This window comes from Parasteatoda tepidariorum, chromosome 7, assembly GCF_982258835.1.
Source record: "Parasteatoda tepidariorum strain Cologne lab strain chromosome 7, Ptep-v5.0, whole genome shotgun sequence".
NCBI classification, from domain to species: domain Eukaryota; kingdom Metazoa; phylum Arthropoda; class Arachnida; order Araneae; family Theridiidae; genus Parasteatoda; species Parasteatoda tepidariorum.
The window spans coordinates 36424727-36494296 of NC_141761.1; the positions used below are offsets into that span (position 1 = coordinate 36424727).

At 30.6% G+C, this 69570-nt stretch overlaps 2 protein-coding genes and 1 long non-coding RNA gene across 9 annotated transcripts; all 3 read right to left on the reverse strand.

Moving 5' to 3' along the window:
* Positions 1-1972: 1972 nt before the first annotated feature.
* Positions 1973-12829, reverse strand: LOC147807008 (uncharacterized). Of its 4 annotated transcripts, none has more exons than XR_015435446.1 (3): positions 12233-12829; positions 11176-11320; positions 1973-3187 (listed from the first exon to the last, which is right to left on the reverse strand). It is a non-coding gene; the product is annotated as an uncharacterized LOC147807008 (long non-coding RNA). The 4 variants fall into 4 exon arrangements; XR_015435443.1 differs by lacking the exon at positions 1973-3187 and adding an exon at positions 6529-7462 and having other exon boundaries at positions 12233-12538; XR_015435445.1 differs by lacking the exon at positions 1973-3187 and adding an exon at positions 7833-8028 and having other exon boundaries at positions 12233-12538.
* A 2550-nt stretch (positions 12830-15379) lies between these two features.
* LOC107440013 (Golgi apparatus membrane protein TVP23 homolog A) lies at positions 15380-29207 on the reverse strand. 4 transcript variants are annotated; one of them, XM_016052777.5, is made up of 6 exons: positions 28985-29207; positions 26985-27053; positions 23618-23852; positions 21723-21848; positions 19755-19883; positions 15380-16690 (listed from the first exon to the last, which is right to left on the reverse strand). In XM_016052777.5, exons 2-6 carry the CDS (start codon positions 27047-27049, stop codon positions 16619-16621), a joined length of 627 nt encoding a protein of 208 aa, XP_015908263.1. In that variant the 5' UTR covers positions 27050-27053; positions 28985-29207; the 3' UTR covers positions 15380-16618. The 4 variants fall into 4 exon arrangements, with proteins under 4 accessions (XP_015908263.1, XP_015908261.1, XP_015908262.1 ...); XM_016052775.4 differs by having other exon boundaries at positions 28888-29027; XM_016052776.5 differs by having other exon boundaries at positions 28772-29009.
* A 3719-nt stretch (positions 29208-32926) lies between these two features.
* On the reverse strand, positions 32927-58305 carry LOC107440032 (choline/ethanolamine transporter flvcr2b-like). Its single transcript, XM_087167680.1, has 11 exons — positions 58170-58305; positions 55196-55590; positions 51865-52043; positions 50453-50597; positions 49745-49873; positions 46570-46637; positions 44207-44310; positions 39974-40084; positions 38220-38325; positions 36350-36461; positions 32927-33207 (listed from the first exon to the last, which is right to left on the reverse strand). The coding sequence occupies exons 2-11, from the start codon at positions 55482-55484 to the stop codon at positions 33101-33103; spliced, it is 1350 nt and encodes a 449-aa protein (XP_087023806.1). The 5' UTR covers positions 55485-55590; positions 58170-58305; the 3' UTR covers positions 32927-33100.
* Between the last annotated feature and the right edge of the window lie 11265 nt (positions 58306-69570).

The following is a 69570-nucleotide window of genomic DNA, read 5'->3' on the forward strand; positions in this document are numbered from 1 at the left end:
CCGTTGTTTCCTCAAAAATCTTAAAGATAACATCATTGATATTTTATAGCTCTATTTAATAACACTAAAAAAGAGTTATTGCTTGTACTTTATTTAGTTTTTTTTTCCGCTATGTCATAATTTCAATCAACAGTTCCGCAATTGACTGATTGTTGACACGTTCTCAGCAGATCACCAAAGTCGAGCATCACTGGCCGCTGTCAGCGTGCGGGTGAAAAACTACTTGGATCAATCTGTGAAGGGACCGAGGGTGTGAGGTATTGGTCCTCGTTAAAATGTTATACGTAAGTACATGACTTCACGCGCATATCGTCGGTCTATCGAAGCGAAGGGAGCCTCACCTGTGCAGAGTTCAAAATTGTGATGGCATGTCTTCAGATGATTGTCAGGAATGTTTTCCAGACCGTTACCAATAGCCCATTGAGCAGCTTTAGTGTGACGTAAACAACAACAATGAAAAAAAAAATTTGCGTGGTAGCACTATATCACCAAATTATCTCTAAAGTTATCTGAAATCACGTATTTAATTTGCCACGTCTGTCAAAATGTGTTTCGGTATAAGTAAATAATTTAAAAACAGCGGTAATTAAAATAAAATAAAAATTCTTTTGCAATGAAAGGCAAAATTAATGGGAAAGTGGTACAATTTGCTTAGGAAAAACGTAGAAAATTACTTCAGTTTTATTAACCGCTGTCCCTCTTTTCTTTTTCTCTGGCCTTTTAATTCCTAGTAAGAATATATATATTTTTTTGGTATTCTCTCTTTAAAAATAAAAAGTCAAACAGCTGATAAAAAATATTTGTTAGATTACGGAATTATATATTTTACTGAAATATAAAATTCAAAATAATTAGTTTGGAAAAATCTTTTTTTGATTCATATTCAAAAATGTATTAATGATTTTGTAAATTAAAGAAGTTTCAATTATAAATAACTGTTTCGCTAAGATTTAAATAACTGCATATTAGTTAAATTGTTTGGAAGTGAACTGCGTTTGAAATATTTGACTTTTTATGCAGGAAAAGACATGGTGTTTCACGTTATATTTCATCTCACCAAATATTATTAAACTTCTAAATTTATTTCTCACCTATCCTGACATGAATAAATACAAAGAAATAATGAAAAAAAAAATATATTTAATGAAAATTCTGAGTCAAAGTGTTAATGCTGACGCTCAGTTCATTTAAGTAATGTAATAGATGCATATTGAAATACTAAAAAGCAAGCCATTATGTTACAAAAAGCAACATTTATGGAGTTCAGGTACTTATTCGTATAGATTAATCGTAAACAAGCGCCATACTATTATTGTCGCCAATGATGCTTAATTAATATGGGTAATTCCTATTATATAAATTAAAAAAATTACTTATTTACAAAAATTCCAAGTTAATGGTTAATTTCGATATTATGCCTAGTAATGTTGAATACAGTTAATCTCAATTTTAATGGGCTGAACAACAAAAAACAGGTTTTGTTATGTTTTTGCTTATTAATTTTGTCAGTATATACCGTTCAGTTTTGTTCACGATTTCATTGGGTTGTTCAGTACCGAGTTATTGTTTTTTTGATTTTATTAATCCTGTTCGAAGAGTGGATATTCAGCTAGTTGAAAATAAAAAAAAGTTGAATTACAGTTCGTTAAAAATAAGTTAACTAACGCTTTTCGTTTCCCGAAACTCTTGTTTTTTTCTCAGGTCAAGAGCTAGCCCTTGTACAATACTTATCAATATTTTAGTCAAATAACCTCTAAACGTACTATTGAACGCATTTTCAAAATTTTAATTAAATATAGTAGCATTAAATTCTAACTTGAGATTCATTTAAACTGAAATAGTTGCAGTGTTATAGTAGTAGAACCTTGGATACATATGTACTATAAAATAGTATCTTTCTCTTGATATACATCTTCAAGAAAGAATAAATAAATGAGATAAATTTTCTTTTGAATATATTTATTTTTAGCGGTAAGAGTACAGCATATGTAAAAAGTATAAAAAAGGAAGAAAAAAAATTTATTCAAGTTGGATCTGAGAATTTGAAGCACGTATATTTGTTTTTGTTCTTACACAATAGACAGAGTATGGTAGCTAGCTTGACTCTATGAAGGTGCTTGCAGATGCAATCATATAAGGTCTATGACCACTACCAGTGGCATCATCCTGAGAAAAAGAGCAGCTAAGTCTTTCTTTATAACTATTGCATAGCTGCCAACCTTAGGAATCAAAAATGAGGAACACTATATGCGACAAAATTATACGCACTAATTACGAGAGTAAGATAAAAATTTAATTATTAAATCATAACATTAATAGACATATATTTAAATATGTAAATTAGTAAAACAAAACTATAAACACTATCTTTTGTGGGAAACTTATAATATTAATGTTTTATAATTAGGAATACCGGTATAATATATTAAAAACAAACATTACCTATTAATATATAATTATTTATCTCCAAATTATAAAACACTGGTAAATAATAATCTACATCATAAACAAATATTTCTGATGCAAGTGTTTAAATACTACAAAAAAAAATTTCCAAAAATAATAATTTAGTGAAATAATCAGCAACAGACAGCTATTGGAATAATATTTTCCAATAAAAAGCTACTAAAAATTACTTTAGCACAATAATCACAGGATGCATGCTTGTGGCGATCAGAAAAAAGGATTGGTTTAAAATCAAAAATTTTATGAAAATTCAGAATTTTTATAAAAATATCAGATTGGATTTAAAAATTAGGAACAAATCCGAAAAATTCTGAACAGTTGGCAGCTATGCTATTGTCTGCTTAGTCAGCTGTAAAATAAAAGCATTTTTCTAGATAAAAAAATAGAAATCATGTTACTTTAAAATTCTACAGTGGATCAGAATCCAATCAAAGACTTCAGTTATATTAATAACTGACAACCGTGCCGGAAAATAAAGAGCTTAATTATTTTTATGAATTTAAAAAATATACAATTATATTTAATACATATAGCAAAATCAATGACTGAAATGTTATCTTGTTACGGTACAGAGATATTCTTCAAACTAAATGAGACTGCATAAACCATTGTAGAAAATCAAGTCCTGGTAAATATATCTCACAGAAAAGCTTTAAGCAGACAATGCTGTGAGACCATTCCCCGGGACAAACATGAATCATCAGCAGAATCCAGGCAAAAGCTAGAAGAGAACAAGTTGCTTCAAATTAATATTGTAATCAAGATACCTTGTTAAGATTTCAACCAATGGTTAAGTATATAGATAAAAGCACAACTCTTCAAATTGTGAATCTAATAAAGGATTGCATACATTAGTTTGAATCAATTTGAATTACAGAGTGAAAGAACATTTTAGCACAGAAGTATAAGTTTTAAGTTATAAGCACAGATTAACAGAAATTTTTTTTAATATTATTAAATCTGGCATATCCATCTTTTTCCATGCATATGCAGGGTATCTGCTACATTTTAGATTTTCAAATTCATGACTTTTCATGACTAATTCCAAGAATTTTTCATGACTTAACGAAGTTACTATTTTCTCCGACAAAAACGCAACAATGCATTTAAAAAAAAACATTATAATAACATAATAAAAGGCATAACCAAAACTATACTCTGCATCTTCATATTTATAGATTTTAAATTTAAAAAACAGAGTAAAGAAAGAATTGAAACAATAAAATAGCTAGAAAAAATGCAAAAGCAAATAATTTTTTTTCTGTAGAATTATATTCTAAAGATACTTTTCTTGTTCATCTGAAAGGAAAGAAATACTCCTAATTTTTCTGTTCTCATTTAGGAATTAAAAAAAATTTGCAATGACTGGTTTGCTTCAACTAGAATTTTAAATTGATAAAATTAAATAAAATAAATAATAAGAATTTTTAAATGACAGAAGAGTTTAAAAGATAATTCGATCTAGAAATTATGTTTTTTCTTTCATTCTTTGAAAGAACACCATAATTTTTAAAGAACATGATAAAATCATTTTATATTCTAATAAAATATGCCTGAGTGATGATTTTGTTAGGAATTCAGATGTTTGGAACAGGATGAAATTGGGGGGGGGGGGGGGATTCCATTTTAAAAATTAGATTTTTCGGAGACCAGTGGTGCAAGTGGCAAAACATGGTTTTGGAGCATCTTTCGAGCAACACAAAAGCAATTTTGGAGCAGCGAAACAAAGATTTGGAGCATATTTAATAAAAATAATTAAAACAAGAGTTTTCAATTTTGTTCATTAATGGCATATCTTATTTTTTTCACTTTTTTAAAGGTCCCTGCATAAACAAATTAAGTTTCTTCTTCCAATTCTGTTAAATATTCTGCTATCCTCGACTTAGCCTCAGATAAGAGGATCTGTCCGCTTTCTATAATCAACATGTCTTTAACCCATCTTTAATATTTTTTTCAACTGTGGCTAAGAGATCTTGAGAAGCCTTCAATTTTTTTAGCAAATCAATTTCAGCAGCTTTGAATCTGCTTTCCTCAGTTTCAGTGTTTTCACATTCTTTTTTCACAACCTCTAATCAAGCAGAATAATTTTTAAATGCTGCACGAGTTCCTTTAATCATATCTTTGTCAACTTTAAAGTTATTTAAATCCCCAGTGACACAACTTGTCTCAAATCATTAACACTATGCAAATTTAAACTTGCCCTATTGTCAAGTAGCTTTTTATTCACACATATGAACAAACCTAAAACCTCTCTAGTACTAAAACCTCTTTCAACATCGGCATTCCCATGTGGTATGCACAAAAGAGCTTTAAAAAGCTTTGTTATAAGAGAATATTTGATATTTCCCAAATTATATTTCTTCACAAAATAGTTTTTCCAAAACACATCAATTGGTGCATATTCATTTGAGTCACAAGAATAACCTTCTGGTTCTACACGTAACAAAGATGCCTCTTCAGGTTTTATAATGAATGGGGTTACTGTTGCCAGATATCTTATTACCTTAATAGAATTCCATTCTCATCACAGGATGCAACAATTTAAGATGGTATAGTAACCTATTTTCAAGAGGCAATGCTTTTAATAACTTTTTTGCACGTGCCATAGACCTGGCACCTAAATACATAGAATTTCTTACTGAAGAAGATAATGATGTCATCGTATTTGTGGTATCTAGTCCAACATCTATTAAATTTGAATTTTGCCAAATTTCTGCGTTTTCTACATCCAAAGATTTTAAGTCCTTTCCTGTCAAACTAAGAAAAGCAGAACTCTTTTAAAAAATGCCCTAACAACTTAAACTAGAGACACCATTTTATAATACAGCAAGTGAATCAATGGTGTCTCAGTTTGGAAAAAACCTAAACATTTATTTAATATAGGTGAAATATTACTTAAAAAGGAGCTTTTGGCAAAAGCAATTTAAATAAATCCAATATTGAGCGGCTCATACTATTTTTTAAATTAATAATTACTTTATTTAATTCTGTAAAAGGTAATTTAAAACTCTAATTAATTTAACTATTATTTAACGTTATTGAGTATATTTTTCTTAAAATTTAAAAAAATGTTATTTGTAATAGTATATTCAATAAAACATTAACAAGATTAATATTGATCATACGGAATTTATAAAAATATGTAAAGAATTAAGCAAACTTTAATAAATTTATATTACAAATGTAAATTAGTGAATGACCCCTAATTTTTTTAAAATTAAAATTGGTTACCCAGTACAGTATTTCCTTAATGAAATGATTAAAAAAATAATTTTTAAATGCAAATTCAATGAGTATTGAAGCTATAATAAAATGCAATAAGTATAAAAAAAAATATTAGTAAAAAAATAATAAATGTTTAAAAACAATATGTAATTAGTGGATAGTCCCTCAGAAAAAATTTACGCTTAAGAAACTCAATTTTAATCTTTATTAAATTAAATGAATAAAAGGGAGATGGAAATTTTGAGGTTATGAAGCTTTTTGATTCTTGACTGCTCTGAGGATCAACATGAAAATATGTACTTAGTGAATGGTCCCCAAGTTAATTCCAAGATCATGAGTACTATTCTATAAATAGAATAGAGCAAGAAGGCCATAAGCTTGCCATTGACGAAGACGATGGCACTTCAATAACAATGAAATTAAACAAGAGAAATAAAATTTTCGTTTGCTATTAAACTTTGGCAATGTTTAGTCGGTCCCCGAAAATTCCTGGGAAGTTTCGGTTCCATTTCAGAGAGTGGAAAATGAAACCTGAAATTGAGAATATCTTGTAAAATGAAGCAGAGTTGTACTGTTTGTCTACGATAGGTACTCTGCCCGCCATTCGTCTGGAGGGGTGGCGGGGACTATGGTAACGAGGTATGATTATTTCAAGTAGGGGTGCGGGGTCCCTCTTTAAGACTGGTTTCGGTGGGAGAAAAGGAGACTTCTTTCTTCGATCTATTGTATTAGCCCTAGAGTTAAGAGAAATGAGCATTCGCGCCTGAAACATCGTTTAGAGCGTGTGATTCCTTTTTTTTAATCTTTTCTCATTTTCAAAAGCTTCTGTTTTAGAAAAAAAATTTAAAAAATTTATATGTATGTATGGAATATGTATGGAAATTGTATAAAATTGTTTAAAGCAGCTCAATGTTTTATTAATAAATAACTCATCTATAAATTTATCATACATAGTAAATTGGTTATTAAGAAAAAAATAAATTTGCTAATAAAAACTGTTTTTAATAAATAGTGAAAAAAAAACTGTACAGGTTACAATAAAATATGAATAAGAAAACGTAATTTAAGCAAAAAAAACTTCAGATAATTTCAGATGGTTTGATGGGTGCTGATAAAAATCATCGTTGATAGTTTTAGATTTCATCCTAGTTGCGGTCACTTGCTTTCAGTTTCAAAAAAATTAAATAAATAAATAAATAAAATATTTAAAAATTAATAATCAAAAACAAAGATATTTAATATTTCTCCGGCACAGATAACGTGAACTATTTTTATTTTTAGCAAAAGTTTTATCTCCTTTTAAAATCAGAGTTTAAGCTCTTCACTTTTTCCAGAAAATTCAAGTAATAAAAGAAATTAACTGCTTTAAAAAATGTGCAAGTTTAGAAATTAAACCATCTAACAATCAATGAACATTCATAATAAATATCGTAAAATTAAAAAGTAATATTAAAAAAACCTGTACTACCCTTAATGTCAGAATTTGTTGACTTTTTTTCCCTTTGTATTTAAAAAATAACAACTGATTGAATCGAGAGAATTATTTTAAGTAAGAAAGAAATATTCATGCGAATCTTAAAAAAGTTCTTGAATCAGATTAAATAAGTCTCCTACTGGTGGCTGAGTCAGCCAATCTGGTATACTCCCCATACAAGCTATCATCGAAGGCGAAAGAAAAGGAGACCTCTTCATCGAAGTCACCCTCCCTAAAATGCTCTCTTCTTGTTTCCATAGCACCAGACTGCCGCAGACTTTGTGGCGGACAGAGTACCTATCGTAGACAAACAGTACATGAGAGTGCAAGAATCCTTCCCACTGAATCCAGAGCAACCCATCACATAGCAGTAGCTTGGTTGCCGCAAAATTGTGACTTGGCGATACCCAGGGGAAAATATCCCTTTTGGCTCAGATCGGGGCAATTTAAGCCTACTACTTCAATTTGGAGCATATAGGCCCAGGTTTCCACAATTGGAGCAGTACTTGCAACACTGGAATACCAAAATCCATGACTTTCCATGATTTTTTTCAAAAAAAAAACAGCAAAAATCATGACTTTTCATGACAAATTTTGTTCAATACTGAAATTCATGACTTTCCATGATTTTTCATGACTTTCCAGGTGCGCGGATACCCTGCATATGGCATACTTGCGACACTTTCAGAGTGGTCTCACAACTCTTTTGGGTGGAAGCATCACTCAAACTCATACTCGGGGATTTGACACATCTGTCACTTTAAAATCAAGACATAAAAAAAGAGTGTAAATTATTGCAACATTAGCTTTGTTGCTCGATTTTTTCTTTTTGCAGATCCCCAATTTAGTCAGGTTACTTACATCTGAAAGAGAGGGAAAGTGTCTGATTAATATTATTTAATATTTCTATTGCAGCATCAATCAGGGTTTACATATAAAGACTAATGGCTTTAAGAACAAGACAATCACAGGATATTACATCACAGCATTTAATAGTTAGTCACAGCACAGATTTTATTATATTTTCTTTACACAACATAAATGACCCCACAGCCAATTGTTCAGTTGGTGTGTGCACTGTTGAGTCACCGTTTACCCTAGAGACAGCCACGTAGGCTTCTTAAATGCACGAGTCCATGATGGATCATGGAATGTGCATGTTGTGTTATCCCCACGCTGACTTTTAATGATGAGCCAGTACATGTTGATGTGTTTGTCCATTGTTCAGGTTTGATTGCACTGTTCCCAGTTTTTTAGTATCTAATCATCTAAATTCTGTCGACATCACCAGTTCCTTAATGAATATTATTTTCTAAACCTTTTACAAGAATAAAAAATAAAATCATAAATTAATTTTCTAAACTTATTATTATCTAGATCAAACATTAAATTAGTTTTTATTTAGAATGCAATAAATGCCACTGATAAAAACAAAAGTAATAAATATTTTTGAAATAATCAAAGTAAAAGAATATATATTATTAATAAAAGAGGAATATACTAACTGGTAGAGCACTGTCTTTTCCTTAACCACGGTGTGATTAAAGACAAATACTGATAAACATTAAAAGATCATTTAAATCATTCTGACTTTAATTATTTTATTAATACTGTAATAATTTATAAACAGTGCTGTACTAACAGTAAACAATCCGTACTATAACAATACAGTTGGGGAGAAAAAACTCACAACGATTAAGGTATAATGCCACTGTTAAAAATATACAATTCTCCGAATAATCAAAACATTATAGTAATAAAAGAGAAAGATACTAACTGAGACACTCATATTAGCTTCTGTTGAGTCTAGATCTCATTTAAGCTAACAAAGAATAGAATTAGATCAATCTCCGTGCAATCTAAAATTTTTTATAATCTCTTTTAGTGTTGAACATATACCCATTGCTATTTAGAAATAGCAATTGGCATTATTCATTAGCGTTATTAGCATTATTAATTTAGTATATTTTACCAAAGGCATTTAAAGTGGCAGAGTATTTATAATCCAGGTACAATGCTCTAAACAATCTTCCCTCTGTCCTTTAAGGGTAGAACCAGAATCATTGAGAGAGAACTAGTCATAAAATATTCTATTGCATCTAAAAAATTTTCTGCATTGTGTAAAGTAGCACAGATAAGAATATTAGAAAAAAACACTCTCTACTGAATATTTTTCTTTACAGCATCATAGTAGTAAATCTGTTCAAGTACTGTCAGGGATCTGTCCAGACATTCTGTAAAAGGTCTGTATTTGTAAAATTGGGAAAAAATTACTTGTAATTTGTGAATATAAAATAAACGTTAAGTCACATTCTTTCAACCAGGGTCCTGCTTTTGTGAATTTGTGCAAATAGGGTCTGTTATTGCAAAAAAACTTTTTCAAGGAATTTTTAAATTGTAACGACATACAAGATTATGCTTAACACTAAATAATTATAATTAAAAAAATTACATTTTTAAAAAATGAACAGCAATTGCAGCTACTAAAGTAGCGATGCAACATATAAATATTTGGTCTTTAGCCTATACTGCTGAACGCAGAATATTCATTTCGGACGAATAAAGGAAGAAGTGTCTGCCGAAGACAAAATTTAGTTCGTTTACATCTGTCTTTCTCCCCCTTCCTTCTTGGAAAGGGTTTATTCGATTAACAAAACAATAATGAAGATAAACCTAGTCGTGAATGGTATGAACAGAATAGTCCTGGGGCTGCCCTGGAGCTAAAAGGTGATAGGAAACTACAGACAGCTATCACAAGACTAATCACTGGTCATACCCGCGGACTAACATTTGTTCAGGGTCAAAATGTTTTTAAATTGTAAAGACTTACAAGATTATGCCCAACACTGTAAAATTATAATTAAAAAAATTAAAATTGAACACAGAATATTCATTTCGGACGAATAAAGGAAGAAGTGTCTGCCGAAGACAAAATTTATCTAGATTACATCTGTCGTTCTCCCCCCTCCCCGGAAGGGTTTATTCGATTAACAAAGCAATAATGAAGATAAACGAATTTGTGAAGGGTCTGAGTAAAGGATAAATTATTTTGTGAAATGTCCGTTTTTATGAAAAGATATTTTGTGAATAGTTCGTTAACGGACCCAAATCTCTTCTAAACAGATATCTGACTGTTGTGACTACTCTTTCTTATTTGTATGGGATGAGTTCTGGTTATCTGGTTAAATGTCAAGACAAGATTACAATATTTTTATATTATTAGTATATAAAGTTATGTATAAATACACTTCTTTTTTTAGCAACTTTGCTATGCATTCTTCAAAGATGTTTGCCAGTTGAATATGGCCCTGGCAGTTTAAATGTATGTGGTCTTAACCAATACATCCATCCACAGATAAAGCTGATTCACAGAACATTAGCCCAAGTAAAATTCACAAAGTTTTAATTACTTCATTGAATCGCTTTATAGTGACGTTTTCAAGATTAACAAAATGTTGATGCATACGCTGATCTTTCAGCAAGAGAAATTTCTAAACTCTTCGTTCGAGAAAAACAACTCAGAAATATTTCTGTATTGTGATCTGCCGTGCCAACTACAATCGCCAAGGTGCTAAACAGATTTTAAACTTGCAAATTTAATAACAAAAAAAAAAAAAAAAAAAAAAACACATGTAGATAGTTGTCCGGGGGTGGTTACGAGTTATACCTTCTGAGTTCCCTTCTCTTTTTATTAGTTCTTGGCGGCTGGCTACCCAGAATTATTCTCCCACAGATAACCAAACAAAATCTCCCCAATAACCCCACAAATTTTATTAACCACACAAGCCAGTTTTTTAAAGTTGGGCATTGTACCCAATTGTACATCATTAGTTCCTTTATTTTTAAGAAAAGCAAAATAAATTATTATTTTATAGCACAACCATAAGTAATATTAATAAAAAAATAAATAAGTATCTGAATTAGAATAGTTACACAAGATACTAACAATGCCAACAAATGGTTTAGATACATAATCATTAAATATGTAAATAAATTACATTTCAACTTACCAACATGAATTAAGACAAAAACACAATCGTCCCTTCACAACTGCACACTTAATTTGTCCACACCGATTCCAGGGTGTGCAAACATCGATATCCCATTTTCATTCATCATTTAAGTAATTAGCCAAATACTTCTCCAGGGAATCACCTAGTAAAAAAGTATTTTATGAAGAGAAAGAAGAAATATAAAAAGTTTGCTTTACATTGTCCACGTAAACTGTCAAAAATCTTAGGGTAATGAAAAAAATACAATTATAGATATAGTTTGAGAAGTTAAATAATTGAAAAAATTCAATTTCATATTAATATCCAATAAAGATAACTTAAATTTAAGATAACTTGCTAATCTGAATTATCTTCTAATTTATTATAGTATTTGTATTATGTATTTTAAATAAAACAAATTATTGAGTACAAATTGTTTTGCACATAAATGTGATACACCTATAGAATTAAAATTTTTTTTTGAAAGTATGCATGCTCATAATTTATTCAATAGTTAAGACAACCTAAAAGAATAATAATGAATGCAGTAACTGTGAATGAAAATGATAAATATTATCTAAATTTGTTCCATTTCTCTCAGAATTTTTTTTTCTAGATTAGTTTACAATAAAATTGAAACAAATTATTTTAAACATGATCAAAACCCTCTTCACTATTTTTAAGAAAATTCAATATTAATCTTTCTACATAAAATAAATTTTAATTAGCAATATATTTCATAGAAAAAAAGATACCTCTGTATTATGTCACTAAAATAAACATAAATCAAGTAATTTAACTAAATGAAATTTCATTACTAAACTGCTTCACACATTTTCGGCAGATCAAACAAAGGATTTCTAAGGAAGCAGAGAAAAACTTTGATAAATGAATATTTATTACGATTTTCTTAAAATACATACATTTTACAAACTATTTACTTTAAAATCTAACGCGTGGTATTCACAGATATTTAATAAAATTCATTAATCTTTTTAAAAATTTCATGTAATTTCTTTATATACTGCTATGAAACGTACACTAATATTATAAATTTTTAATTAATAAGAATTACCTGTAATTAAAACTTTCATGATGATAAAATATGAAATCCCGCGCAGACAAATACAGAAAATGGCTTCCTCTAACAATAGCTTTTGTTTAAACAACGCCAATTGCTTTGGCGAAAAAGTTTGGTCACACAATCAATATAGGGTTATAAGAAGATTGATGGATAAAAGCTAGCGTCAAGCTCACTCCGCCCAGTTACCAATTCCTAAATTGACCAAATATCAAAATTTTTTTTAATTTTCCTCCTTCCGTAGTCGGTTGATCCGAATATTCCCGGGGAGATTTTGAAAAGCAACACGCAATCGACAGACCGGTTTTATGCAGTAAAAGCGGCGCTTGCATCTCTAGCAACATTATTTTCGGACACCCCGACGTATCTTAGCATTGCACGCATTCAGTGTTGATTATTAAAAAAACAGGTTAATTTGAATCCTAAATTTTTTTTTATTTCAAAAAACTAATATATTACTTCGTATATTGCTTAAAGATGTCTATATTTCTTTTGCAATATATTGATTGTTTACTAAACGTTTCAAAATCAGAGATCATTTAGATTACAAACAAATATAAACTTAAGTTTCGGTTTCGCTTAATTTTGGTTTTCAGAATTTGGGTTAATTATAACCGAAGGAAAGATGTTTACCTATTCAATTATAGTTACTAGTAAGCATCCGTTTTTATTATACCTTAAATATAATTGCTTACATATAATTAAAAACTAAAATCCTTTGATTTTTTTTTAGTTAACTATAGTAGTTTGAAAATCGTTTTAATTAAAAATGCTATAAGTGAAGCATGTTTTTTTAAAAAATAAGCAGCGCAACTATAAATTCGTTCGATTTTTTATGAAAATTAAAAATATAAGTCTTCTTCATCAATACAAATTATTTGTAGCATTTGTTATAAAGTTGACCATATAGAGAGTCTATCAATTACCACTTTATAAATGTCACTGTATCCTTTTGGAGTTTAAATCAAGATGAATTAATTTGCAAGGTATCTAACATTATACTAGAAAAAATACTGTCCTAAAAAAATTACAATATTTTTACCGCTTTATAGGGATTATGCATCAACTTCCCAATAAAAATCAAACAGGATGGGATGGGGTAAAAATAAAGTAGCGTTAGAGCTTTTGTTAAATGAGTGGGGTTACGGTTTCATTTTTCTGTGCAAGCTTCAAGAAGATAAATATATGACAAATGTTCCTATAGGATGCCTTTGGCGTAGGTTCGATTCCTACTAAAGACAAAATAAAAATTCATCATTGAAAATAATTTTTAAACCCAATGAATGTTGAAATTCTATACCTATAAAATTAATAATCAGTTTATTATCCATATTTAATAGTATAAAATAATAAAATTTTTTTTTTTAAAGTTACTTTATTTAATTTTGAAAAAAAAAATATTTATTTTATTTTATACTCATTCAAATATTATTTAGATTAAAAAAATTTATATCACTAAACAATTTAATATTTTTTAATAATACATATTAACTATACAATATTCCTTAATTTATATGAATTAAATGTAAGAAATCAGTTACTTGCTTTCTTAAATCACTTATTAATTGAAATGAATATGCTTAATAAATTAGTTCTTCCTATTCATAAATTTTGTAAACAAAATTCTTTTTTTTATTCAGTTGAGCACATTATATCCTGAGTTTTTGAAAGTGTCGTTTTTTTTAAATTTGAATAATCAGTTATCATTGCATTTAATGATTTTCTTTTTTCCTTACAATTAGGTATGAAATATATTGCCTTATTTAATCATTAATTTTGTCTTGCATTAGCTAATTTGATGATTTTTACATATCTTTAGTTTTTTTATAATTTAGTTTAACTTCAATAATTTAAAAAAATTTTTTTTTTGTCTTTTATCATTGTACTTTACACCGAAGAGCCATTACATTATGACCACCCTCCATCTATAACAATGTGCTAGCCCAGGCACAATGCTTTCATGGGGGCACATTAGGACTCATAATCCTCATAGAACAATCCCTGATGTCTGTAAACTACTTGAACATAGTTGCAGACCAGGTTCACCCATTCATGGCAATAGTTTTTCCTGCGGGGGATGATGTTTACCAACAGGATATATGCACCATGTCATAAGGGTCGAATCGTCGAGGAATATTTCAGTGACTTTCAAGTCATGTCTTGGCCCCCAAATTCACCCGACCTCAATCCAATAGAGCATTTGTGGCCCTACTTGGAAAACCAAATTCGTGCTGCCACACTACCTCTCGCAATGTGAGGGAATTGCAGGACCAGTTGGTAAGCGCTTGGTACCAGATACCTCAGACTACTTATCAGCACCTTGTTGAATCAATGCCACGTCGGGTGTTAGCAGTTTTGAGGGCTAAAGGTAGTCCTACATGTTATTAACAGGGTGGTCATAATGTATGGGTTCCTCGGTGTATATTTTTCTATCTATTTACTCATCTTATGATTCCTTTTTTTTAAATAAAAAATCTTAATATGTTCTATTTTAGTTTTTTTTTAACATTGATTTAATTTCAATTAAATACAGATTATGTTTGTTAATGTTTACATTTTTTCTGTTAAAAAATTAAGAACGATATTTCTTTTGGTTCTTATCTAGCTTTTTATTTTTTACAAGCATTTGTTTTTATAAACATTTTTATCATGAAGCGGCAATTTTTTGAAAATAAGGTAATTGAAAATCTGAGATGTTTAGCTTTAAATTCTCTGATAGTGTCCGATTTTGTAATTTAAACTAACTTAAATTAGCTGGTTTCATTCACTTAAATGATTATAAAAATTTCACAATAGAACTTAATTCTATTATTAGATTAAATGTTATTCAAAGTGTACTGTTTTTTATTTTACAACTTGTACTCTTAGAAAAAGTACTTCTGATAAGTACTTGTACATATTATTTGAAAATTTCGATTTTCTGACATATTTCTGATCCTACATATGCCAGCAGAGAACATACCATGAATATTTAAAGACTAGAACAACTTAAAGTGCAATCCTGGCAGAAGCAAATTATGCAAAAGCTTTATGTTCTGATAAGCCCTAGTGAAGTTTAGAAAAATATAACACACATCAGAATTTGATTAATAATGTTTTATACAAAGAAAAAATAATTATTATTAAAAGACCAACTACATATTAAATATCATAAAACACTTTTATTTCAAATACAAACTTTATACACACAAGAGTCATAAACATCAGGTAATAATATCAAAAAAATATTTGACATATAAAATAAATAGATTACCACACGCTTAGAATACTATAATTCTTAAAACCTTTAAGCAACAACTTTTCACGTTTCATATTTTTCTTTTCTTTTTACAAGTTTAAAGTGCGTAGGCAAAATAGTGAGTTATTACAAAGGTCATTTTAATTATTCTTTTATGTTCATTGCAATGTTTAAGATGGGTTTTCTTAACAGTTTGTATGCCAATCTACAGTCCAGATGGTAAAAATACATTCCAGCTTCTTCCAAAATTAAAATTTTTGACTTTATTATAGTTTGCAGTTTCACATAGAAAGCATGTTTGCTTAAAATACTTGCTAAATAAAAAATTTTATTACATAATTTTTGTTTTGTTTATTTTCTTAAGAACTTGTAAGCAAAGATTAGAGTATTAGTTAAAAAACCCAATCACAATCCTAAACAATGGTATGCAGGAGCAAAAAAGGAAGAGAAAAAAAGTATTAGCAAATTTTTTCTTCTCATACCAAATAATATTTTTTTTTCTTTCTGCATTTCATATATTTGTAAAAATTAGAAATAATTAAAGTTAGAGAGAATAAGATAAACATAACAAAAAGTTATCAACATGACTACTAAAGGGAAAACAAGGTTAGAAGAGTATAGTTGATAAGTTCTGGAAGAAGGAAAGAGTCTGGTAAAAATCACAAAACTGGATTGGTCTGTATATAATTTTTAATAGATTTAATTTGAGATATTTTCAGGAAATGACTTACATACCAAATAGAATTTGCCCTTTAATATTGAACATATTAAATACATTATTTTTCAAGTGGTATTCTTATTATGTTTAAATTTAAGTGTGTATTTCTTGATATACATAAGGGAAAAAGTAAAAATGAAATTAATTTGCAAAAACCCAATAAATACATTAAAAAATAAGGCAAGTTATTAAACATATGAATATAAATTAGGAAGTAAAGAAATAAGTTGTTTTCAGTAAGGACTAGTTAATAATATTACAAGTAATTTATTAAAGGTAGAAATAAACAACTTATTTTGCAATTAAATAGAAAAATATTATTAGTTAATATAAATAGTTCAATACTTTTCAGAAGTTAAAATGTAAAGTTATGACACAATAATAAAAAAACGGTGTAGTTCAACATATATATATGGAATGATTTTCACACAGTATTGGTGAAACCCCTATTGGGCGGTGCTGCTTGTTCAGGTTTTTTCCGAAACGAGTTAAACATCTGAAACAAATAAAAATAATAGAAAAAATGAAATTTTAATGATTTGTATAAAAGTTATTGATACCACACATTAAAAACTAACATTAACTTATTTTAATTATCAGCTTTACATTATTCTTCAGTGGCAAAAAGTTTCTATGAACACTGTAATTTTTTTCACTACTGAAGATGTGTGCAATTGCATTTATGTAAAAAAAATAAATTAAATATAGTGAAATTAATTGTAAAAAAGGCAAACTTAACTATTATCAGAGAATGGCCCATATATTTTACGAATGGCTGGAAGAACTTCCGATTCTTCCAGTGTAATTCTATTTAAAATTAAATTTTATTCTTAATCATTTAAAACTCTAAATACCATATCATGATGTTATAAATAAATGTAATATTTTTTTAGCACAATTTATTTACAAAACAAACACAAAGAAAGAATTCACCTGAATTCTTTCACAATATTTAAACCGTTTAAAAGATCAAATATATTCAAAATTTACTTTGCTCCCATATTTTATAACTAAAATAAAAAATAAATCTACAATAACAAATTATAGCAAAAAAAGTCATATAAATGAAATAAATTCAACAAAAACATCTCGTAAGCATAATGAAAGTTTTAATCATAATTTAATTTATACTTAAACAAAAGAATCCACGCAGTCATATGATACAATACATTCAAATAGAATACACGTTATGAGCAAAAATGCAAGGAGTTCAACTAAACAGGGTTCCCACTCAATTTCAGAAAAAAAAAAAAATTCCCTGACTTTTCCAGGTAAATTTCAATGAAAATCCATACCGTATTTTATCTATACTACGAAATTTTTCATCAGAAAATTAGCATTCTTTTATTTGCTATGCCAAGTATTAGATTTTTTGTGTAAAATAAATATCATAATATGAGGAAGGAAGCATTTCAGTATGTCTAAAATGTAAAATTTTTTCAACAAATAACTGTAACAGATATTAGAATTATTTAACTCGAATCTCAATAACTAAGTATTTTAAGACTGGTTTTTTTCCAGGTATAATAAAGGAATTTTCCAGGTTTTTGTAAGAAAATTTCAACTTTCCCCGACTATTCCGATTTTTGGAGTCGAAATAAAATTCCCTTGGGAACCCTGACTAAAGCATCTCTTGAGCACAATGAGTGTTTTAATCCTAATTTAATCTGTACATAAACAAGAAAATTAATGCCTGATAATTGAGAAATTATACAGAATGATAAAATTAAGAAACAATATAAGGGCTATGCAATCTCAATAACTGAGTATTTTAAGACTGGTTTTTTTTCAGGTACGAGGGTGTTTCGAAAAGTAAAGATACACCGTAGGCCAGAGGAAAAGAAAAATTTTGGCGAGCAAGTTGGCAACACAGGATTTAACCTTGAACCGTTAGCTTTCTCCTTGCGGTCCTTCGGCATTTCAACGTTGATTCTGGTTGGAGTAGGTCGTGTTTAAAATGGTTGCGGCTATTCAGAATCCCGCCAAATGCAAAGTGCGCTCCGTCATACGTTTTCTTCATGCAAAAGGTCAGAGACCAGCGGATATTCACAAAGAAATTGCTTCTGTTTTTGGGAACGTTATGAATAGACAAAATGTAATGAAGTGGTGTAGTCATTTCTCTGAAGGTAGGACCGATATTCATGACGAACAAAGAATATGTTGGCCATCTGTGATGCCCTTCTTCAGAGAACGGAGAAAGCAATTCGTGCAAATAGACGTCTCAAATTGAAAGAACTGCGTCAGATCATACCGGAAATGTCAATGACAACTCTTTACGAAGTTGTGACTGTCAAGTTAGGGTACAGGAAATTGTGTGCGCGCTGGGTTTTAAAAATGTTAACAGAAGACCACAAAAAGAAAAGGATGGGCTTTGCACTCGACTTCCTCACACGCTATGCAGAAGCAGGCGATGAGTTCCTTGATCACATTGTGACAGGTGATGAGACGTGGGTTTATCACCATACACCTGAATCCAAGCAACAATCAATGCAATGTCGCCATTCGAATTCACCCAAAGCCAAGAATTTCAAAACTTCGATTTCAGCGAAAAAAAATCATGGTTTCTGCTTTTTGGGACAGACAAGGCATTCTTCTGTTAGAATTTATGCCTCCCGGAACGGCAATTAATGCTGCTGCATACTGTCAGACTTTGAAACGTCTTTGAAGGGCAATTCAAAACAAACGCAGGGGAATGCTGATAAATGGAGTACGCTCGCTTCATGACAACGCTCGGCCTCACACAGCACTCGTAACCAAAGCACTACTCAAACAAATCAAATGGCAAGTATTGGACCATCCGCCATACAGCCCGGACCTTGCGCCCAGCGACTTCCATTTATTCCCTTACCTGAAGTCACATCTTGGAGGAAAATCATTCCACGACGATGATGAGATCAAAGATGAAGTAGAAATGTGGTTCCGATAACAGGCGGCAACCTTCTATGACTGTGGGATACAAAAGCTTGTGCACAGACTTAACAAATGTTTGGATAACGGGGGTGATAATGTCGAAAAATAATAAATAATCAAGTTAATAAGATGTAACTGACGTTTTCTAAATGAATGTTTTTTTTTTAAGGAATGCGATCCATTGTATCTTTACTTTTTGAAACGCCCTCGTATAATGAAGGAATTTTCCAGGTTTTTGTAAGAAAATGGCAACTTTCCCTGATTTTTGGAGTTGAAATAAAATTCCCTTGGGAACCCTGACTAAAGCATCTATTGAGCACAATGAGTGTTTTAATACTAATTTAATCTGTACGTAAACAAGAAAATTAATGCTTGATAACTGAGAAATTATACAGAATGATAAAATTAAGAAACAATATAAGGGCTGTGCAAAAGAAAAGAGGACACATTTTTCAGCGAATTGGTTGATATAAATAGCACTCTTCTCTTTATAAACATGAATGCTGGTTTTGCCCAAACTATTCTATTTCTGATGGATTCTATTCTATGGAAGTTCACTTTTCAATAAAACAAACCTTATAATAACAGGCATATCTAAGACATTTCTACTCAAACAACAGTTGAGATTTACACAATGAATATTTACTTACATTAGAAATAACTTGTCTTCCCATCATATTTGAGACAACTGTACCAAATGATTCATTGCCACCCACTCTGCATCTTAGATAACCATATAAATTTGCTCCATTCAAAACAAGTGCAACAATAACAACAACCTGAAAAAAATTTATACTTCACTTTAAGTAACTTTTATCAATTAAATCATTACAAATGTCACTAGATTGTTCCAAAACTTTATGGTAATTTTTCCCCCCTTAAATATGGCAAACAGACAAAACATGTGAACTTGTAACAGACAAAATATGTGAGGCACAAGTAAGTGAAGAAGATGGCCAATTTTGAAACTGACGATTTTCAGCACTGTTGAATGAGGTGTGGAATCTAGAATAAACAATGGGATGTGGATGCACCTTTTTTAGGAATTAGTGGGGTTATTACAATAGGGACCAAGTGAGACATTGCAAAGAGGGAAAAAACCTGTTTAATCCAGAAAAGAATACACATGTTTCTTTTTTATAGAAAAGAGAAGAAAAAAAAGAATTAAGAAAAAAGGGTAGGGCTTATATGGGATATAAAGGAAAAAAAAAGGGCGGGCAGGGTGCAGCTCTCTTCAAGAAATGCAAAACATGAACACAGGTGTCATTTGATGCTAAAGTTGAGTGAACTTCTAATTTCATAGATTTGCAATATTTGATTGTTTCTAGCATTGGTTGCAAACACATAACAAAATAGTTACCAGAGGGCAACATTTGGTACTTATATGCAGTTATTTATGAAATGAAAGTTTTTATTTTAAAAAATGACCAGAATACAAGTGAGCTTTGAATGTAATATGGTTGCAATATTTGATTAAGTGTTCAACATATGACAAAAATGACGACAATAAAAATTAGCCACAAGTAGTTAGTCAAAGAGTAGTAGTAGTTAGTTAAAGAAATTGACAAAGATTAGGTTCAGATATATAACAAATCTGTTCCGAGGATAATCTGTTATGTATAATATACACAACTGTGCAAACCCTGTTAGCAAAAAATTTTCCACCATTGCAGAATTTTTGTATGAGATTCATTATAAACAAAAAAGGGTCGAAATTTCTTATTTTATGCCAAAGTCAATAGTTTTAAAATTTGTGGAAAATTTTTAAGCATAGCTCACTAAAAAAAAAAAAAATCTTCGAACTTGACCTGCAGATCAATCTTGCACAGATTGATATAAATATTTTGTTTCTCTGTCTTGCACAGCGGCACTTAATCCATGATTACGTCTTTGCTTTTGACTTTTAGGCATACTCAGAGATGCCAACTGCTCCAGACACATCAAAATAATTAAAAAAACGGTAAATAACTACAAAGTAAATTTTGCAAATATTTGACTATTTCTACTTGCTTTTTAAAAGGTACAGCCTGACAAATGTACGATAAAGTGGTGAATTTTATAAGCCTACAAATTATTTAGAAATAGTGGTAGATAAAAATCGACTAAATTCAATTTATTAAATAAAGAATCACAAATGATAAACTACCACTTTGAAACATATATTTGCTGTCCGGAGCAAGTTGGCATCTCTGCATACTAGTATTTATAATAAACAATGTAGAGTTTGTTTTCATAAAAATTAAGAAATTAATTAAAAAATTGGTGATATCAAAACAAATTTTGCCACAATAGGTGACGGCGAAAGGGTTAAGACTAGTTTCACGAGTTAATTAATATCGCGAAAATTAAAAGTTAATTACAATTGCTTACAGAAATTCTTCATTTTATCTAGGTTTGTATATGAGTAACAGAAACAAAATTAATAACAGTACATATAGGGAGAACATGATATAAGAAATGATAAAAAAAAAAAAAAAAAAAAGCTGGGACTCATTCCCCTCCAAAGGAAACCACCTATCTAAGTTGACCACAAACCTATTGTGCCGCAAGTGGTCAAATTCTGAATTATGCGTAAAAAAATAAACTTAAAGAAATAAGTATAAAGGTCATATACTTACAAACCATTTGACATTTAATCTGAAAAAACTAATGAAGAGGAGAATTGTCCATATAACTGGGCATATAATCAGGCCCAACCAAAATACTTGTGCTTCTGCTGCATCAGTAAGAGATGCCTCTTCAGCCTTTAATAAAAAAACACGAGATTATAATCAGATTAATAATACTATATTTTAGTCACAATAGTGACTATATATATTTATTTTAACTTATTTTTAATGCACTTTGACTAATTTTTCTCTTTTTTGGCTTTATATCTATACTGATGGCTCCTTCCAGGAAGGTTCTTCATATGGAGCAGGATTCTGTTGTGAAAACCTTATTTGAATGCTCAGCCTCAACTGGTAGAAATGCCACAAATTTAGAAACTGAGATAGAGGCAGTCAGTTACTCAACTATCCATTCGCAATACATCTCTAAATGATGCATTGTTTCTTGTTGATTCACAGTCAGCCAGCCTTTCACTTTGCCCTTTGTAAAGCAGCCAGTCAAAATGTGAAGAGAAAACCAAACAAAAAATTGATGAACTACTCAACTATGGTAGAGCAATTTTCTTCCAATGGATTCAAAGCGATAGCGGTATACCTGGAAACGAGATGGAAGATAGGAGAAAAAAAAAAAGATGCTCGCTTCTACAGTCTCCTTTTGCGCTTCCTTAGAATCAAATTACTTTCATCTATGTGAGGGCAACAACAAATTTGCAAAAACAACCAAACTACTGGTGATGCAAAAAAATGCGGTTCAGCCTTACTCTCATGAGCACCCCCAACAGACTTTAGAACACTCAATGGTCATGACTATCGCCAAAATCACATTCGTCATTTAGCAGGGTTGGCAAGATTTAAAACAATTTTTTTAAAAATATAAATCATTAAGATGAAAATATTTTTATGAATATATTCTTTAGGGTGCAATTCTTGTTAAAATCTGATTTCACTGATAATGAAGGTTTTATCCAGAGAATTAATGATAGGTTAAATTATTATAGTTCAAAATAGACAAATAAAATTCAAGACTAAAAATGGAGAAATGTACACCATTAAATTATAAATTTCAATTAGCCATATGTTAAACAATTAGCTGGTAATAAACAAATTTCAATTATACCCATTCAGTTTTATGTTTATTTGAATAAAGTGTTTTTAAATTATATTAAATATGTAGTTAGTGCTAACCAATGTTGATGAAAGATTTGTTCGGTCCAAAGAAACTTTGGAAAAATTCTTTTCCTTAATTTTTTATGATCGAAACTAATTTACTCTTCATTGGATATATCACACTGATAAAATGTCTTTAAAATTTTAGATTGTTTAGCATGAACAAAAATAAAAGCAATTTATTTCAGGGATTAGTTTGTAATAATCGAAAAATAATTTTGAAAACATATTAGCTTTGCTATTGTTTTTAAATAATATTAAGAACTATCAATATATTTTATCGAACAATTCGGCTGGTTAACATTTAAAAAAAAAAAAAAAAATCTGAATTAAATAAAAAAAATCCAATTTAAATGAGATAAATGTAAATTTTTTTTCCCTTAAAAAAAATCACGAATTTTGCTAATCCTGCCTTATAGGCATTTTCAACTCTCCTGACTGCCCTCTGTGTTCCACAAGAGAGGCTATGAATTTTAATCACTTAACAGCTTGCTCATCTTTGAGCAACATTACTATTCTTCAATTTTTAACAACTTTTATATGGAGGTTATTTTGTACTGGACTGCTAGAAATAAAATGGTTTAGTGGGTCAGTTTTTCAATATCAGAGAAAAATAATATGTTAGCCAATATCTTATATATTTAGATTTGCATAATGAACAAGTTTACAGTTATAAATAATTAAATTTAAGTTCACGAATGAATTAAACAAATGAAAAACTGTGCCTAAGAACTTACTTTTCTGGATTCAAATACCCAATGGCTTTTGCCTTCATCATCAACATAATTCCACCATCGTAAACCAACAAGAAGTCGCCCAGTTATGTTTTTGACAGTCCAAAAATCAAGAGACAGAAATAACACAATGGACACAAAACTTGATATGAAACTGTTGCTGAACCATCCACACAACAAATAAGTAATAAGAGCTAAAGATCGAAATGCTAGGTGGAAGAGTACAGCTAATGGGTGCCTACAAGCATGAAATTAAACAAATCTTATTAAGAAAGTAATAAATTTATTTTGTTATCAACAAGCAGATAAATTAAGACTAAGGGTTTGTCAATTATATACAGAGGAAAGTCCCATAACCAAAATTTTTAGAATTTCAGCAAATCAGGAAAATAGATTTCTCCAGATGACAGGTCATATAAGGTAAACAAACATTAAAACATCCTTATTTAATAAAAAAATACTAAATAGACAATAATTAATGTCAAGTTCAATCAACAACATATAAATCCACATGGTCTGCGTGGTTGCACTATTTTCGCAGCTTTTGTTACAGATTTCCACACGGTTTTTAAAATATTGTCATTTTAATATGCCATTGCAATGTACCGTTAATTTAGAATCATGCATTTCAGTTAGTTATTTTTTGATTAGCAATGATTACACAGTGAATTCACATGATTTAGTCGATCATTTTTTTGGTAGTTATTAAAAAGGTTTTTCACTCAGTATTTAAAATCTTATTGTTTTAATTGGATATTATTTCGTTGGCTAATTTTAAATTGCACATTTCGCACTCACTTATTGACAATTCATCCACATGGATTTATAATTCAATTTTTGTCAGGTATTGCTACGGATTTTCACAATTTAATAGAAAATCCTACTTTAGAAATTTCGAATCAAGCTTTGGAAGAATGACTTTTTGATGCACTTAATTTATGATGATTTTATTATCCATGTGGTTTTGTTGATAACATTTTCAACAGTTTGGGATCTTCACATACTTTTTAAAATTTTGTTTTAATTTTTAATATAATTCCGAATTGCGGTTTTGAATAATTGTATTTTGTTTGCATCATAGTGTTATGCTGGGATTTACTTCCGCCATGTCCAACTTTTTTCTCGTATTATCATGGAAATCAGATAAAAATTTAACAAAAATCAGAAGTTTGGTAAAAACCATCAAAAAGCAGAAATTAGCGGAGGTGCAAGTATAGCCTAAACAAAACTGATAAAAAATTACAAAATGAATTTTCATTTTTACAGTAAAACTTTTACCTATCTATTATTACTTAATTCCTACAATTTTGTTCAGTTAAATTTGTCTAGTCATGCCAAATTTACATTCCCAAAACCCCCGTGGCAGAAACACGGCGACACAGCGACATTGTCGCAGAAAGCGACTGAGTTCTTGCAGAAAGATTTTTTTTATTTGGGAAATAAAAATTTTTGGTTTGCTACAAGCAAAAGTTCTCAAAATAAATTCTGCAGAAACAGAAGCTGTTTTACCAACAAAAAAAAAATTATTTTCTTCAGAAACAAAAAATTTCTGCAGAAGCAATAATGGTTCTGCAAAATTTTTTTCTTACAGAATTGTTTTAAATATTTTTTTTTTCTAGCGTACCGCGGAAGGAGAAAGCGCTCGTTATTCTCCGTTAATCTCCAACACAAACAGTTACTAGATAAAAAGGGGAGAATTTTTTTCCCCTTTATTAAGCTATTTTTGGAAATTTGACAACTTCGGCCTCTATCGCTGGCGCAGTAATTTGCTTTGTGTTTTTTTATGAGAACAGAGCATTTTATACGCATGCGAAAAAAATCGCATCCAATGAGTATGGCTCTAATACCGATGTTTCAGTACTGATAAAGACTATTTCGTTTCGAGATGTTGAATAGACTTGAGCATATTGAGTCGGAAACTGCTTCTGCATACTTCGTGTGGAATCAGTGCTATATATTTACACAATACAGTGCGAAATCACAAGCGCTGTGTATTTTTTTTCGTTCTGAACTTAATCTGATCACGAAAAAAGTTTTATTTACCTCCTTTTTTTGAAAACAAAAATCTTTCAATAAGTCAGTACAATATTAATCGAATCTAATTAATTAGGTAAAATTAATTAGATGTAGAAAAAATTGAAACAAACATTGCTTTAATTTTTTTGCTTTTAGAATTCGGTTATAGTCAATACTATTTTATTATTTTGATTACTCAACTTCAATATTAATTTTTTCACCTGATTTGTTTCTGTACCTGATATAACTACTATAGTGAAACATTAAATCATACTGTTTTAAACTGATACTTCGAATTCAGTTATCTTGTTTTATAAATTTAATCTTATTGTCCATTCTTAGCTATTTCTATAAGTTCTATCTTATTACAGGTTCTGGGTAATCTTTATTTATGCTCTAGTAAGAATTTTTGTCAGCAGATCTATACATTTATAACTTTTCGTTATTATCGAAGATTATACAAATTTATACTTAAACAATTTAAACTTATTAAGAAATGTAAACTTATATTATGAAATTACAGTTTTATTCTATGCATGTAGACTTATTTTATAAACACGAATTTCATCTATTATTATAAATTCATTACACATACATTTATAACGATAAAAATATCTTGCAGAAAGATATTAGTTCTAATTAGGTTTGTCGCAGAAAGTCAGAAAAAATTCTGCCACAGGGCCCAAAACAAAATGGAATAACCTGTTCCCCATAACGACTTGCAGGAATTTATCTCTCTGTTAATTCTTATTTTTATAAGAACTTCACATTCAAATCTTCACCATTATAATACATTTTAAATTCTGAAAATATGAATTTGATAGTGGCGCGAGTTAACGGGAAGAATAGATATAATGGATTTGCTTAGTTGCTGGAAAATTCCTGGCGCTTTGTCTGTTTCAGCCTATAATCTGCACGGTCACTTTTCAGGAATAGTTATCTTCCACAGGTTATCCACGGATAATCAAATAAAAGTTATGGTAATATAAGTTTGGTAGGTTTTTTGTCCATAGCATGATTCACATTAATAACCATGGTCATGCATAGAACATGACTATACACTTTAAAAAAAATCATCATTTATTAGCAAGAAATATTGGGAGTCCCTGGTGTTTTTTAACAACATCAAAGAACCATGAAATGTAGAGCTTTTTTTAAATTTTAAATTGGTATTTTTTAGTAAATTTTAATAGTAATGTCTGAAAAAGAGAAAGTTTAAAATTAAAATGGAATCATTGTAGTAAATGAAGATGTTGGAAAACATACAAAATAGACCTTATTGGAGGATGTTTTCAAAAATACACACTCATATTATTAATTAAGGCAGATTATGTACATATAAAATTAAGATTACTTTCTGGTTAGAGCATTTGCATCATCTGAGAAGTGTAATGCTACATCATCAGGATTTCTCATCATTTTTCTAAAGTAAAAAAAAAGAAAAGTTTATTACAGGGAACAAAAAAAAGTAGAACTTAAAGTCCAGCCAACATTTAAAAACTTCGAATTTAAAAAAGTTCTAATAAAATATATTAAATTATTAGGATGTTGTAATTGGTTAATAACACTGAGAAATTTTTTTTTTTTGCATTTACACAAATTCTTACTTACAAAGATAAGAAAAAAGATTACTTACTAATAAAATAAAAATAATAATTTAGCAAAGCAAACAAAATTCTTTAATGAATTGTTATTTGGAAATTGGCACTGAAATTCATAAATTTTTTGCTGTGAAAATGCTTTATTTCCCAGACCATTTTCCAAAAAAAAAAAAAAAAAAACCCAGAAAATTATTTAGTTTTCTTTAAGTTTTTAAGTTAAAAATTAGATAAAATACATTAGTTTGAAGAAAAAAAAATTTCTTCCACTAGGGTCTGTGTGTGTGAAAGTAAACTGGGTATAAAATCAAGCTTTTTTTTAAAAGGAAATAAAAATCAAACGATCAAATTTATTTTACCAAAAATTTTGATGTATTTTATAAACATTAGATTCGTATATAATAAATATGAAGTATAATTTATCTATTTTGTTTGTTTGCTTACAATAATGCATTTGAAATAACATGTTTTGATATACCCATTTAATTCCAGAGCTGGGCAAAGTGGATATAATCCAAAAATTAGTACATATTTTATTAAAAAACATATGTAAATATTATTTACGAAATAATTCATAATAAATAGAATTTTAAAATTTATTCTTATATTTCTATGTAGATGTCCCTCTACCAGTTCAAACTGAAATAGTCTTAGCCGGTTTAAATGAAATTAGAAAAAAGTTCATCAGCAGCTTAAATTAACACATTGTATATGTAAACTAATATACTATTAACTGATCATAAGCAGATAATTTGTAAGCATTTAACTTTTATCAGTTTCCAAAACTGAATTAAAAATGCTCGCCACCATCCCAGTAAATGTCTCTATAAATATTAAATAATCTCAATATAAATAGAGAAAATATATGCTTTTAAACATATACCCACTGTCTTACTTTCCATGGAATTGTTCAAAATTCCTCTAAATAATATTGTATAAAAATATTTATTGCCAGAAAGCTAATAGAAAGCTGTTATAGGGGCCATACTCATTGTATCCGATAGCCCTTGACACACATGTAAGCATTTAGAAACTACATGATCCTGTATGAAGGATAGCATATTCAAATCACAAGCAGAGAGAATGCTCCCATCCTTAAAAACATTTATTTCTAAAGCAGTTCGTTAACTGAAATTTTTTTACAGGTACAGAAAATGGAAATTTGGGAAAAGCTGACATTTTCTGTTTGTTAAACGGATGAAATAGTTCGGCAATATTTTACCTAAAACACAAGCAAATAGAAGATACGAGGAAAATCTTTACTTAAAGACGCGAAGATCAATATTGAATATAAAAGGTAAACAGAAGATAAGAAGACTAAATTGAAAACTATAACTCAATTGCGTTTAAATAGCTAACTAAACTGAAATTAGTGCCAGTTACAAATGTTGGTTTTAATGTTATAGTGGAACAAAACAATACTCATGGAAAAAAAAATGTTTTTAAAAATGGCATTTTCTACTATAATTACAAAACTGTGGTCTTAGTTATAAACTAAAAATTGAATGCAAAGTAAAATAAGAACTATTATAGACTACGTCACCCAAAACAAAACGAATGTTATTAGTTAAAAGATTCCGATAAACACTGCATAAATAAAAGAAATCATAAATTGTATAAAATCACAAATTAATAAAAAAAAACTATGCTTTTCATTACATGTAAATCAATTCCTAAAATTTACAGCATATTTATCTCAATTTAAAATTAAAATATAAAACTTTTTATGATGTCTTATGAGCAGTCATCACATTACCGTCATAATAATGTTTACAGTTCTGCATTTATAGGGTTAAAGCGTTATTTAATGTTAGTTTCGCATTAACCACCCAAACGTACAAAATGATGTACCGCATTCATTGGAATGATATTTGGTTGGTTGTTTCACTACTATGGTGGTTTTATATGCGATTGCACGTGTCCCGCAGTGGACTAATCGTTAAGACACGGTTCCCAACAGATCACCGAAGTAAAGCATCACTGGCTGCAGTCAGTGTGCGGGTGGGTGACCACTTCGGTTAGTTTACGTAAAGCGTAACCTGTTCTACCGTAAAGTGCTTGACTTCGCGTGCAGGTCGTCGAGCTACCGAGGCAGGGGTGCCATCGCCTCTGCAGAGGATCGAAATTGTGATGTTGTTGATGTTCAACAACATCACAATTTCGATCCTCTGCAGAGGCTATGGCACTCCTGCTTCTGTAGAGGATCAAAATAGTGATGGCATGTCTTCGGATCATACTCAGGGATGTTTCCCAGACCGTCGCCAATAGCCCATTGTGCAGCTCCAGTGCAACGTAAATGAACTACAACAACTACAATGCGCTCGCACGTTAACGCGAAACGTGATTCACGCATGCGCGAGCACTTCACCTTACATTTAGTTTCGGCCTTTCTTACTGAATGCAGTTAACGCAATACCGATAATCGCAGATAAAATGAGTATTAATAATACTTTATTTACACAGCTCTAGACCTGCATAATGGACTATTGGCGACGGTCTAGAAAACATTCCTGAGGATGATCCGAAGACATGCCAACACAATTTTAATCCTTTGTAGAAGGGATGGCTCCCCCACTTTGGTAGCCTAATAGTTATAGCTCATTTACGTCGCATTAGAGCTGCACAATGGGCTATTGGCGACGGTCTGGGAAATATCCCTGAGGATGATTCAAAGACAAGCCATCACAATTTCGGTCCCCTGAAGAGGGGATGGCACCTCCGCTTCGGTAGCCCAACGACCTGCACTCGAAGTCGAGCACTTTACGGTAGAGCAGTTTAGCGAGGGCCAATACACCACACCCTCGGTCCTTACGCAGACTGATCCAAGTGGTCATCCACCCGCACACTGACCACAGCCAGTGATGCTTGATTTCGGAGATCTGCTGGGTACCGTGTCTTAACGATCAGTCCACTGCGGGACTTTGGTAACCCAACGACCCACTCGAAGTGGACCGAACATCTCTAACTTAAGAGTTAGATATCAGAAACTCTAGTCATGACCTATGCATTAATTTTCGTAACAATTCTATAGTTTGCTTAAAAGAGATTTTATCTCACATAATTTTTTTTAAAAAAAATAACTTTGTATTAAAAAATTATTAATAGAGACTAAATTGTTTTTTCTTTTTCTTTTTTTTTTAATTATTTTTTTTAAAATTTTTTTTTTAAACTTGAGAATTCGAATAGTGAAAATGCACGGTCTCATCAATCCGAATTTTATATTATCAACTTATGTCACTATGTGTAAACTTGAATATAACCCTAAAGGAGGTTTTCGCATTTATGTGTTTGTTTAACAAACTTTTAACGTTTACTTATGATTTGAGAATAAAACTATTAAATAGGGTCAAAAAGCCAGCGTAAAATGATTTGAAGGTTTAGTCTTCCATATAGAGTTCAACCTCGCAAGAAATTTTAACTGATCATGCAGTTTCAGTAAAAATTCAGTCTTAATCATCTTGTACATACTCTATAGTACAGTTGTATATATACTTTATCACAGGATGAAATAGCAAAAATTGTTTCAGTAATAAAAATGTAGTTTTCTTATTTTTATTTTTTTTTTAAATATTACTGCTCATTTTTAGGACATCAAATTTTTTAATGTATTTTAACCATTAATCAACGTTTGAATTGCTGTATCTGGCTACTAAGGAATGTATAGAAGTTTTCAATAAAGTATTTTAAATTTTCTATAGCTGTAACAAATGTAACGTCGGGGAGCTTTGTACTTTGGACGCATTTCATAATATGTGTTTAAAAAAATGGATACAGCTGCTCAAAATATGTGTTTAAAAAAATATACACAGCAATGCGCATTTACGAAAATGGGCACAATAACTTCAAACTTTTTTTTTATGAAAATGTTTTTCTTTTTTAAGGAATAAAATGGATTCAAATAAATTCGCAATGAGATGACCATTTGTCTAAATCACTTCGTAATTTTTTTTAAGAATTGGTTTCTTTTTTTAAAGAAATTTAAAGTTAACAGTTCTCTTTACATGCTTGTCCCAGGTTTTGTAATTTTATAATATCAGTATTAAATTGACATTGTACGAATTTAAAATTTTTTAAACTACTTAATCGTTTTGTGCACTGAATACGAAGACTATCCTGAAAAGTAGACTATCCATCAGTAAAAGTAGACTATCCATCAGTAAAAGTAGACTATCCATCAGTAAAATATCCGCCACCGAAGTTCCAGATTTGACCTGTAATGATTGTGTAAGTACCATTATGAAACGAAGTGCGGCATTTAGTTCTTAAATTTGGGTAGAACTTTAAAAAAGAACGTTTTTTACTGCGTCCATTTTCCTAAACACGCATTTTGAGCTACGTATAGAATAAAATGCAACATATTTGTTGCTGCTATAGATAAGTTTAAACACGCATATACATTCTTTTCCTTCTGTCTTTAACCCTTTTAGGATAGGCTGAAGGTGAAAAATGCGCTTCCCCAGGCAAGCACGCTCCAAGACTATACGTGCTATAGAGTGCGTACATACATCCTAATACCAGAGTACCATATTTAGAACATGCTCGTGTGATTTTGAACCACTAGTGTCAGAAAGGTTCATTTTTTATATGATGCTGTGGGCAGTGAAAGGAGAATTGCGTGATCACGTTTATGTGATTACGGTAATTGATGTGTTAAACATTCTGACTTAAGCAACCAGGATAGTTCTGTTTTTATCAATCATTCAACTCGAGGGTTTACCTTACTTTGCTAATAATTTCCTCATACATGTCAGCTTTTCTAAATGACTAAGAACTATTTCTTATTTGGAGTCTATTTGAAAGTTCCAGACAAGTTCAAAGATAATTCCAAAATGTTCAAAGAAAATTCCTTTTCAATACTATTTCTTAAATAATTGATTTACGACTATTGGCACTTCAATGAGGGTTTTTCTTCTCGTCTTCCAGAGTTTTGCTGCCATAAAATTTGAGTGATTACCTCAGTTCTATGCATTTTGTTAGTGCATCGTTCGTTTCTAAGTTTTTCACCAGTTCGTACACTTACATCAAAAATGTCAAAAACACTCTTATAGTATTTCAGTTACGGCATTATTAAATCTCTTTTTGAATTTGAATAAAAACCTAAGATAAAGTGAAAAAAAAAGTCTTTGGGAAGTTGGAAACAAGTTTTATACCGATAATTATAGTTTTATCGCTCAAAGGATCGTAATAGATAACCAGTCAACTTTTCATTTTGTGACCTAACTAATAAGTGAACTCTTAAACGGAGCTTAAAGCCACAATGTAAATATTTACTTCATATGGGCCTCATCGTTGCTCTCAATATAAACAAAATCGGGTTCTGAAGCACGTGAAGAGGTTTTCTTCTTCCCCAAATGTTGCTGAAACACACACAAAGCAGAGCTCGTTACGTAATATAATTATTGAACCTATTTTCTCGCTTCGGAGATCTTTACAACATGAGGAATATATTTACATTGAAGACGAAACAGTTAAGAGGCTCCGCTCTATTCTAGTTGTGTATTTGCTCCATAGCCAAAATCAACATAACTTTCTGGTATCTAATTATAGTTTCAGTTTAAACAGGAAAATCTGATTTTGTGAGATGCCACTGAATCTTTATCCATTTGAAACGAAAAATACAATTTTTTAATTTCAGAATGTCTTGCATATTTTATTACGATTTTTCCCATGACTCTAATTCAAATATAAAAACAATAAATCCTTTTTTCCACCGAGGATTGTTTTTATTTTTCATTTTGGAATATACAGTAGTACAATAAATGGAAATGAACAGAATATACACAATAAATGGAAGTAAACAGAATATGCATAATAAATGGAAATAAACGGAATATTCACAATAAATACAATAGAAATAGTCGCTGTATACAAATCACGATAGGTGTTGTAAAATTTTGCTTTTATTTTCTTGAGTTATTTTTTCATTTAGCGTTTGATTAGCATTCTGTAGACTTCTTTTGTATTTCGAAGTGATGAAAACTATTAAGAAAATGATAATTCATACAATTAGAATCATACTTATATGACACACATTCGATCAATTAATCAATAAAATTACCTTATAAAAGCAATGAAAAATTATTCTGCTGAAGTATAAGTTCTAATTCTGATGTACTTATCACTTATAAGGTGTTTCATAAACATAGCCTTTAATTTTAAAGGAATGGGAAATATAGCTAAAAGCCTCTCTTTTTTTTAAAGATGACATTTTTGCTTCAAACTGTTTCTTAGTATTATTTGTTTCGGATTTTGAAAAATTTTCGCTTGCATAATACACAGAAACATCGCATTGCCGTCATAGAAATTGTAATGTGTTTATCAAAAACATTGTTTTGAACTATTTAAAACGTGTATTATCTTTATATTGTCATTAGTTTTTCATTTATAATTTTAGAGGAATCTATCTATATACATTTCTCTTATGTGGCAAATAGAGAATTGCCACATGAAATCGAGAATTTCTCTATTTATTGGCAACACTACAGTTGTTATTCATTTTGTTAAAGTTGCGTTGAAAAACTTAATTATACGCTAAGTATTTTTTTCAGATTCATTTTGTTAGGTTGTCTTAAGTAATAATTCAAGTAGTGTTAGTTAGTTATACGATCAGAACTTATTTAGAATAATTTTTTATTTTTATAGAAATGAAAACTTAGTAACAAAGTAATTTTTTAGATTTATTTTTGATCCGTTTTAAAATGACTGTAGAAATTTTAAATATAAACTGTGCTAGGCTCTTGTATACTGTCCTGTCATATCAATTATTGGTGGAGCGTGCCACTTTCAGACGATAACATACTTTTACTGCCTTCTATACTGAAATGTCCTATTATGTGCACTTTTTGTGGTTTGCGTCATTTAGTTGATAACGGATCTTCTTGTTTTTATGATTTTCTTTAAACTATTAATTCAAACCTCTAAAATGTTATATATATCTTTTCACAACGATGTTTGATGTTGTGGGGGCGGAGTTATCGACCATGCCCACCTTCATCTATCAAAAGGTACCTCGTGATTGAATCAAGTTAGCATGCCTTATATACCAGTGAATTGATATTTAATTTTCGTAGTGGTAGTTACGCCACATTACTCCCCCACCAGAATTTTATCAGGGATAGAAATTCGATGAACGGATACCACTAGTTGCTGTACTTGTGAAAGACCGAAAGAGCTGTTTGTTGAGTGCTGAATGTGAGAGGTGTATTAGCATCACGTCGTAGCGTTCGTTGTTGCTTCTGTGTTGGATTTTGCAGTCACAAGTAGCAAGTCAAATGTTCAATGTCGACTATCCATCGAAGTAGGCGTTACCGTCAAGTTAATGGATAAGTGGGCGTTACTGCGTGTACAAATCACGTCCGAGTCACCAATGTGGGGGCGGAGTTATGGACCATGCCAACCATCATCTATCAAAAGGTACCTCGTGATTGAATCAAGTTAACATGTCTTATATACCAGGGAATTTATGTTTAATTTTCGTACTGGTAGTTACGCCGCAATGTTATCTGCAGAAAAAAGACAAAATTCATAGTTTACAGATATAAGGACATTCCTGTATTATTACGCTTAGGAGTGTGGTTAGTGATTTATCTTTGTTCAACCAACACTAAAGCTTACTAACACCAGAGCCAAATACACTATCAATTTCCTCTGTTGTCTGCGATGCCACAAGACCTTATATTTCACAATCGTGCGAATTTCTGGTCTTTCTGTTTTCAATAAAATTAACTTTAAAAAATGAATTTAACTTTTTTTTATAGATTTCGATCATTTTCTTCAGCTGGTGAGATTTGCAACTTTTCAACAAAAGAAAAAAAAAGTACAATGGTTAAAGCCGATATCAAATAGTGAAACTGTTAATGTTGACATATCCTGTTATTGTTACGCATCCCCCTGGAGAAGGAAAGCCTAGACCAGGTCCAGAAGGCCCCGTCGCGCCAGTTCCCCATATATCTGCAAAAAGTCCCGATCAACCAGCAGCTGCTTAAAAGAAGTGCGAAGGCAAAAAAGAAGGTGATCAGGACTAGCAGGTTGTGAGCAGGAACAAGGTTGGAAAATTTTCTCTCCTTTTTGAAACCTTAAACACTTAAGATGGCCACTACGAAATCTGGCCATGGCCGATTGGAAAGGCCGAGGGTCGCAACATGTTAATGATAGGCCAGGGCCGTTGCCAGCATACTACTGATGGGTTGGAGTATGGCGCCACACTGGAAGCAAACAATGTTTTCCCAAGGAGTGGATCTCAGTGGGAGTAAGACGGTTCAAACAGTCCATAGGAAGATCACAGTCATTCTTGGTGAGCACATCGGCTGTCTCTTTGCCATGTACCCCGACATGCGATGGGATCCATTGGAGGCTTATTGGTGTCTTCAGGCCTATCTCAGATAGAAGTTTCATAATCTCCTGGCCAGGAATATCAAATATTTCCGGCGAGTTCTTGAAATACTGAATAGCACTCCTACTATCGGTCAATATCCAATTGCAATTATTTTAAGTTGTCTGGGCATAATTAAGGGCAGTTTCAATAGCCATGATTTCAGTTCTAAAGACTAAGCAATTGTCAGGGTTTCGGATACTGATCCTGACTTCACTATCATTGCTGTTGACAAAAACACCACTCCCGCTTCTACCGTCTTCCAACTTGCTACCGTCAGTGTAGATGACCAAGGCGCCAGAAGGGATACTCTGACATATCCTTTCCAAAGTAAAGCATCCTAACTACAAATTTCCCCCTCAACGATCAGAAGAGTATTAACTACACCAGTCTAAAGAGCCAGCTAGTATTTATCAATTGCTCAACTATTCAGATAAAATTAATTATTATTATTGTCGCATTAGTTTTAAAAGACGTCATGATCGTAAAGATTATTCTATAATGTGCGTTAAAAGAGAACAATTCAACAGCTCTCGATGGAAGCAGTTTTAAATTCATGTAAATAAAAACTAGTTGATGGAATATGCAGTTCTGATAATTTTTACTCTTAAAAGTCATTTTGTAAAGTTTAATATATGAATATTTCTTTCTAACAAGCAGTAAAAGAATCCGATTGTCTCATACTGTATGTGGCAATTATAAATATTTCCAACTTTTTTAATGCAAATTTTGAACTGCTTATGTGCTTACATGGAATAATGGAACTTAGGAGAAGGACTGTTGACATTGCAGTCAAAAAAGGTAACTGGCCAAATTCATTTAACAATCTGGATGAAGCTTCTGTTAATAATAATCCAAAAGCCTAAAAAAGAAAAAAAGAAAATGTTAAGATAATAGTATAATTTCCTTTTTAGAACATATAGATTATAATAAAAAATAGTAAATAAGTGTTTCGCAATCCCCGTCCTTATATATTTTTAGAGACTTCACCAAAAATAAAATTAAAAATCATAATAAGCATAATGTAGCAGCTAAAAAGAAAACAGACTTGTTTAAAAAATACTGCTTATTCGAAACATTATGGATTTTGATGAATTCAGCGATAAAGAATGCAGATTATTATTATTAATATTTAAAAAAATATTATTGAACTTTTGTTGATTATTTAACTTCTTTTAGCTAAACTGTATAGTTAAAATATAAGTATAATTTATTATTTTAAAATAGCGAAAATATAATTAGTTTCTCATGAAACTAGTACAATTAGACAACCATAATGTTAAACAAAAACCAATAAAATTATTTTTTCGTTGAATGAACTAATTGTTGTAAGATCACGCGATTCATTTCTAAATCAATATATTTCTCCAAATTCGCATTCCATTTCCATGTTTTTAGTTCGAGGGCAGGTTTAACAGAAAACAGAAAATAACTTTTAACATCTATAATAAGCGTGCTTGTAGCTTTGTCTTCGATGCGTTAATCACGCCAACATAGCGTAGCATCTAAAATAAACGCTAGCATGAGCAGTTGCTTAAATTTTACTTACGGGAGCATACAGAAGCTAACGTAAAAGTGCAAAATCTCCCTATTGTTTCAAATATTTTATTCAATTTAACGTTGAGTTGTGATGGATCAGGGGATAGAGCTTTCGCCTCCCATTGAGGTGCACCGGTTTCGAATCCCAGCGATGGCTGGTCGATATGAATTCCACATCCAGCTTGCACCGACCACAGTGTAGACTTAAAATATCCTCAGTGGTTGACGGATCATCGGTTAGAGTCCCCTTGTCATCAGGTCAACAGTGGGAGGTTTTCGTGGTTTTCTTCTCCACGTAACGTAAATGCGGATTAGTTCCACCATAAAGTCCTCCACGAAGGCAAATTATCTCCCGATACTTGATTCAGGAGTTCCATTGTCTTCTGGATTGAATTCAAAATTACAAGACTAAGGAGTTGAACATTAGTAGCCGTATAGAAGAAAAATTGGGACAGCTGTTCAACGACGGTTATTAAATAAAATATTTAAATTTTGTTATTGTTTAAACAACTTACAAAAAAACGGCGTCAAACTATTAAATATAAAAACTGAAAACTGTTACGAGCATTATTTTTTCTTCTTATTTACGAGCAACAGAAACAGATTAATACAAATAAAGTAACATAAAGCAAAATATTTTATTGATATCTGGTATTATTGCGCGTCAAAATGGGAAAGATAATTTGCCTTTATTCTGCATTTTAAGTTAGTTGATTTAAATGGTTTGCAACTACTTCCTTTAAATTTAAATTTTAAACCTGCATTCAATCACTAAATTAAATCGGAAATTTAATTATATTGTTGATATTATTTGTGAACTTCAGTTTTGTGATATCATACTAAATCATGAAGTATCAGTTGGTTTCTATTCCATGCAATCCCAATAATTGAAATTAAATAGTTGAAACTTAGTTTTTTGCTTACAACGCTTAGCATGATAACCTATTCTGCTCAATTGTTGTAGCAGCCGTAAGTAAATGTTAAGTGCGATTTTTTTAATATTCATATTTTGAAGTTAATATTTTGAAAAGAAGCTGATGTATATAATCAAATTTAATGATATTGTTTTGTGGGTGCTCACATTTGTAGTTGTGCATAACAGTGAACTAGTGACTATTTCTGGAACGGGATATGTTACTTCAATTCCATATTCAATTGCTAATGTCACGATACTGAGTTGAAAGAACCTATAACAAAAGAAACAATGTTAGAGACACTTAATTAATATTTATATTTATTTGATGTAAGGGACTTGACGCTATAACAAGGTAAGACCAATCTTTGTAAGACCAATCTCTCAAGGTAAGACCAGTATTAAATAGTGTGAAAAAAACTAGGCTAATCAATTGTGTCTTTAAATTTCATTTGACTCTCATCAACACTTTCTGAATCTGGACTTATATTATTATTGAAGCACTTAATTTAGAAATGTACTAATAGTTTAACAGTACTTTTTTCTATGGTTTATTTAATATCAGTTACTATCAGTTACTACTACTTACAGTGGTTACTATCAGTTTCCGTAATCAGAAAGATTTATTACGGAAATGCTTGTGGCCTATGATTGATTAGTAATCAGAAAGACTAGTTTATAGGCTATAAGGGATTAGACCGAAATATGTTTAAAAAACGTTTTAATTAAGACTCATATCTTAAAGAAATTTTAAATAAGGCTGCAGCTATAAATCTGTTTGTCCTTACATCTTTAAGCATTACGAATCAAATAACCATAAAAATTCTGTTCTTTTATTTTTAAATCGCTTATAGTTTGTGAGGAATTCTGTTTTGCTTATAGCTTCCACATCCCAGTTTTTGTAAATTGATTTCTTTAAAAATCCCTGCCGAGTTTGAGAAGATTTCTCTTTAATACAACTTTTTAACAAACTGATTTGAGACTGTTGGGTATTCTGCGGAACAACTTTTGCCTTATACAGATTTGCTGTCAAATTACAAGAAGTATGGAACAAGTATTATCTAATATAGTGTCTACGGCTATTAATAAACTTATTTTTCTGCACTTGAAAAAAAAATTTAAACTGAAATACATTAAACCATCATAGGGAGTTTATATATAATTTTTTTGGTTAACAGAACTTTTTTGGTTTCTTCAAATCATTTTCAGCTATAAATTAGCAGTGGAATGATTTTCAACAAAACTTATGTTGGTTTGTTGATAGTTATGGCTTTAACACTAATTTACGTGCTTTTAAGTTTTTATGTCTTTCATATCTGTAGAAAAACACGTAATTTTTATTTATTATATTTTATTTACAAACACGTAATATAAAATCTGTCTCTTACACATTATCTGCTTCTGTGAATATCCACTTTGTTTTCTTCTAAAAAATATGAACAAAATTGGGAAATGGGGTGAGATACATTCCAAGCTTAAACTTTTTAAAGGAGAATTTTTTCGTATAAATTTAAATAAAGTTTTACAACTTTACTATTAGAACACTGATGAGATATATAAGGGCAAGGAACATTACATTATTCGAGGGACGTTAGCGTCAAGTTCCTAGACTAATGTATGATATTTACCATTACAAATAATATTCAACTTAAAAAGGAAATTTGTTTAAATACCGTGTAGTAAGACAAATCATTATACTCTTACGAGAGTCCTTCTGGAAAACAAGAACTATTTTTTTTAAATGATTCCTATTAAATGATCAATTTATCTACATGATATTGACTAATTTCTTTTACGTTTGGCAATTATTGGCAATGGTAAGTATCAAACTTCTAAGAAATAGAAAAATCGGCTGACATATGCATGTATTAGAAAAAAGATTTTGAATGATTAATATTTAAAACTCTTCCATAAAAATTTACCCTAGCAAAGATATCGTCAAGAAAGTCACCCAGAGTTGTTTCAAAACAAGCAACGAAGCGAATAGGATGAAAGCAACCAAAGACATAACGCAAGCAAGTATTGTTATTTCTCTAATAAAAATAAAAACATATTAATAACAAGTATCAGATAATGTAGTTATTAAATCCATAACAACTTGACTTTGAAAAGTGTCGAAATGATTGATTTTCGATTATCTATCTACTTATTTTTATTTTTTTTACTAAGTTTAACCTGATTGATTCGACTTGATCGCTTGAGTCATATGGCAACGCGTTGTATCTATTATTGCCTTTCAAAAATATGCATATACTCTACACACTTGTGGCGTAACTACCACTACGAAAGTTAAACATCAATTCACTGGTATATAAGACATGCTAACTTGATTCAATCATGAGGTACCTTTTGATAGATGAAGGTTGGCATGGTCGTTAACTCCGTACTCACATTGGTGACCCGGACGTGATTTGAACACGCAGTAACGCCCACTTCGATGGATTGTCCACATTGAACAGTTGACTTGCTACTTGTGATTGCGAAATGCAACACAGAAGCAACAACGAACGTTACGACGTGATGTTAATACACCTCTCACATTCAGAACTCAACAAACAGCTCTCCCGGTCTTTTACAAGTACAGCGACTAGTGAGATTCTTTCATCGAATTTTATCCCTGATAAAATTTTGGTGGGACAGTATTGTGGCGTAACTACCACTAGGAAAATTAAACATCAATTCACTGGTATACAAGACATGCTAACTTGATTCAATCATGAGGTACCTTTTGATAGATGAAGGTTGGCATGGTCGTTAACTCCGTTAACACAGTGACTTTTAATTAGAAACTAAGGTAAACATGGAAAATTAGTTTATATTCAATTTTTCTCTCTGAAATACATTATTGAGATTTTTATACAGTATTTTTGAAGTCAAATGAAGTCAGGTAAGTAGGATTAAAAATAATAGGATAACAATATAGGATTGTTTTAAGTGATTTCAGGTTTGCGTAGATAAATTTAAATGGATTTGTGAAGCATTAAGTAAATTTCAGATGCAAAGTTAAAATTGAAGATTTATATCAACAGAGGTAGTTATTTTATGGTCTCATTCATATTTAAACTATATGAAAAAATATAATTTCCTTTTTAGTTTTATTTAAAAGGATTAAGAAAAAAAAAAATAGTTACGCTCTGTGGTTTTGATTGAAAATAAAATCTAATAATTAGGATTTTGCTGCTTATTTAAACTCGATTTTGGGTGTGTCCGACATCCGGCAAGATTGTGTTTTGCGTTTGCATCAGACTTTTGCTGTCACATGTCTTTCGAAAGCAGAGTTAAACCTTCGCCTGATGCCATTTATCTTTTCACAGTTCTAACAGGTTCACTCAACATTATGAGTCAATGTTAAAAGTCCAATTGCAATTTATGTCTTTTTTTTTTATAATTGAATATTTAATTTTATCCCCGGCGTTGAACAGCCGGCCCAATTTTTAAGTTTACAACTTCCAATATTCAACTTCGTAGCCTTTGTATTTATGAATGCGATTGGGAAAATTTTTACCTTCCTGGATGACTTTTTGATGGAACTAACCCGCATTTGCTTTACGTGGAGAGAAAAACCACGTAAGTCTCTTAAGATTAGCCTGATGGCAAAGGGACTCTCAGGGCTAAAGAGAATAGAAGGGCTGGTTCACTCCTTTGAAGTATCTCTCGCCGCGCCGATCCTCCGACGTCACTCTATTGGCGTCACTTTGGCGCAAAGCTCGCACTTTTACTTCAAGAACGGAGCGTTTGGCCTTACTAGCTCTAACTAATATTGGATCATTTCTTTTTGCGAGATATTCTAAGACATTTGTTATTTTCTATAATGACTTTCCTCAGTTTTTGCAGTGAATTTACAAGAATTTAAAACTATTATCGAAATGCCAGTTTGCGCGATTGCAACTTGCAAAAATTCTGATACAAAAACAAAAGAAAAAAGTATAATTTTTCGCGCGTTCCCTAAAGTAAATGAACAACTATGTAAAGAATGGATTCCGAAATGACACAGTTAATATAAAACAGCAATACGTTTATTCTGTCGTAAAGAACTTTTATAAAAATTCATTATCTAAATAGAAACCGCCTCGTTACTTCATAAAGAAAGGCAGGTGAAAAGAATTAAAAAATGGATAAAGTCAAAGAAAATTAAAATGTAAATAAAAAGTATAAATAAAATATATAGTATATAGTTGAAATTCTCCTAATTTCATAACATATTTTTTAATGTAGTTATTCTAAATATTGATGATTTTTTTTAAAAATTATATTCTCTTCAATTTAAATATCTATAAATTATATCATCGTAAATTTAAATGTCTATAAGCAATTGTAAAATTTCTAATGTCATTATGAACCTAAATTATTACTTTGTTTCAGTAATTAGCGTTTAAGGTTGATGTTTCCTAAGTATGAACAAATTGCTATTAAAGACATATTTTAAAATCAGGGATTCTAAATTTAACTTAACTTATCGTTATAAAAGAATATGTAGATAAAAAAAGTGTCGAATATGCCTTCATTTTTCTTAATAGTTAAAGTTAAAACTGAACTTTTTAAAATAAAGTATTTATCGTGTCATTTTCACCAACTAGCAAAACATTTTTATAAGTTTAAAATGGTATTTTTTTTAATATAATAACCAAGAAAGTTTTTATTAAACTATGTTTATGAACGGAAATAATGTGTTAATTACGTAAAGTTTGAAGGCTAATAACCAGAAAAAGTCTAACTTATTTTTACAAGGAGAAAGATGCAAAGTTATTATATCTTTGCTTGCGATCTCCGAGATCTGTGGACACAGTGACGTCATGAGGAGGGAAATCGTAGCTTCAGCTCTAAGAGCGGAGTGAACTAGCCCTTCTATTCTCTTTAGCCCTGGGGGACTCTAACCCATGATCTACCACTGGGGATATTTTACTGTGGTCGGGGCTAGCCGGGTGTGGAATTCGTATCGACCAGCCATCGCTGAGATTTTAGACAGGGTACCTCATTGGGAGGCGAGTTTTCTATGCTCTGAGCTATCACAGCTCATAATTAAATATAAACTTAATTCTCAACCATGTTTTGTGTTCTTAACGGCAAGGGGCAGTATTTGTAGAGATTGCTCTAACATCTGGTAGAATATTCTCTTGTATTTGTTTCCAGTTTTCTTCTGTTTACACCTTTTGACTTAATTTTTTATGTAATTGTTTGTTTCCGATGGTGAAAAATTCATTTGCAGTTGTTCTGCTTTTTGACGCCCTATGTATCGAGAGACTAAAGTATTATCGTAAATTAAGATGTTTAAATTTCCTAAAGAACCATAACGCCGTATTCAATGGAATAATGCAGTAAAGAGAAAAGACTGTACAAGATAAATAGTCACGTTTCGCTATGACGTCAGAGGAAGGCAGCAGCTGTATTGTTCTTTTTCTTTTTTTAAAAAATTATTTTTTTAAAAAATTTTCTTTTTCAGGATGGACAGTGAAGTAAAATGTCATATTTTTAGATTGTTATACCACGGGGAGAAGCGACAAAGCTTGTCAAACTAGGCGGGTAATTAATAAAGTAATAAGTTCAGGCTGGTCGTCGCAGGGATCCTCACACGAATCGATACTTTTTAGAGAATAATGTGTTATTTGGTAACTTTCGTAAGTTGGTAACTTATATTCATGAGTATTCGGATGGGAATTATACAATCTTTATTCCTCTCTTTGAATAATAATATGTACTAAGAAAAGCTACAGTTTTCCAAAAATGAAAAGCTTTCGAGTTCTAATTTTTTAATAACGTGAAAAATTACTCCAGCGCTGCATTATCTAAGTTAATAAAATTTGCAAATATTGAGAATTAATTGATTTCAACTGGGTTGAAAAACCTTACCAAATTGGTGATTTTTAAAAATGTTTTACAATTTATTTTTAAATATTTAAGCTACTTGCTCGTTATAAAACTCATATAATTTTTTTTACGGCAAGATGGTATGCATAGTTTAAAATTGTAGTTTTAATTTAATTCACTTCTTTTGTGGTTTTTTTCCCATTCATTGACGAAAATAATTCGTCCTTAATAGGTGACTAGTTAATCAGTTCAAATGCACTTAGTCTTCGTATACACTAACTAGTAATCAATTTGTTAAACGTTTTTTAATGAAGTATTATTAAGTAAAAAGATTAAATGTTCATATTTACCTAAATTTGTGGGTAAAATCTAGAATAAAACCGGCTAACATAGATCCTGCCAGCCCAGAAACCATTAATAGTGTGCCCATCCAACCGATTTCAACTTCTTTCTCCTACAAATTTAAAATTATGGACAATGCACAATAAAATAAACGGACCACCCTGAAAAATTTTTGACCTAATAATTGAATCTTCACGTTCTAGGACTCTATCTTAATGGTTCGAGGATGTGACTTCAAATATGCTAATCACTTTGTACGGACGATATTTTAAGTTACGAAATTAGATACAAAAACGTACTTTATCTGAATAAGCATCCTTTTTTTAAACTATAGATCCGGTTTTCTATAACCCAAAATGTAGGTGGTAGCAGGCAATCTGAGAAATATGGTGACATTAGTTTGGTCAGGAGACCTGTCTAAAGTTTGGACTCCTTAATGATAATTTTATTTCTTGCGTATTTCGTCATACCGCGAGGAAATTTTAAGTGAATATAAAACTTTTTGCACACAATATATAATTCGCTAATTTGATGATAATTCTAGGAAAAAATTTGCTTTTAATAAATACCTATAATCCTACTTAGTAATAGATGAAAACATTTCGAATTGTAAGGTATAAAATTTTTCATGGAATTTTTAAGAAAGTAATTTTACTAAGCAAATTACAAAATTTGAAAGAAATCGGTCGAATAGTTCCTAATAAATTTAATTTTAAAAATGGGACTTTTTCAAAATAAGATTTCTCAGAAACTATTCGTCTGATTTCGATCAAATTTTGTATTTTGCCTTGTAAAATTGAATTTTTTTTTAAATGATGTAAAAAATTGTATACCTTACAAGGGAATTCTTCGACGTAAATATATTCGGCTAACTAGAATAATATAAAATAATAAATATTAACTAAAAGTTAATTTTTTCATGGAATTATCTATGAATAAATGAATTTTATAATTGCACGCAAAAATTCGTCAATTCACTTAAAAATTTCACTATATGGTGAAATACGTAAGAAATAAAATTAACGTTAAGGAGTCTCGAATTTGGTACGCTATCCTAACCAAACTATTGTGACCATATATCCCAAATTACGGCTACCCCTATATTTTGGGGGTTAAAAACCCGAAATTTTCAAAAAAGGTATGCTTCTGTGTCTGATTTTGCAACTTAAAATATTGTATGCACTAATTAATTAACATATTTAAAGACCTTTTTCGAACCACTAAGATGGAATCCTAGAACGTGAAGATCAGATCATTAGATCAAAAACTATTGAGGGTTGACCGTTTACAGTTTGCACAAAGTACATTAATAGTTCAGCAATTTAATTAGTATTTAATAACATACGTCACAAAACAGTTATTTGTTCTAAGAGGTATTTAGGTACACTTTAACATAATACTTAAAAAATTTTTTTTTAATGAAATAAATACAAAAAAGACGTTCCTTCTTTTGCAAATATAGTTTAATAACAAGGAGCAACCACTGAAGTAATAATAATTAAGTAAAAATAATATTTTTTGTTCAATGAGCTAAATATCGCAGTGCCTAAACTAATTTTAAAGACCAAGCAAAATTTAGTGTATGAAGATTGCTAAATTCCATCTTTTCTAAAAAAAGGATGAATGCAATGGTGTATATAGTTCACTTATCTAAAGCAAAATAAATACAAAAAATATTAAATCATTCACGATAATAATCTCGATGCATTAACAAATCGTAAGCGTTGCTTTGGGTGTTCAACTTTACGTTCCCTTATGCTTTGCTGCGTAGAAACTATAAAACTCAGAAATTTGAAATTACCAAGATTTGTTGAAAAATTAACCGGGAGTACGATGGAAGGAAAAAATTAACAATCGATAATTGTTAGTTTAAGAAACATCAGTTGTTACATTTGTAGTAAAAAATACCCTGCAAACTATTTTACAGCCAGCAGGAATGCAATTAAAGAGTTAAAAATTTGTCGTGCTGAAAGGGTCATTCTTAGTTTTAGTATGTTTTTGCGTCTTATTTCGTAACTTAAAAATCGTTAGCAAAATTTAATTAGCATATTAATTTGAGCAGAAGGTTAAGCCCTTGAACTGTCAGGACTTAGTTCTCGGAAATTTGCTCATGGAAATCTGTTTATTATATAAAAACAGTTACTCAAGGTGCTCGCTTATTTTGCGCATTGTACAAGAAATGGCCTAAAAAGATAGGATCTAGAATTTATTTGATTTTAAACAATAAACGCAGTTCCAAACGTGGTTTTACAGCTCGTACCATGTAGTTAATTTCTTAAAAATTTATTGGACAACATCCTATTGTTGTTCATCCTTAAATGTTGTTAAATTATCTATAAAGCAATTGTATATTATATTTTATAATTCTTACCGGGAAGTAGCGAAGAATTAAATTATTCAAAACAGTAGTAAATGCTAGAAATGATCCATACATCATTCCTGAAAAATATTGATGCTCTTTAGTATGGTTTAAGGAAAACAAATAACACTTGAGAGGCTTAAAAATGCAATATTGATTTTAAATAATTGCAGAAAATAAAAAAGTGTACGCCCTACTAGCAGTGAATCTTTTCTTTTTACTTATATTCCCATGAAGTTCTTCATTCGCAATATGCTTTCAATAAGGATTTGTTGTGTGGGTTGCGTCAGATTGCCGATGATGCTGGATGCTGCTAAGCGACACCATGTTCATAGAACCGAAAATCTCTAAAAAGTTCCAAAATACAATCGTATCTTATAGAATATCAAGAACAGAAAAGCATTTAAGAATATGGTTAGGGAAAGCCAACCAATGGCACTCAGAAATGAGTCTTCGGCTCTATTGAAATGTAAGGGATTTGTTGTAGCCAATTAAAAAGTGCGAGAGAGTTTCCTTCTGTTTCCTATAAATATTGAGTTGGTAACGCCATCATGGTCTTTTCTTAAAAATAAGTAGGTGTGTGAGTAAAGTGTTTTCAATTTCATCTTTTTGATGGAGGAGGTATCTAAGTTAGTCTAGCGTTGTCATGCTAAGAGACAGCAGAAGTAGTCTCGGCAAGATGTTGGCTATTCGTCAAGAAAATTTGATTTAAATCAAATAAAGTGATTTAGATAAAAGCACCAAGCTTGGCAAAAATAAAATAATGTTGAATTTGACTTTTTGAAATTTTAATATAGAGTGCGTTTGAAGCAATAAAAATAAAAATTTCATAAAGTTTAGCAATAAAAAAAAATAGTGCTTGAAGTCCCTCCGCTCGGAAGAAGTGAAACTTCGTAATGTGGAAATGAAAATAGGAAGGGGTAGAAATTGAATTTTAGTGAAATCATATTGTTTCTTTAAGATAAAATTTATTAACAGTGCTTACAATTCACAATTGATCGCATCTTTTAATTATCATTTTCGACTGGAGAAATATCCAAATCTATAACATTTACAATGGGATTATGATAACTAAAGTAAGATACGAAATGTTTGAGTTCTATTTTTTCAATATTTCTTGCAAAAACTGCATCAATAGTAGTTCCCCCTTTGGTTGTTGGATCATTCCTACCATTTATCATTTCCAATCCAAATTTGTCTTGAAGGAAGGTTAATAATGTTTCAGCTTCAGGTAACGAGAAAGTCACATTAAAATTTCCTGCAAGGATCACAGGCCGCTCGTTGCCATGGTAGCGTTAAACGTTTAACGCAACCTTGTTGGAAGTCGCATTAGAAGTTTCACTTCAAAAAATCAACCGATGCTTTAGTTAAACAAAAAACTCTCTCTTAGTAGTTTGCCCTAACAGTAGTAATTTCTCTTCATTACTCTATCATGCGATTTCACAAGAAATCTCCCCTTTCTTATACGAGTTTCCGAGAATAAACAACTCTGAGGAGAGAATTCTAATCACCAATTACCATTATGTGTAAAGGAGCATAGAGGTTGACGATTAGTCCATTCTTCTATTGATAGATTTTATTTAGTAGTTAGTGAATCTATTACGTGTAGATTTTCATCCTTTCATACAATGAAGTATTAAAAAACTTTATGGAATAAATTATATCAAATATCAATGCAGCTTGAAAAAAAAGCAAGTGCAATTTTTAAGGTGTTTTATATGTATCTGTTACGGTGACACACCGAAATCTGGAGAATGTCGACATTCACAGGTGAATGTCAACTTTCACGTAGTCGCTTGGTGTATGTCCGAAATATTTGCTAAATACCCTTATTTCTGACTCTCACCGGTGAATGTCAACAATCACATAGTCGCTTTGGTGAATGTCCGAAATATTTGTTATATCCAATTTTATATTAATTTATTCGTTAATATTATTATATTTATTTGATATATTTATATTTATTCTATATTTTAATATTTACTGACGATAGATTAGAAGAAACATCAGTGTTTGGAGTATCGGGCAAATATATACCGGGCAATGGCACTTGACCCTAAAAAAACATCAGTGTAGGGTATACCGGGCAGTGGCACTTAACCTTACAAAAACATCAGTGTAGGGTATACCGGGCAAATGTATACCGGCCAGTGGCACTTAACCTTAAAAAACATCAGTGTTGGGTTAAAATATCGAATAAATGTAATTATATCCACGAATAAATTCATATCAAATCGAATGTAATAAATATTTCGGACATTCACCAAAGCATATCTGTGATTGTCGACATACACCGGTGAGGGTTCGAATGTACAAGAATGCAGTGAAATATTCGATCTTTCACCGACGTATTTGGTGTTTGTCGACATTCACCGGTGAAGGTCAACAACCACCGATTTCGGTCTTTCGCCGTGACATATCCACAAGATTGTTTATTATACAGTTTTTTCCGTAAAGACCGCCTGCAATATGCATATTTGATATTCTTATCAACACAAAAAAATATACAAAAACGCTTTCAAAAGCTGATCAATTTTAGTGGAAGAAAGCTTGTATAATAAGCACCAAAGCAGATTTAGTGGACAACTAGAAAAATTTTCATTTTTGTGACGTAGCTAAGTTAACTCTTAACGAAGCTTAAAGCCGAAACGTAAATACTTTCCTCATTAAAGCCACTTCTTTGCTCTGAAACTAAACAAAAACAGGTTCCCAAGAGTACAAATAGGTTTTCTCTTCCTCATAAATACTCAAAGCAAAGTTCTTGACATAACAGTTGAACCTCTTTCCTTCCATTTAAGAGATCACCTTCAAATATAAACCCAAGCATTTAAAAACAGATCAATCCTGATCGCGTTGAAGGCTCGAACTTGAAGATGTTTAGAATAATCATATTTTAACTCACTCCAGTTTTCTTCCGCAATAAAACATGTTTTGTTGTTCATGCCTTCCTGTACCGAAATTTGTCATATTTCTAAATTTTTTTTTGCATTATCTTAAAATAATTGAAATAATGACTAGTAATTTGCATTCATTATATTTTTCGTTTCGATAAGGATTTTGAAAATGCATAGAGAGGGGGAGGGGTCCCTGTATAGCCCTAAATGGGATTTTTGCATTATAAATCGACCCAAATAACAATACAAATAAAATATTGCTTGGATTAAAAAGTAATATGCAGTGTTCTTACCAGTTACTAACAGTATGAGTATGAAGTTCCTATTTTTTAATAAACTTAAGAAATTTGCAGCATATGCTTTCGGTAGTTTTTTCTCCGCTACAGTGCTTGTAGGAGAAAATTTTGGCCTTCCCTGAAAGGCTGAAAAATAAAGTTTTTTTTTAAAATCATTTTTCTTGTTACCCTAAACACACCATATGATTTAAATAAAAATAATATATATATATATATATATATGTGTATATTCAAAAATTCTAAATGACGATTAAACAAAGGAAAATTACAGACATATGAAAAAAGGGGGGAAACGAAAAATAATAATTAAGAAAGTAACAAACAACTGGGAAGAAAAAAAAGATAAATTTTTTTTAAAAAATCCGGAAAATAAAAGATATAATCTTTTCATCAGCCCACACGATTATATCAGCGAAAAAGAATATATATATATATATATATATATATATATATATATATATATATATATATATATATATATATATATATATATATATATATATATATATATATATATATATATATATATATATATATATATATATATATATATATATATATATATATATATATATATATATATATATATATATATATATATATATATATATATATATATATATATATATATGGTGTTTAAGTTATTTTTCTGTATGACATTTAACTATTGCAATTATTTAAGAAAAAAATTCTTAATATACTCACTCAATACTATTAATATCAACCAAAGTACATTGGATGTGGTGAGAATTGTTGCTACTTTAAATTTACCCTCTTCGATTAAAGCAGTATCTGTACAATTGTTTGAAATTATTAGAGGAGCAAAAGGATAACCAGCAGCGAATCCCAGCTAGAAAGAGAAAAAAAATATCATTATATCAGGCACTAAATTATGGCAAAGATATTAAATTAAAAAAAAAGCTTTATTTTTTTTCTCATGAGCAACTGGTTTTAATTACTTAGAACTATTACTTTTAAAAGTTGTACATATTCTGAGTAATAAATATGGCAACCCACGCAATTAGTTTTCTTAATGTACAGCATGATGAATAACGTTGGCAATTTTACGTTTTATAGTCCAAATCACTTTTGTTTCTTCTCAATCTCGATGACTGGCAAGTCTTCAAAATGAGTGGCTATTATTGATGCGCTTGAAATAAGTGGACCGTATTTCCTTTATATGTATTTTTGAAGCGAAGGAAGTTTTTAGTCAGGTAATATAAATTATAATTTATTATTAAGTGGACACGGCTAAATACAATGCTCATAGCTTTCGCAATTTTCTATATAACTCTCATAGATAATGTAAGTGCAATGAGGAGTTAAAGTAGTCACAGGTCAACAGCAACAATGTTCCAAGAATTAGAGTAAATTGTTTTGGGCAGTAAACGGTTCATATGTATTACTTGTGCAATCATGTCAATAGGCGTAATGGGAACTTCTCTTAGGATAAATGTAAGCTATACATAGTATTTTGTTGTAAAAAGCAAGTAATATACGGTGCTTTTTGTTTAGTCACCTTACTGTATTTGTGCACATTATGCTTAAAACGTACAGAGATACAGTAAGGTGTCACCATCATGTAATAATGGCGATTTTATTCTTATTTTACTAAGCAAGTATAGTTATAATAATGTTTTGTACCCTGTAACGCATCATAAGCTATATAAATAACAGTTCACTTTTTTTAATAAAAAAAGCTTTTATTCACAAACACAAATAGTAACAAATATGAAGTATCCGTAACGGGGTAGTTATAATCTAATAAAACAAGCAAGAAAACCCCGTAACGGGTTATAAGAAAACACAAATTCCAAACCAAAACTAATCTCTAAAAAATCAACAACTCTGTTGTTCTAAAAATTGTTATTCTAATTTTATCGCCTGCTTTTATTTTTTTTATTTATCTCTTTATGTGTTTATTTTATTTTATTCATGCTCTTGCTAGCCCGTTATTTTTTTTTTAATATTTTTACTTTTATTCATGCTTTCGTCAGCCAATTATTTTTTAAATATTTTTAGACTTTATAACCAATTGCACATTTGCACCCGAAGATTCCGAGAACTCTTTATATGCAACTATAAGTGGTACCATAAATAAATTAGAAATCACTAACCTGCATTCCAAATAATCCAGTTGCACATGCGCGGGATAGTTCGTTGTTCGGAAACCAGGCAGCTGCCACAATCGGTGGGAGAACATTCACTAAAATGTTGGAAGTTGAAGTAAAGACTGTATTGAGTAACACGAATGGGAATCCATCGGGTTTCAATCCAGCGAAATCTAAAGCGCTAGCTGGTACAGGAAAAAATGTTTTAAATTTTTTTTTTTAAAAAATTGGTTATAAGTAAATAAATTAGATAAATTAGTTGGAAATTTGTGTGGCAATGGCTGTTGGACAATGGCGGCTGAATGACTGGCAAGCCACCACTCGTCAGTCTCTACGTTCGATGAATAGTCGCATAATGTTGATGCTGCATGGAATGCTGTACCCGTCCATGCAATCCAATCTCTGTTCGACTCGTTGCCTAGGAGAATAACTGCTGTTATTGCTGTCAGGGGAGGCTGCTCTGAGTACTGATTCTGTAGGATCTACACATCCAAATATCCTGAAAATTTAATCACTTGTTTTTCCAACTATAATGTATGTGCCCAATAAATATCATTTTGTTATTTACATTCCTTCCTGGTGTAGAAATTTTAATAGCCAGTAGTGTAGAATGGGAAAAGTCCTTAAAACCTTTTATATCATTTTCATAACCAGTTCCTCGTATAAATGAATGATCCTAAAAAATTTAAGCAATTCTAGAAAACTGATTGACATGCATTTTCTGTTTCTTCTTCTAGAAAGCTGATTAAACTAACTGTTAACTAATTAGATTAATTTTTAACTGATTTTCGGATATGGCAAAAATAGGCAAACGTAAATACTTAGCAATCTCAATCTACGTCAACCAATCAACTCCTCAAGCAACGAAATAGGATTGTACGTTGCTGTAGGATAACGTGGGAAGTCATTAAGAGATAGGATTAAAATATTCTCCATTTTGCGGTTTTCAAAGCATTTATTCTTATCCGCGCTAATCAGTGCTTAATGCGTTAGTCTTTTCTGGAGTGCCAACAACCCAAAAAGTTAGGAAAAAAACCTACGCGAACTCATACGACGAATGCATGAAATCGTCGCAAACCAGGTTAATTAAAGAAATTATTACTTAAATTAGCGATTTTAAATTCATCAATAATAAAACCGTATTTAAATTATCGAGATTTAAAAAACGATGCGGAGAAGGGCAAAACAAGCAAACAAACAAACAAACAACAACTTACTATAACTGCAAAAAAACAATTGAAAAATGACGTTGATTTACAATGACATAGTCGCTAACTGAAAACGTCAAAAAGTCATTACTGTAATTCAAAATTCGTGTCGCGTAATGTAATCGCATTAAAATATGGTAATTTGAAAATCAGTGTGAAAAGGACCGTAAAAACAATAAATAACAGCAGAGAAAACGATCGGTTTCTCATATCCGAACTTAAAGTGCCGCAATAACATCGTATTAAAAAACTGTAGTTCCAAAACCCATGTGGAAATGACCAAAAAATAAATAAATAACTGCCGAAAAACGATCAGAAAGCGAAATGGATTTACGACGGTATCGTAGCGAATTAAGCGCGTTAAAACATGATTACTCAAATTTGAAATTCACATGTCGCTTTCGTAATAATAACGTACTAAAAATATCGGAAATTGAAAACCATGGGAAAAAAACCCAGAAAAACAAAAAATATTACTCAAATTCGAGATTCATGCTCCGAATTCTGAAAAATCACGTAAAGATGACTCAAAGATTCAAAAAACGATAAATAACTGTTAAAAATATGATAAGAAAAAGATTTGGAATAATAATGGAATGGTTCTCAAACAGTTCGAGTCTAAATATGATTACTTTAATTCGCAATTTGCGTATCGTAATAAAATAGTAATTAAATACCTAAATTTAAAAAACCACGCGGAAGAAGCCGAGAAAGCGATAAATGATTGCAGATAAAACAATCGGAAACGACGTGGATATATATACAATGGAAACGTTTTGAATCGAGCGAATCAAGACGTAGAATCGTGTCGAATTCGAAATTTGAGTGTCGTAATGATATATGGTATAAAAATATCAGAAAAAAATGTGAAAAGAGATGAAATCACGATTAAAAAAAAATAGTTCATAAGAGGTTACTAGCAATTTTTGCTACTGTGTTTTTATGTAACTATCATTTATCTTTTTAACTAGAAATTAAATACTTGCTAGTCGACAAAATTGCGCCCATGCTCAACCCTAATGTTTAAGATTAAAAACCTTTATCCCTACACTGATATCTTTTAAAATGCCATTGCCCGGTATTCCCGACCCAGATATTTTTCCGAATCCAGTGCAATTCTGTTATTAAAATATTGAATAAAGATTAAGATTAAAGGAATAAATTATTATCAAATCTGACATAACAAATATTTTGGATACTCACTAAAGCGATTATGTGATTGTTCTTTTTTCTTTCACCATTTAAAGATAATTTGTGTATAATAAGAGGGTTTCTGGATTTTGGCTTAAACGAAGTTTACCACCACTAGCAAAGGAATGATTAGAAAAAGTTACAACAACTTTAATTAACTTGGAAGGATCCATGTGGAAATGAAAAATATTTCAAGCACATATTTTCTTACTGCAAGAATTTGGAGGGTTTTGGTCTCAAGTATTTAAATATTTATTTATTATTTCGGTTATACATAGTTTTATAACCTCAGCTCTTACGAGAACTCCAAAAATAAGAGTGGCCATTATAAAATATTCAGTATATATAACTTTTTCAAAAACATTAGTGGTAACTTTATGCAAGCTAACACAATTTGTCAAACTTAAACGTGACCAAACATACTTCAGTAGATGCGATGTTAGATGGTCGCTACAACATTTCCTTTCTTCTTCAAGAACAAGTGATAACGTTTCACTAGTTGTCCAAAAATTATCAATGATATGAAGAAATAATTTTTAAAAAAATGGAAGGATATAGAAACGTACGGTTTTGTTGTGCTTTGCTTACGAAGTCAGAGAGCTTTTCTTACCAAGTGTCAAAATCAATAACGACGTTCATCAACAGATGGCGCTACTTATTGGAAAAAACTATAGAACAATGTTTTCTGGAGCATGAAAGAACGTTTCATTTGATATATTTGCATGAGAATCTGTAACTGTTGCTGAAAACAGAAGTTATTTTTAAAAAATATTTTTATAGGTTTTTTTCCCCTCAGTTACCATCACCGTCTGTTAAACAACTGCCAAGATTGGGAATCAATAACTTGTTTTGAAGCAAGAAACTTTCTTTTTTTAAAATTTATTTTTCATATTGTTTGTCATTTCTGGGATACACAATATGGGTGGAATAATATTTACCTGCAGTGTTAGCCAATGATCCAGCTATTACAGTCCAACGAAGTCCTACGTAGTTTATGCCAAATGACAAGGGAATTTCAAATAAAATGAAAAAGAGCATTGTCATTTGAACAGTCCAGTTTAGAGCTTCATTCGATATCTTATAGTAACAGGTATTCACATTTGCCATAGAGACATACTGTGGAAAGCCAAAGTTGCATAGAAATGCTAGACCGCTAAACAGGAATAAGATCCAATAACGCTTTAAGTAGATTTTAGTTTCAGTCTCTTCAACGGAAATTGGTTTCATTTCGGGAGAGAATGTATTCAAATCGCTTTTTAATGCAGATGAACAGTTTTCAAATCGTACTTTTTTGTATGCCCTATCAATTCGTCAAAAAAGTCTTCAGAAAATTCTAAAAATGAAAAAGGAGAAAAATAGTAAGATTTAAATAATTATTAAGTTGAATTAAAATTTATATTATTAAATTGTCTTCAAAATTATATATATATATATATATATATATATATATATATATATATATATATATATATATATATATATTTTAAATATTTTTTTTATAATTATTTCCAATGGCTGAAATTGACAAACTCTTAACTATATATGCAAATGAAATAAATAAGAGAAAAAAGTCATCGACTCATTAGCAGATGCTATGAGTCGATATCTTTCCATGCTATGAGTCGATCACTCCAATATCTTTTCACTTCGGAGTCTCCGTGTACAGCCGAACATCCTATCAAGTGCTTCTTATCCATTACTTCGAATTTCCTATAGAGTGGGCAATTTGGACTCGTAAAAATACCATTGCGGTGGAGATGGTACGCAAGACATTCATGACCCACCACAAGTCTAAATTCTGCCACAGCCTTTTCACGGGGTCTGTCAGAAATGCCGCTGTCTAAAATGTTCCCTTAACTTTTCAGAGATATACGGGAAGATCCTATTTCCTATTTTTTCAAAATTTTTGATGTAGATTTTCGTGGAATGAACGGATCTATTGGAATTTTGTTGTTGGATTATTTTTGTGCCTTTTTTTGCCAACATATCAGCTTGTTCTTTGCCGTAGATATCGCAATGTCCTGGTTAAAAATTGTATTATTAAATTGTATTAAAATTATATAACTAAATTGCATTACTGTATTATTAATTTAACTTCTGAAATCTTATTAATAACTTATAAGAATGCAGTTATTTGAGACGTTCCATAAAAGGGAAAAGTGGTAGCAAAATCGATACGGATTACTTCAAGGAGCACGAATCCTACTGCCTGGAATATTAAAAGACATTTTTACGAATTTTTTTTTTTGAAACTTGACAGCACAAGAGCTCAAAGATAATTTTTTTGCAAAAAGTTTACACTTTTCCCTTAATTTAAAAATTATATTCCTAATTGTTTCGATTGGAATTTGTTGTGGAAAAATTTCATTTTTGGTATATTACAATTATTTAAACCGAAATAACCGAAAAAGGAACCGAAATAATTTAGAACTTTTCGATAAAATGTTTTGAGTAAATTTTTTTAGCTTAAGCTTTACTTAAAATACTCTAAATAATATAAATATGCAAATGTTTCGAATAAAGTAAAATAGAAAGGCAATCATAGGCTTCACAAGCGAGGTAATATTTCTCGTGTATTGGTATTAGTAGACTAAACATGAATCTATAGAACTTTCATGCTAAAATATGCATAGCATATTTCCTTGTTTTTAAAAACTAAACTATTATCTTATTTAATGATCCTTTTTTAAATTAATAAAAATCATTAATACAATCGGTAATAAAAATCATTTAATCTAATCGTTAATAGAAATCATTAATATAATCTGTAATCTTTTAATACCACAATCTGGAATGGAGTGTAGAGTAAAATCTACTTTTTGAGATTCCTTCTACATCTGCCTATCACATTAGCATAGAATTTGAAAACCGCTATGGTTGCTAATGTTTGGAATGGAGACGTTTATACATAGCAAATTGGGGATTTTCATGTATATGGTCGAATACTTGAGAGTTACTATGCATTTTTTTGGATAATGCTTAAGTTTTTTTTTTAAATAGTTAGATCACAAATAATTTTTCTCACAATAAAGTAAGCTATTTATTCAATACAAGTACATATTCAATAGGGTTAGTTCAAATAGTCATTAAATTGTACCTGTTACACATGAATATTTTGATTTATCATAACATGAAATAAATTCAGAAATTTTCCCATTTTACAAAAATGTTATTGGTTTGTACTAATACTATTGTCTAAGTGTCTGATAGAGATAAACTAAATAAAAGTATAAGGTAAAAAAAATTGAGCACTGATGTTCAACTTTTTTTACTGTTAATAACTGTTCGTAAACACTATTTTTCCTTCATTAAAAAAGAGAGAATCTTTTGTATGCAGTTAAAAAAATACTAACTTTTGATCTTTTTGAATTTAATAGTAGACTGCTGTGATAGTATAAATGTAATACATTGCGTCATGTATGCAAAAATTCAGGTTATAATCCTTATAACAGGTATTCTAGAGCATATTAGTTCAGCAGTAGTAAATTAATTTGGAAAAAAATATGTTGCATTTTCATATAATTTTGCCGCCGAAATAAAAGAGAGGATTTTACTTCTTGAAATATAAGAAACGATAATTTTGACTCTTATGAAAAGGGATGACTAAACCTAGGTAAATAAGTAACAGTGTGGTCAACTGTTTATTTAGAGCTGAAAAAAAAGCTATTTAACATTATTTTTGAGCATGATAGATACTTCTAAAGCAAGGGTAAAAATACCATATCAATAATTTTGAGTTGTCGCCGAGAAAAATTGCTATGTCGATTACAAGTTAAGTCAGCGAAAAATTGCCGATTGAATTATTTGGTAACTTTTGTTTTCAGCCAATCACAGATCCGTAAGTCGCAATTAATGTAAAATAAGCTAAAACTAACATAATTAAAATAGATATCTACTGAATAGAAGTTTTACCTTTTTCTAAAGCTACTTTCTAGAAAATCCACACATGAACAGAAGACGTAACAAACTATGTATTTCCTACATATGATACATAGAAAATCTTAATATTTGTAGCATCATCGTCTTCACCTTTTTTATATAATTTAATGTGCTTTAAATCTAAATTTGAACGACATTGCTTTAAAACTATTTCATCGTGTTCTATTAATATTGATTTCTCCTTCACAAGAATGTTTTACTTTCCTTTCCGGTATCCATAAAAGGACTTTAATGTCAAAATTTTATGGCATAAATGTATTTATATTTTAGTGTCCACTCATCTGGCGATAGACGTTTGTAAAGCTGCGTCACCTTGTAGCTCAGAATTATATCGGAAATAACTCATGAAGTATACTCATTTTTATGCATTTTTTTTTCTTTCGATATTAAAAAATCGTAAAGGCCACTGCCGCTGTTTTGTGTGTTCAACTTGACGTTACCTTTGTTTTGATGCATAAAAACTATATACATAGAAACTTGAAATTACGAAGGTGTTTAGAAAAATTTGCAGGAAGTAGAGGAAAGTTGCCTAAATCGTATCTTTCCAAAATCGTACCACTTTTAGTTACTAGAAAAGTATTGAGAGCAGAATTTCTGCAGCGGATAAATTTGAAAGCTTTTTTCACTGGGAGATTCAGGCATAAGAAAAGCAAAGTAAAGCTCAAAATAAAATAAAGAGTTGAATAAAATAAAGCATAAAGTAAAGTAAAAGGTAAAATAAAAGCAAAGAGTAAATTAAAAATTTAAATAGCAAGTAAAGTAGAGTTTGAAGTATAAAGTAAAGCGAGAAGAATAAAGTAAAGTAAAGCATAAAGTACAAAAATAAAACGAAAGTAAAGTAAAACGTAAAGCATAAATTAAATTAAAGCATAAATTGAGGAAATGTAAACCATAAAATATAATATGTAGAATAAAAAATAAAGTGCAAAGTAAAGCGTAAAATTAAGTAAAGCGTCAAGTAAAGATCAAAATGTAAAGTACAATATAGAGTAACGTACGACAAAGTAAAGCGTAAAGTAAAACAAAGTGTAAAATATGAAATAAAGAATAAAGTAAAGCAAAAAATACAAAAAAATGTAAAGCGCAAAATATAAAATAAAATAAACGAGAAAGTATAAAGTAAAGTAAAGAGTTAAGTATAAAATAAAAAAGCGCATAACCTAAAGTAAAGTACACAGTAAAAAATGCGTTAAGTAAAATGAAAAATAAAGTAAAAAGTAAAATAAAGTAATAACTAAAATAAAGTAAAAAGTAAAATAGAGTAATAACTAAAATAAAGTAAAAAATAAGTAAAGCGTAAACAATAGTATATCATAAAGTAAAGTATATAGTAAGGTTTAGAGTATAAAATAAAGTAAAGATAAAATGTAAAGTAAAGAGTGAAGTAAAAAATAAGTCGTAAAATATTAAGTTAAAAATAAAGTATAAAGTAAAAAACGAGTGTTAAGTTTAGAAAAAATTTGCGTACGGTAAAGCTTAAAATATACAGTAAAGCTAATACAGTCTTTGGGTAGCCTTCTACAAGTGTTAGTGAAGCCTAAGAGAGTGCTATATCACAGATTTAGCAGTCAATAGGCAAAAATTTTGTTTCACGAGTTGTTCCTGATACGTTGTTCCTGTTTGGGAATCAAGCAAATTTTTAAGGTAGCTGCGCCATCTATGCCTAAGAATACGACCTCGGCCACACACACGTTACAGCCCGTTTTACAGGGAGGAACTAATTATACTTCATTCATTCATTCATCTACAGATCGTAATTTTGACCTGAACTAGAAAACGACCTATCTCCAATTCAATACCCCTAGAGTAGGGATGGGCAAACATTTTTGTTTCAGGGCTAAAAACTGAAAAAGAAAAGTTTGTTGGGCTAAGTAAAAATTTCTAAAATAAAGAAACAATATACAAGTTTTAATTTAAATATTTTATGAGATGAATAAAATAGCGATTTCATTTTTAAAAGTTCTTATTTTAATTTATTTTATTATTTTAATTTTTTATTTCGATGTACTTATTTTAAGGCTAAATGATTGACTGTTAGTCTGCTTCTGAAATTATTTTTTCTAAGATTCATAGTTGAAAGCACTTGTTCACATATATAAGATGAAGCAAACATAACATTGATTTTCCGGGCATGAGATATTAAATTTTGGAAACTATCCTTTGGTAATGATTTGTAAAACTCAAACTTTGGCATATTTAAAAACAACTGCTTTAGATGATTGTTAGGGCGCTTTTTCATTACACGACACGATACCGACAAAATCGGACGACAAATGTGTAAACGACGAAGTCGTTGCCGGATCGTTCAAGCAATTGTTTTTTCACTTGTCCGATATCGTTCGTCCGAGAAGTAGAAATTCTTGTTCATTCAATGTTTTGAGCTTGAGTGAGTAGTTGCTTGTGTTCTGTTGTGATTTTTTTCTGCAAACTTTAAATATGCCGCATGATAATCGTCGTCTCAAACTTCTTACTTTATTTTAGAAGAAAAAAGCTAGCAGTGCAGAAACGTTTTGGGGTGCACGAAATGGTACTTACGTATTAACGCTACCGCAGCTACAGATTTGGCGGCTTTTAAGTGCCGCCAATCTGCACCTAAAATTTTTGCTACGAATCATGAAATAAAATACTTTATTTAAAATCTAAAAATTCAAAATACTTTATTTAAAATCAAAGTAGTCAATCGAATTTCGGTGGAAAATGGGCCGATATAGAGTTATGCATATATTCAAAACAGTCTCTTTTCTTTCATCAGATGCTGTCGCCATATCGTCGCTTTGAAACTAAACCGTGGTAACTCAAAAAAATCGAAATACGAAATATTTAGGTCATTTAGTGTAAAAAAATCACCCTTTTAGAGAAACAACGTGTTATCTTCATAGTTCCATAAAATTAATTTAGAGAGTAGATAAATCGTAATCGCATTGGCGCGATTCGCCATCTTAGTTTTAGGGAATAGTGTAGCAGTGTGACAATTGCAACAAAACCTTGGAGGAGCTAACGTCGCTTTGAAACTAAACCCTGGTAACTCAAAAAAGCAAGTTTTTCTGGAGAGCGATTTCTTTCCCTACACTGTTGTATGTCAAAATTTGAAGTGAAATGTGTAATATTCGGAAGGATATTTTGAAAAATATCGTTGTACAGGGTGTCTATAAAAGAACTCCGGGGTTTTAAAAATTCATATCTCACTAACTATAAAAGATAGCAAAATTTAGTCGATTTCTCTGAAAAGAGTAGCTCAAAAAGTTTTACTCATACCAATTGGGAATGTTTGTATCAACTGTTGGCGGCGCTGCAGGGCGTTGACCTTGAAATGACGTCGCGAAATTTGAAATTATGGCGACTCCGCAACAAAAGGCTCAATGTGTTATTTGGCTCATAGAAACGAAGTCTTTAGTTACCGTACAAAGAAACTTTCGACGTAACTATGGTGTTAACCCGCCTTCTGACAAAACCATTCGTCAATGGTTCAGTGCATTTAAGGAAACAGGAAGTGTTTTGAAGCAAAAGTCGCCGGGTAGGCCGAGTGTGTCTCAATAGAAAGTGGACAGAATCCGAGCTTCATGCCTTCGAAGCCCTAAGAAATCGTTGACAAGATGCAGCCTGGAGTTAGGGTTACCAAGATCTCAGGGAACGAATAGTCAATTGTGTGGCAACCGTCCCCCCAGACATGCTCGCCAGGACATGGGAAGAGGTAGAATACCGTTTAGACGTCTGCCGTGCTACTAACGGGGCTCTATAGAACTTTACTAAGTGTTAAAAAAAACTTGATAATGTAAGCTTTTCAGTCATGTATAAAACATGTATGTATGTTTTTATTTCATTAAAATATTTTGCCTCAAAACCCCGGAGTTCTTTTATAGACACCCTGTATTTTGAAATAACTCTCCACATTTAATAAAAGTTTTAGAGGAAAGTGTTGCAACTCAAAGTACCTTAACTTATTTCGAAATTACCACAAAATTAGAAATGCTACAAGAATCTGCCCTGGTTCGTTGAAAAATGTAAAGAAATAGGGTTTTTTTTTAAAGTAAATTATTTTGTAATAGTCGCCATAGCTTTGAGTCAACCTGCGGAGGAAGTTCCTGAAAAGTTAGAAATCGCACTCCTGAGAAACTTACTTTTTTGAGTTACCATAGTTTAGTTTCAAAATGACGATATGAACTCTGATAAATAAGATTCCAAATGAAGTCTCGCTGTCCCCCTATGTATTTTGTTCCACCATTTAGCACAGCCCCTTATTCTCTCAACTGTTAGTGTATTATGAATTCCTGTATCAGGATTAATAAAATGTATACAAATACCTACTTGCTAAGGTATTTGTATTTATGATAAACCTTAGCAAGTAGGAATCCCTCTATTCTCTTTGTTTGATAACCTTTCCAACTGTCGGAATAAATTGTGCTACCATCTAAGCCCCACTTGCTGATCAGACTGTCTTAAATTACATTTCCAAAACGTACGTTTACCAAAATAAAGTTTCATGTCATGGTTATTGGTACATTTTCGTTCTTTTTGGGTAAAATATTTCGCAACTGAAAAAATAAAATTACATCTGGTTCTGTTTTTGGAAAATCCCAAAGATGCATTTTCGTAGCACTAAAAAATGGCGTCAGAAATCAGCAAACAAGGCAACAAGGAGTCCAAAAGACAACAGCGTGCGAAAACGGGGTTGCTGTGTGCGAATAACAGGATTGCTCTTTATTGGCGCATTAGCACAACTTCTGCAACATTTATTTCGTGGGTGCAGAAGTACCCACAAAATAAATGAGGCAAGATATGTTGAATGAGATTTTTATGTGCTTTTCCATCTACAAAAAGTCCTAAATAAATTTTTTAATTACGTCCGAATACGAGAAACCAAGAACAAGAGTGATGTTAATGAATAATAATTTTTACATGGCTTTTGAGTTGGCGTCTGCTCGCTAATTCATGTCTATAATCACTTAACGTTACTTAAATTCTTTAAATGTTTTAAAGTATTAACGTTTTTTTTAATCGAATTAAAATATTAGTTCAATTTAGAATAATCTTTTTAGATGATTTTTTAAATGAGTTTTATCAAATTTATCTTATGAAGCCGCTCTATCATGTTTCAAAAAAATGTTTCAGTTGAATCAGGGAACAGACTTTTTATTATTCAATCAAGCAAAAACCAGTAGTTAGATAGAGTTCTGTTTGAAATACATAAGGGTCTTTATTTTCCATCTTGTCAAACCATTACTATTATAAAAAATACTATCTCTTCATTAAAGCATATAATGAATTTAAAAAAATTTTCAATAAAACTTTTGTGATCGTTTAAAAGTCTTTCAACCTCATTATAATGTAAAAAATGTTACATCATAAAATTAAAAATTTATAACCAGACATAAGAATAAATTATATAAATCTTTTATTTTCAAATTTTATATTTGACATGATCAAATAAACGATTAAAATTGATTAAAAGAATAAAATAATGATATCAAAGGAGAAGATAAAACAGGAAAGATACACAACAACAAATAAAATCGCCACGATTTGAGGAGAAGCTTACTTGCCTAACCAACATTTGATTCCGACAAACGATATCGCCTTGTCGGATACGACATAATCGTTATCGTATCGGTAAGTGAAAAAGCACTCCGTTGCTGACCATGTATTTTACTTGACTCTATGTCGTTCGCCGACAATCGGATCCGTTTTGTCGTTATCGTGTCGTGTAATGAAAAAGCGCCCTTAGATTGCAACTCAATAAATTCAAAGCCGTAGTTTGCCCATTCCTGCTCTAGAGGTATTGATCTGTTGTAGGAACTCATAGGACTTTGTGTTCCTCTCTTCGTGAGCGTTTCATGCAAGCCTGATGACTGCAGTACTTCTGCGACGTCGATCACTGATCAATGTTTGAAAGACAGAACATCAAGATGAAATAGTTTTCAAATCCAGCCAACGTGAACACACCGTGTAAGCGGCAGTAGTAAATTGTTTAGCTTCGACGTACGCGAACGTGATGATTGCTTTGACCTTTCGTTAGTAGCATCTAGGAATTGTCCGATCAAACTGTAAATGGCTGCCATCTGCGTTTGAAACCAACTGATCGAAGCATGTTTCACAAGAAGGAAGCCCTCGCCCAGTTTAGTTACTAGCGGAGACTGGAGATGCTAATTATCTAATCGAGATCAGTAATCTTAAAAACAGCGAGACGTTTTCTTCAAGCATAGCACAGTGAACTTCATTTGTGTTGATTACTCTCAACTCGTTTTTAAGTCATCTCACAGCTTTTCCTCACCATGGCAATGAGCCATTTCCTCCCATCTCATCTTTAGCTTTATGCTCCTGACCTTAGTGTTCCACCTCATCGATCCTCATCTCACGATGAAGGGGTAAAGGGCCATCTCGGGCTCAGGCACCCCGACCAACCAACAAGACAAGACAAGGACTTTCTGACTCGGACAGATTTAACGTGCACCAGTTATCATTTAATACACGGGGATTTTTCGGACGGTGGGTTTCAAACTCCTGTTCTCACGAACACGAGCCCAACGTCCTACCAACAAGGCTATCCTGGCCCTCGTTTTATATTAATTTCAATTTAAAAATTTAAAGTTTAGAGGAAAGTGAGTTTAGTTAAACCTAGAGTAAGCAAGGAAGTTTCAAATGTTGGAATACCAAACTGCTAAAAAAATATTGGAGGAGAAGAAAATATTCTCCACATCGTTGATTTTAATATTTTGAAAGATTTTTTCAGCATTTAAGATTTCATGGTTTACTTTAGATTTACCTGAACTCTGTTTCCCTGTTTTACTGTTTTTGTATACTTTAAGCTTCAAATTACTTATGAAGGTGAAAACAATTTGCTGGGACAGATTCATAAAGTGGTATAGCCACCTTGCCTTGCGTCTTAAACCTTGCAACTTCGCCTTTAAATTTATGTTACTTCAAAATTCAAAACTTTATTATTTAAAATACAATATTATTTTTTTGTTGTCGGAAATGACTATGTTTTCATTTGAATTAGGAATCATTTTTGTTGCGCCTTGAGCTCCTAAGCAATAGATTGAAAACATATATTTTTTTAATATTTAATCTTTCTTCGCTTTATTATTATTATTTTTTTTGTTGCATTTTGTTTGAACATAATTCACATCTTCTCTGGACTGAATGCTATTCTTCATTGGTCATACAGGGGTTGGACAGAATTATGAAAAAACTTCTCTACTTACTCATTTTACATATTTCTTATTAAATACTTAGATAATCATTTAATATCTTTAGAAATGCTTAGGCTGTACGATTTCTTACACATATCAGTGAAGTTTAAAGCTTTTAAAGGTTTGAAGGACCGGCGATAAATTATGAAAGAAAATAATATTTTTGGACACCCTGCGTAAAAAAATATAGCAATAAGCTTATGATTTTAATTAATTACTTTGATTATTATATGAAATAATTGCACAAAATTTCGTAAACCTAGCTTAAATATTCATGGATATATTGACATATTTATAAAAAAAAACTAATTTTTTTGCCTTACGTTTTCTTACTATAACCGTAGAAATCTTTGAAAAATTTGAAAATAATTCGTTAAAATTGCGTTTGATATGAGTATATAAAGTAATCCTCTCATGTAGTGGACGCTCGGAAGGCATTACAATTTTTTTTTTTTAATAATTTTGTTCTGAATCGTTTCGGGTAAAATATTAAATTATTTGGTTTAAATATCTTGAAAATTTCAGAAATTTTTAAACAACTTTCTAAGTAGTTTTTGCAAATTTTTAAAGAAAGCTGTAAATGGTAAAGGTGTTTCCATAAATTTTATTTTCTACTATTAACTAAGGTCATTAAAACAGACACTGGCATTGTATAGTACCATTCCTTTTTTACAATCACATTTTGCAGTTCAGAACTTCATTGTAGAATGATATCATTTGTCGCAAAATTTTGTAATATGATGCAATATAAAATTTGTAGAAAATCTCTTATCAGTTGAAGGTCTCTTAAAAAAATACAAAAGCAACATAGAAATTTGCGAAATTTTTTTTTACATTTTCGAGATATTCAAATCGGACTTTTTTCATAGGTTACAAAATATGATATGATTCAGAACAAAATTATTAAAATTTTTAAATGTTTCCGCGCATTCACAGTGCTAAAGGATTAATTTAAATGCTCATATCTTGTGCAATTTTTAACGAATTATTTTCAAAATAAAAGGATATTTTTGCTATTAACTAAAAATTACTCAAATTTTTAAAAAAAATTTTATTCAATGAAGGCGTGGTAAAAAAACGTAAGGCAGACATTTTATTTTTATTTTTATGAAAATGTTTATATCTTCATGATTATTTAAAATAAGTTTATAAGCTTTTGCGCAATTATTTCATATAATAACCAAAGTAATTGATATAATTTATCATCGGTAAATCATTTTTATTTGCTATTTTTTTGGCGCAGGGGGCTCAAAAACTTTTTGTTTATTTTGCAATTTATTATCGGTCCCTCAAGCCTCCAAGAGTTTTGAACTTCACTGATATGTACGAGAAATCACATGATCTAAACAATTCTGAAGTTTAAAAATAATTCTAAGTATTTCTTAAGAAATATTAGAAAAAGCAGTAAGTAAGGAAGTGTTTTCATAATTTTATCCAACACCTGCATTTATACAGCAAAATTTGGTTATTCTTCAAGCATCATGAAGGAAGTATGGATTTATCTAAATCTCACATAAATTGAGTAATTGAATTAACAGTGTAAGAAATAATAACTTACGTCATCTACTTCAATTATTTCCTCTTGCATAGATTACTCTCAAAGGTGCCTGATGATAAGGAGATGGAGTAATGGGTTGATAACATCAATATAAATTTTAATGTCAAATAGAACTTGGAGCATCTAAGCATTATTAACTTCAGCCTTAGTCAACAAAAAGTATTTTTAATTAGAGGTTTGTCGAATTCATCGAGTTCTTTGCAAGGATGTTTATACTTCATTTCCCATCCACTTGAAAATATTATTAGAAGAAGCTCCGTGTCGACGACTATGTCATTATCTTCAGTGAAGCTAATTTAATACGCGATAAATTCACTACATCTTTTCTAATTAAGTGCAATTTATAGATTACTTGTTCAACTCAAATCTTAGAACTTTGAATCAGATATTAATAGAAAATTTGAGTGATATTTTTATTTCTCAACCTTACTTACTGTGAAATGTTCTTTCTGTATTTAATACAAATTTTCAATGTTTTTCACTTTTATTGCATAAATTTTCATTTGATTAGTAAAGAAAGTAGTTATACTACTTAAAAATAATATATAAATCAACTAAATTTCTTAGACAATAAAATCTTCATTTTGCTTAAAATTTTTACTGTAATATTTTAATTTTTTCATTTTAAAGGCATATTTATATTACTGATTGGTTGCACGTGGTGTTACCGTTTCAGGATTTATCAAATTGCGATTTTTAAAATTTTAAAATGTGCAAGGCTTTGACACTAAATGTTTTTCTAAAGATTTTTATTCTACAATAATTTTCATGTTGCATGCATGCAGTTCTATTCAAGGGTCTGAGTAAAAATCTGTTTTTGCCTCCAGAAATTTCCAAAAAGGAGACATCACTTTATCTGAAGTCTTACCATATGAGTGACTCCAGCAGCTTTGAAGAATCTTCCATGGAAAGAAAAAGGTAATACTTTGTGCTATGTAGACTGAAGCAAAAAGCGTAAATGAAGCACGTATGAAAGCACATAAAATGACATACTATAGTTTCAGTTCTATAAACAAGCACTTGAACAAGGAAATAACAATGGGGAGGTAAGAAACAGATGTGAGGGGATTTGGAGGGAACCATAGGGTTTAACAGATCAAATTAAAATAGACTTCCAAATACAGAGAAACGGTAAGATACACGAAAGATCATTAACTAAATTATTAGAATTTTACAAAATATATAATGATTCCCAAAAATCAAGATCGGAAGGTGAAGAGCAGTGTTGAATGATTTTTGTAGAAGAAAAATCAAACCTGTGATTTGAATTCCAACAGTGTAGAGCGATAGAAGATTAGTTAATCTCTTTATTTTAGACGTATCTTTTGTGTTCTTAAAGGCGCAGTTTAAGGGTACGTTTAGTTCGTCCAATGTACGCAAGACCACAATGACACGAAATTTGATAAATACCTAAGCTTATAATATCAGCAATATGGTCTTTAAGATTAATAAAATTTAGTTTATTTATAGAGGAAAATACGACTTTAAATTCAAATTTATTCAAAATCTTAGCATTTCGATAATTGATTTTCGGATAATAAGATAAACTTCCTCTTTAGAAATTGATTTTTTTGCAAGAGGTACAGTAGATGGAAACAGGTACGTAATATAATAGAGATTCCAACTTGCTCCAGATAGCAAATATATATTTTAAAGTGGTAGTTTATCAATTGCGATTCTTAGTTTAATAAATTCAATTTGGTAGATTTTTATCCACCACTAATTCCAAATAATTCGTAGGCCTATATAATTCACCACTTTATAGTACTTATGTCATGCTGTACCTTTTAAAAAGCAAGCAAAAATAGTTAAATATTTGCAAACTTTACTTTGTTGTTATTTACCGTTTTTTTAAAAATTATTTTGGCGTGTTCGGAGCAGTTGGTATCTCTGAATATAATGGAGATCGCATAATAAAATGTCGCAATTTCTGTTTAATTTCTTAACGCAATTAATCAAAATTATAAAGTTCAATTTGGAGAGTTTGGTGAAATACGAGATTGATTTTCTGTAGGTGGAATGAATCAATAATATTAGAAGGAAAACTACGGTTTACAGAGAAAGCTTTAAGGAAAAGCAGCTCTTCATTGAGGAGTAAACTATTTCAATTTAGATAACTAATTCAAATTTTAAAAGCACGGTAAAGAAGTGAGCATAAGGCAGCTAACTTTTGGTTGAGGGGATGGGATGAACGATTATGAGGGGGGAGTGAAACTGCTAATGCTTTTCGAGGAACAGTAGTGAGAAATTTTATTGCAATTATGACTAATAAGAACGTCTAAAAGGTAAATACTTATTATTTTTCTATTCAAACCGGAATTGGAAACGTGATTTGGAATTTTACTTTTCTCTATGGGTGATTTTGCTAAAAATTTGATTGCTTATCTTTGTTTCAGAACAAAAAATAATTATTATGTTTATTTAAATTTTATATTTTGAACTTTGTGAAAAAATTATCAAACTAAGGACTTATTAGTATCTTCTATTTCTTTTAATATTTGCTACTTTTAACCACTAAAAGTTTCACTTTTATTCAATATAATATTTAATTATTCAATATTCATATTTAATTATTCAATTTAATTATTCAATATAATATTTATTAATTCAATTATAATATTTAAAC

What these genes read in the sequence shown, in the direction of transcription:
- LOC107440013 (XM_016052777.5), bottom strand. Translation starts at nt 27,049, where the DNA reads ATGATGAGAAATCCTGATGATGTAGCATTACACTTCTCAGATGATGCA. An exon ending in GCAAATGCTCTAACCAGAAA is followed by an intron (nt 23,853 to 26,984) that starts GTAATCTTAATT and finishes TCATGCTTGTAG; the next exon opens with GCACCCATTAGCTGTACTCT. An exon ending in GAAGACAAGTTATTTCTAAT is followed by an intron (nt 16,691 to 19,754) that starts GTAAGTAAATAT and finishes TATTTGTTTCAG; the next exon opens with ATGTTTAACTCGTTTCGGAA.
- LOC107440032 (XM_087167680.1), bottom strand. Translation starts at nt 55,484, where the DNA reads ATGAAACCAATTTCCGTTGAAGAGACTGAAACTAAAATCTACTTAAAG. An exon ending in ATCATTGGCTAACACTGCAG is followed by an intron (nt 52,044 to 55,195) that starts GTAAATATTATT and finishes TTCCTGTACCAG; the next exon opens with CTAGCGCTTTAGATTTCGCT. An exon ending in GATTTTACCCACAAATTTAG is followed by an intron (nt 40,085 to 44,206) that starts GTAAATATGAAC and finishes TATTTTTATTAG; the next exon opens with AGAAATAACAATACTTGCTT.